The sequence below is a fragment of the Nicotiana tomentosiformis genome, chromosome 11 (genome assembly GCF_000390325.3).
Source record: "Nicotiana tomentosiformis chromosome 11, ASM39032v3, whole genome shotgun sequence".
NCBI classification, from domain to species: domain Eukaryota; kingdom Viridiplantae; phylum Streptophyta; class Magnoliopsida; order Solanales; family Solanaceae; genus Nicotiana; species Nicotiana tomentosiformis.
Window position 1 is genome coordinate 25,733,505 of NC_090822.1, and position 72,089 is coordinate 25,805,593.

At 35.9% G+C, this 72,089-nt stretch overlaps 3 protein-coding genes and 1 long non-coding RNA gene across 8 annotated transcripts; 2 read left to right on the forward strand and 2 right to left on the reverse strand.

Moving 5' to 3' along the window:
* The first annotated feature begins 16,275 nt into the window (after window positions 1-16,275).
* LOC104093555 (basic transcription factor 3-like) lies at window positions 16,276-18,716 on the forward strand. The gene is made up of 6 exons (XM_009599316.4): window positions 16,276-16,413; window positions 17,307-17,374; window positions 17,643-17,791; window positions 17,870-17,926; window positions 18,235-18,273; window positions 18,381-18,716. Exons 2-6 carry the CDS (start codon window positions 17,307-17,309, stop codon window positions 18,557-18,559), a joined length of 492 nt encoding a protein of 163 aa, XP_009597611.1. The 5' UTR covers window positions 16,276-16,413; the 3' UTR covers window positions 18,560-18,716.
* Window positions 18,717-19,957: 1,241 nt separating this feature from the next.
* LOC104093554 (pathogenesis-related homeodomain protein) lies at window positions 19,958-28,148 on the reverse strand. Of its 5 annotated transcripts, none has more exons than XM_009599315.3 (12): window positions 27,857-28,147; window positions 26,871-26,944; window positions 26,112-26,591; window positions 23,753-23,918; window positions 23,357-23,480; window positions 23,144-23,256; window positions 22,679-23,038; window positions 22,355-22,591; window positions 22,172-22,261; window positions 21,796-21,846; window positions 21,234-21,470; window positions 19,958-20,540 (listed from the first exon to the last, which is right to left on the reverse strand). In XM_009599315.3, exons 3-12 carry the CDS (start codon window positions 26,561-26,563, stop codon window positions 20,268-20,270), a joined length of 2,103 nt encoding a protein of 700 aa, XP_009597610.1. In that variant the 5' UTR covers window positions 26,564-26,591; window positions 26,871-26,944; window positions 27,857-28,147; the 3' UTR covers window positions 19,958-20,267. The 5 variants fall into 5 exon arrangements, with proteins under 5 accessions (XP_009597610.1, XP_009597605.1, XP_009597608.1 ...); XM_009599310.3 differs by having other exon boundaries at window positions 21,234-21,473; XM_009599313.3 differs by having other exon boundaries at window positions 21,234-21,473; window positions 26,871-26,947.
* A 26,313-nt stretch (window positions 28,149-54,461) lies between these two features.
* LOC138900787 (uncharacterized) lies at window positions 54,462-56,132 on the reverse strand. Its single transcript, XR_011412058.1, has 3 exons — window positions 55,874-56,132; window positions 55,639-55,762; window positions 54,462-55,415 (listed from the first exon to the last, which is right to left on the reverse strand). It is a non-coding gene; the product is annotated as an uncharacterized lncRNA (long non-coding RNA).
* Window positions 56,133-59,093: 2,961 nt separating this feature from the next.
* LOC104093825 (uncharacterized) lies at window positions 59,094-68,864 on the forward strand. The gene is made up of 6 exons (XM_009599638.4): window positions 59,094-59,474; window positions 59,578-59,633; window positions 60,233-60,287; window positions 61,809-61,889; window positions 61,966-62,208; window positions 68,527-68,864. Exons 1-5 carry the CDS (start codon window positions 59,240-59,242, stop codon window positions 62,199-62,201), a joined length of 663 nt encoding a protein of 220 aa, XP_009597933.1. The 5' UTR covers window positions 59,094-59,239; the 3' UTR covers window positions 62,202-62,208; window positions 68,527-68,864.
* Window positions 68,865-72,089: the final 3,225 nt, after the last annotated feature.

Sequence of the window (72,089 nt, forward strand, 5' to 3'; positions counted from 1 at the left end):
TGAATGAAATTCCAGAGGTTTTTCTTGATGAACTCCCTGGGGTTCTGCCAGATAGGGAGATTGATTTTGGGATTGATGTGATGCCAGGCACGCAACCTATATCTATTCTTCCCTACAGGATGGCACCAGCAGAATTGAAGAAACTAAATGAGCAATTGAAGGATTTGTTAGAAAAAAGGTTTCATCCGACCGAGTGTGTCACCATGGAGCGCACTGGTCCTCTTTGTGAGGAAGAAAAATGGATCACTAAGGATGTGTATTAACTACCGGTAGCTCAATAAAGTCACAATAAAAAATAAGTACCCGTTACCAAGAATAGATGATTTGTTTGATCAGTTACAAGATGTTAGATACTTCTCCAAAATTGATTTACAATTCGGGTATCACCAATTGAATATCAGGGAGCAGGATATTCCGAAAACAGCTTTCAGAACCCGGTATGGGCACTTTGAATTTCTGGTAATGTCTTTTGGGCTAACAAATACCCCCGGCAGCTTTCATGAATCTTATGAATCGGGGGTTTCAAGCCTTTCCTCGACCCCTTTTTGATAGTATTCATTGACGATATTCTTGTGTATTCATGAGGTCGAGGGGACCATGCCTATCATCTCAGGGCAATTTTGGAGACTCTTCATCAGCGCCAATTGTATGCGAAGTTTTCAAAGTGTGAAATTTTGGCTCGAATCTGACACATTCTTGGGTCATGTTGTCTCTAGAGAAGGAATTAAGGTTGATCCTCAAAAGATTTCAGCAGTAAAGAATTGGCCTAGAACTACAACGCCAACTGAGATTCGCAATTTTTTGGGCTTAGCAGGGTATTACAGGAAGTTTGTGGAGGGGTTCTCTACTCTTGCCTCTCCGTTGACTAAATTGACTCAGAAAGCAGTTAAGTTCCAATGGTCCTATGCTTATGAAAGGAGCTTCCAGGAGTTGAAATCGAGATTGACTACAGCGCCGGTGTTGACCTTGCGAGAGGGTACAGATGAATTTGTGGCATATTGTGATACTTCAAGAATTATGCTTTAAGTGTGTGTTAATTCAGCACGGCAAGGTTATAGCATATGCTTTTAGGCAACTCAAGAATCATTAAAAGAATTATCCAACCCATGACTTAGAACTTGCGGCGGTGGTTTTTACATTGAAAATTTGGCGTCATTATTTGTATGGGGTCCATGTGGATGTATTCACGAACCACAAGAGTCTTCAATATATTTTCAAACAAAAGGAGCTGAATCTGAGGCAGAGAAGATGACTTGAGTTACTCAAGGATTACGACATCAATATTCTATATCACCAGGGGAAAGCCAATGTTGTGGTGGATGCTCTTAGCCGGAAATCTATGGGTAGTTTGGCATACTTGGAGGCATGTCAAAGGCCGTTGGCTAAGGAAGTTCATCGATTGGCTAGTTTGGGAATTCGTCTTGTGGACTCTAATGAAGGAGGAGTAATTGTACAAAATAGGGCTGAATCGTCACTTGTTGTGGAAGTCAAAGAGAAGCAATACAACGACCAATTTTTGGTACAACTGAAGGAGGGGATTCAAAAACATAAAACTATGGCTTTTACTCTTGGTATGGATGATGGCACACTAAGGTACCAAGGGCAACTATGTGTTCTGAATATAGATGGTCTCCGGGAAAGAATCATGACTAAGGCTCACGCTTCTAGGTATTTCGTGCATCTAGGTTCAACAAAGATGTATCACGATCTCAAGGAAGTCTATTGGTGGAATGACATGAAAAGGAATGTGGCAGACTTTGTGGCAAGGTGTCCGAATTGTCAGCAAGTGAAGGCCGAACATCAACGGCCTGGTGGGTTGGCACAAAACATAGAAATTCCAATGTGGGAGTGGGAAATGATTAATATGAACTTTGTGGTAGGATTACCTCGCACTTCCTGCAAGTTTGACTCAATTTGGGTGATTGTGGATCGGCTCACGAAATCAGCACGTTTCATTCCAGTTAAATCTACCAACACAACGGAACAGTATGCTCAGTTGTATATCAAGGAAATAGTCAGGCTACATGATACTCCAGTTTCTATCATCTCTGATCGAGGGGCTCAATTAACGGCAAGTTTTTGGAAGAAATTTCAACAAGATTTGGGTACTCAGGTGAATCTTAGTATAGCCTTCCATCCACAGACCGACGGGCAAGCAGAGCGGACTATTCAGATGCTCAAGGACATGTTGCGTGCCTGTGTTCTCGACTTCAAGGGTAGTTGGGATGATCATTTGCCACTCATAGAGTTTGCTTATAACAATAGTTTTCATGCAAGTATTCAGATGGCGCCATTTGAGGCATTGTATGGTAGGAGATTTAGATCTCTCATTGGGTGGTTCAAGATTGGGAAAGCTGAGTTGATAGGGCCAGACCTCGTGCATTAGGCTATGGAGAAAGTTAAGATCATAAAGGAGCAATTGAAAACTGCTCAGAGTCGTCAAAAATCCTATTCGGATGTTCGTCGCAGAGACTTAGAGTTCCAAGAAGATGATCGGGTATTTCTGAAGGTTTCCCCCATGAAGGGTATAATGCGGTTCGGAAAGATAGGGAAATTGAGTCTAAGGTATGTCGGGCCGTACAAAATCATCCAAAAGATCAGTCAGGTAGCGTACAAGCTTGAGCTACCACCCGAGATGTCATTAGTGCACCCGGTATTCCATGTGTCTATGTTTAAGAAGGTAGTTGGAGATCCGTCAGCTATTGTGCCGGTTGAGGCCATTGAGGTTAATGAAGAACTGTTATATGAAGAAATTCCAGTTGCCATTCTTGATAGGCAAGTCCGGAAGTTGAGAAATAAAGAAATTACCTCCGTGAAAGTACTATGGCGAAACCAACAGGTTGAAGAGGCCACTTGGGAGGCCTAGGAAGAGATGAAGAAGAAGTATCCTTACTTGTTTGAATAGCTGTGTAATCCTTTTTATGAACTTGTTGCATGTGAATTTTGTATCACTTGTTCAGTTAATGTAAAGGTGTTCCTTTTGATTATATGTTGCTTACATGAGGCCACGGTTGGTATTGTTATGAGTTATGTCATGTCGTTAGATTGTGTTCATGTGTTTTAGAATGTGATTCTGGGGATCTATCACAGGTGGATATGCCTAATTACAAAGGAAACTCTAACGAAATTTTTGGAAATTTGGGGAGTTAGTTAAATTTGGGGCGGCTGGTGTGGGGTATGAAAAACTGAGTTGCATAAGGTGCTAATAGTGGACCCTGATCCTCATTCAAGGACGAATGATCTTAAGTGGGGGAGGATGTAAGGCCCCATAAAATTTTTCCTAAAAACCCGGATTCCGTGATGCCGAAGTAGGCGTAGAGGTTAATAATAGTAGAAATTCTTCGCGGCTCGTAAGCTCGCTACGGTTTGGACTTTTTGAATTAAACAGTGCGCTGGGGAGTTGAAGGAAAATGTTGGGGGAAAGTAGGCATTTCTGCGGCCCGTTCTGCGACCACAGAACCACTATATGGACCGTAGAATGACTGCAGAGTGGAGCAATCTTTTGGGCCATTTTTAATGTCATTTTTGCGGCCCATTATGCGACCGCATAACCATTTTGCGGGGCGCACTCTTGTCGCATATCCCGCTTTGGGATTTTTTGGAGGGAGGTTCTGCAGTGCACTATGCGACCGCAGAACCGTTCTGCGGTGCATTATGCGACCGCAGAACAGGTCTGCGGGTCGCATAGTGACCGCAGACCTAGTCTGTTCCTTTCCAGTTTTGGCACCCCAATTTCGCGTTCATTTCGCGGACCGCATAACCATTATGCGGTCGCATATGCGACCACAGAACCTATTCCGGAGCTTCATTTTTGAGTTTTAAAAACCTGACCCCACTTCGATAAAATAGATGTAAGGGGGCATTTTTGAGCAAAACCTGATACTTTAGAGTGAGAGAGAGAATCCTAGAGGAAGAAAGTGATCTTCATCAAATTACTCTTCAATTCTTGCTCAACCATTGAGGATTAACAAAGAAAGTCTTCACCTTAAAGGTAAGAATCTATGTCCTAGCTCTCAATTTTGAAATTTTACAAAAATGGGGTAATTAGAGAGGCAATTATTGGGTGTGGGGGTTGTTGTCTTGCATGCATGTATCCTTGAAGTATGTGGGAAGGTTGTGAGCTAAAAATGGTAGATAATGGGTTGGGAAATAATGGAATCTTCCACAAAAGGGCCTTAGAATCTTAATGCACACCTAGTGTTTGATAAAATACCCAAATGAGCTAAAACCATGATCATCTTCCTAATTTTTGGTTCAACTTGTTATATTTCTAAAATAGATTGAAGTTGCTAAGAATTCCGGATCATTTTAGAGTTTGAGAAGCTCAATTGAGGTATGTTGGCTAAACCCCCTTCTTCTTAGAATCGAATCCCACAGTGTTCATGTAATTGGAGTAAGTCCTTGATCATTATTGAATTGGCTATTCCTAATGTGGTCGTGTTGAATAATGTATGTTCAATATTTATTCTAAATGCTTCATCATGTCATCTTGTCATTTGAGGATGTGTTCAAAATGTGGAATATGTGTTAGAAATGTTAAAACTTCATGTCAAGATCGAAATAAAGGTTCTTATGCCAAATTGTATGAAAGGCCTCTATGTGCCTAAGATTTTCCAAATTGCTCATATATAAATTTATTATCTTGAATGGGAAGCCCTATTGTTGTTGATAATGATAATGATATTTGAATGTAGAAAAGGGAACTGGAACTATGAAATATGGCCAAGTGCCAAGAATGACTTTGTAATTGTGATCACTAGTGCCAATGAATCGAAAAGATATGAAAGAAGTATGATGTGAGATGATTGACTGAAAAAGGTAACGTCTTGAGTGAGATGACCTACCCGATCGGGTCGTGATCGGACGCCATGACACACACATGGTGGTGACTGTGCTAATAATGATAATTGAAATTGTGGTTATGGTTGATGTCTCAAGTGAGACGACCTAGCTGATCGGGTCGTGATCGAACTCCGTGTAAGAATACGGTGATATTGTGAATTATGGAATATTGGCACTAAAGATTACCCAACCTAATAACATGGAAATTGACTTGAAAACTTATGTGATCTTAAACTTGATGTTTTAATGTTATTTGAAGCTCGTATTGAATTCTTGACTGTTTCCCTTGTATTATTATTCATTCTATTGAGATGGTGTTTAGCTATACATACTAGTGCTATTCGATAGTACTAACGTCCCTTTTGCCGGGGGCGCTGCATCTTTAAATGGATGCAGGTGGTTACATACCAGGTAGTGTTGATCAGCGCTAGTGGCACATCCTCTTCCCAATAGACTTGGTGAGGCCCACTTCATCCCGAGGGTCACGCATTGTATCTTTTGTTCCTATTATTATCATGTTTCAAGGTATAGCCGGGGCCTTATTATCAGCACTATCATAACACTCTTTTGTATCTTTTAGAGGCTCCGTAGACACTATGTGGGTTGTACATGGGTGCTACAAAAGTCAAACAAGTTATGTTGTGTATTTTGAGACTTAATAGTGTAGTAACTAATGAAACGGGTTAATGTTATATGTATGAATTTCCTACTGTCTAATGAATAAAATCATGTCTTTTCTTGATCATGGGTGAGTTGGGTAGAAAGTATCTAACATGCTTACTCAACCGAGTTCACTCAGTTGAGCACCGGTCGCGCTTCTCGAGGTTAGGGCGTGACAGTTTGTACTCCTGCATTTGGGCCAGAAATGATATTTTCTAGGGGATGTGAGCTTTGGTGTTTCCATGGCCTAACTTGTAGACCTAGAGACGGTTCAACAGATGAGTGGCCTGAAGGACCAGTGCCAGTTGGTGCAGCTTCGCAAGTCTGAGTATCTGTCAGTGTTGTTCCCTATTTTCCTGTTCTTCCTGATCACTTTCATCACCCTCATGATTACCTTATACTCCTTCAGGCTATTGCTCATATTCTCCAGAAGTCCTTTCCTCTGTGAGCCATATATCATAATCTTCATCCTGCAAACCTTTCTCAGTCATGTTGTTAGATTCATCAAAGATTACATGCACATTTTCTTCCACCTACATAGTTTTTTTATTAAACACTTTGTATGCTTTACTATGTGGTAAATATCCCAAAAATACTCCATCATCACTTATATTATCAAATTTACCTAGAGCTTATTTGCCATTGTTGTGCATAAAACATTTACAACCAAAAGCTCTTAGGTGACTGATGTTGAACATTCTTTCTCGAAGTAACTCATAGGGAGTTTTCTCAAGAACGGGTCTGACTATGCACCTATTTAACAAGTAACAAGCAGTAGTGAGTGCCTCGGCCCAGAAGCTTTTAGGCAATCCACTGGCAATTAACATGGTTCTAACCATATCTTCAAGACACATGTTCTTTCTTTCCACAACACTATTTTGCTATGGAGTTCTGGGTACAGAGAAATTGTGTTTAATGCTATGAATGCTACAGAATTCAAGGAATTTAGAATTTTCAAACTCAGTTCTATGATCTGTTCTTATACTTGACACAACACTTCCTAGTTTCTGTTGAATCATTCCAACAAACACACAAAATACATCAAATATTTCATCTTTAGATGCTAGAAACAAGGTCAATGTGTACGTGGAGAAGTCATCAACAATCACAAACACATACTTCTTTCCTCCCCCACTCTTTACCCTCATGGGTCCACATAGGTCTATGTAGAGAAGTTCAAGGAGTGTGGAGGTACTAACAAGTTTCTTAGATTTAAAAGAAGACCTTATATGTTTACCTATGACACATGCATCACAAACCTTATCAGATGAAAATTCAACTTTTAGTAACCCAAGGACCAGGTCCTTTGTTGCCAGCTTATTAAGTTGAGACATACTGGCATGACCTAGTCTTCTATACCTCAATAGCGGATCATCCTCCACTACACTTAAGCATGTATGCTCACTCTGAGGAAGAAATATAATAGATATCTTATAGACATTGTAATGTCTCTTACCTTTCAGAACAATCTCATTAGTATCCAGCTTAGTGACAGTACATATTGTTGAATTGAACTTTACCTCATTACCTTTATCACATATTTGAGATATACTGAGGAGATTATGCTTGAGTCCAACTATATAGTATACATCTTCTATAGCATCAGAGAGTGATTTACCAACTTTACCAATACCTATTATTTTTCCCTTCTTCTTATTTCTAAAGGACACACTTTCTCCTTGGAAGGCTGTCACTAAGAGAAAATTCTTATTTTCACTAGTAATATGTCTTGATCAACCACTGTCTAGATACTAATCTTGATTGCTTCCTCTCATTTTAGCATGCAACAAAAATCACAGGTTAGTTTTGGGAACCCAGACAAGCTTGAGTCCTTTTTTATTTGAAAAGGATGAATTAAATCTCTTTTTTGCCCAGAAAGGTAGAGCATTGGATGTCTTTTTCTTATTGACCTTAATCCACTTAGTTTGAACAGGGGGGAGGGGGGGAGGTGATTGTGGGTTTTTCTTATATTGCCACATGTTTAAGTAGGGCAAAAGTTTTTTTGAACTAAGCATGAATTAAAGCAGGGGAACTGTCTCTGAAGTGTCCCACCTTTCCACAGTGAGAACACATCTTATTACAGAAATTCCTACATACTTAGGATCAAATCTATAATGATTTGACCAATTATTTTGAGTATTATAGCCATGTTACCCTATTTATTGCCTCTTATATGTTCTTTTGTGGTTATGTGACTTATGGGGGGTGGTTGGTTTGGTTTTGGGTGAGTTCCGGAGTTAATTGGGACACTTAGTCCCAAAGTTAGAAGCTTAAGTTCAAAGAGTTGGTCAGAGTTTGACTTGTGTGTAGAAGACTCTAAAATGGAGTTTTGATGGTTTCAGTAGCTTTATATGGTAATTTTTGGACTTAGGCGTATGTCCGAATGTTGATTTGGAGGTTCGTATGTTGATTTGGTGCTTTTTGGCAAAAGTTGGAAAGTTAAAAGTTTGGAAGGTTGAGAGGTTTGACCAAGGGTAGACTTTATTGATATCGTACTTGGATTGTAATTTCAAGATTTGGTATAGGTACGTTGTGTCATTTGGGACTTACATGCAAAATTTAAGGTCATTCGGAGTTGTTTAGGCTTGTTCGGTGCAAGTTTGGGATATGGAAATGTTCATTAGTTCGTTAGGTTTGAACTGGGGTACGATTCATAGTTTTGATGTTGTTTAGAGTTATTTAAGGCCTCGAATAGGTTTGTGTTATGTTTTGGGATTGGTTGGTGTGATTAGAGTGAGTCCCGGAGGTCTCGGGTGTGTTTCAGATGGGTTTCCGATCATTTCTCTAAGTTTTGGATTGTTATCAGCTTATGCATGGTTTCCTTTTTCACGATCACGTAGGGGATGTCGCGATCGCGGGGCTCTATTTGGTGGCAGGTAGGATTTAAGGATCGCGTTCGCAAATATAGGGATGCATTCGAGAAGTTTGAGGTAGGTTGTTCATCGCAAACGCGAGCAAGGAGACACGTTCGCATAGAAGGGAAATAAGGCTGAGGGGTGGCACGCGTTTGTTCTTCACGATCGCGATATATGGACCGCAATCGCGTAGCTTTGAGCGGATGGTCATCGCGTTCGCGACTTGATTGTTGCGTTCGCGTAAGATGTTCTTGCATCTAGGCAATTTTGTTCTTCGCGGTCGCGAGGCTACTTCCGCGATCGCAATGTATAACATTTGGGCAGACTGTATAATACTCTATTTAGAGAGTTTGATTCATTTTAATATATTTTAAGTTGTAGAGCTCGATTTTGGGCGATTTGGAGGGGATTTTCACGATTTGGATTGGGATAAGTGTTTTTTACTTGAATATATTCATTATTCATGATTCCATCTATGTTTTTATCATTTAATTAGTTATTTGAATTTGAGAAATTGAGAATTTTTGTAAAAACTTTCCTAAACCATAAATTAAGGATTTGAAGGTCGATTTGAGGTCGGAATTGAATGATTTTGGTATGGTTGGACTCGTATCGAAATGAGTATTTGGAATTTGTGAGTTTGGTCGGGGTCCGAGGTGCAAGCCCGGGGTTGACTTTTTGAGTTGACCTTTTGATTTTCATTAAAGATTGAAATTCTATTATTCAGAATTGCTTCCTATGGCTTGTATTTATAGTATTAAGTTATTTTGGTTAGATTTGTATCGTCTGGAGTTGAATTTGCGCGGGAAAGGCTTATTAGTGGATTGATTTAGCTTGTTTGAGGTATCTTATCTAACTTTGTGGGGGGAGGGGGGGACTACCCCTTAGAATTTGGGTTGTTTGTACTATTCAAATTATGTGGATGACATGTTCATGAGGTGACGAGTGTGTACACGGGCTTATGTATAGTATTTGACCGTTTTAGGCTCTTAGGTTACTCGTAAGCACTTAATTGAAGTTACTATTATTTGTTCCATCTTTCGTTGTTAATTTTATTCTCACATGCTTTAATTGAAATTGCCATTACATGTTCTAGTTAACATCGTCAAGTTACTCTTATGTGCATTTACTTGTAGTAGTTGTTACATGCCATTCTTTCTATTGTTGAGTTACTCTCATGTATTTAGACTTAGTTTCTATTTCATGCTATTTCTTTTATTGTTAAGTTTATGTCATGTACTTGAATTGGAAGTTGCCGTTTCATGGAAATACCTTAATTATTGGGTTATTGAAGTTGTAGTTGTGAAAGCTATTAACACATTGTGGTTGAAGTTATTGATTATTGAGATATCTTTCTTTGTTGGATTGTTTCTCATCCATTTTGTTGTTATTGAGATTATTGTATACATTGTGGTTAAGTCGTGGGTTATGTGTTGTGATAACATTGGTATTGTTGATTATGTCAATGTTATGGCATATGGGCACGTGTGGTGCGAGTTGATCATAGTGTTGTGATATTGATGCGCATGTGGCGGTATAAGGATAGAGGTTGATGTGCATGCGGCAAGATAAAGTGGGATTTATACGCGTGTTGCAAGTAAGAGATTTACTTGAAGCCACACGGTGAGATAAGGGGGCTAAAGCGCGTGTAGCTATTTCGAAAAAAATATTTTTAAATTAATGCAAGGCTCACACGGCGATATAAGGAAGAATGTGATTGTAAATTTTGAAATGTGAATATGAGGTGTGGTGTCTTGGTTATGATTCTTGTTGTACATTCTATGTTAAAAATGGCTTGTTGGTTGAAAGTTTTTTTTATTATTCCTTCATTTGTTTTACTTGTATTTGACTGTATTTGATTACTTATTGTTCTTATCTGTCACGACCCAAAATTCTCACTTTCGGGACCGTGATGTCGCCTAACATTTTACTTGCTAGGCAAGCCAACGTTAGAGTAATTCTTAAGCCAGTTTTTAAACAATTCAAATAATTAAAGACACTGATTGTGCACACAAATTGAGAAAGGCTAAAGGGAGCTATTTGAGGTTTCGAAACACAGAATTAAGGATTAAAACTCTAGACGACCTATCGGGTCATCACATTATCATATGCTCATTCTTGTTGTCCTTTATTGCTGCAATATTCGTTGTTAGCCTTACATCATTGTACTTATTTGTTGTCATTTATTTCCTTACTTTCCGTTATTAGATTATATTATACTCTGTTCAGTTTTCTTTGTTCTAGTAGGTGTTTTGACCTGGCCTCGTCACTACTCTACTAAGGTTAGGTTTGATACTTATTGGGTACCGTTGTGGTGTACTCATACTACGCTTCTGCATATTTTTGTGCAGATCCAAGTACTTCCGCTCGTGTCGGACGCCAATGATTGGATTAGCTATTCTGAATACTTCAAGGTATTCCTGCTTGACACCCGCAAGGCCTCGGAGTCACCTTTTACCACTGTTTTTTCAACTGTTTATTTTCGCATCGAACAATATTGTATTTTGAGACTTCTACTGAACTTCTTAGAGCTTATGACGCAGCTTCATCGGTTTTGGGGAAAGTTTGTGATTGTTATTTAGTAGTAAAGAGATCGGGAGATTTATTAGTTAATTTAATATTCTTAGTCGTTATTTATGTTAAATTCTCTTGTATGTTAGTCTTACCTAGTCTTAGAGACTAGGTTCTATCACGACATCCTACGGTGGGAATTTGGGGTCGTGACAAAATCTAGGTACAGGTTTCCTATAGCCAATTCCTGATTTATTTGTGCTGCAATTTTCATTTAGCCAATTCAAAGCATTAGAGGTCTATGCTACTTGCTTAGCCTAGATAATTCATACTTTGCCTTTTCAAAGTTCTCTTGTAGTATTTTATTCCTACTATCAGCATCATACAGACTATCCTTTAACTCTTTCAGTTCCTTTTCAAGATTGTTTTGCATGTCACTTATTATTCCCTTTCCATTGGCAACAACTTGTTTCTCATTAAGTAAAGTGAGTTCAAGGACTTGGTTCTTCAGTTCCTTAACTTGCCCTTTAAGATCAATTTTGTTAGATTCAAGCCTTTTGAAATCAAGTTTGACACATGAAAGATTACTCACTGACTGATAATTTTCAGCACGTAACCTATCTATCTCACTCATCATGGTTATTATTATGGCCATTAGTTGTTTTTGAACATAGCATGCATATTTTTTTTCTAATTAAAAATACTTACCTGATTTGCTTCGTCTTCAGCCTCTAAGTCACTCATGGCCATCATCCCTATCATTTCTTCTTCTGTCTTGCTTTCTTTAATTTTCATAAGTGCTAACTCAATATTTTTATTTTCATAATCAGCTTCTAGAGTCCTCCATATGTCATGGGCAGAGATGCAGTGTGACACCTTGTAGAGGATATTTCTTAGCAGACTCGTATAAATAAGATCCTTTACTTTCGTATTTTTCTGAATTATCTAATGATCCTCAGCATCATATTCCTCCTCTCTATTGATGCTCTTGATTTCATTGATATCCACTTTAGTGGGTGTGATTGGACCGTGATTAACAATTATGTATAGGTCAAAATCAGTTGCTTGAAGGAACACTTCCATACGCATCTTCCATTCATCATAGCGGTGTCTATCAAAAGGAGGGGGGTTTTCGATATGCATTCCTAGATTTACGGGAGGCTCAGCCTCAACGACCTCGTGCGAGTCAATTACCGCATGAAGACTGATGGCCTCGTCTTCTTTCTCCTACTCTTTGTCACTTCCACTATCTTCATATGCTGCTAGAAAAGTTGGTTTCATGTCCTTAGTGAATCCCTTGCCTAGAATTTTGCTTTTGTTTAAGCCTCACTCTTTCATCTTATCTCTTTTTTATTATTCAGCTCTTTATTTTTTCATTTAATTTCTCACATTGGACAGTATTTGACCATGTGATTCAGTTTGTTACACTTGTAGACTCATAAGGACCAAGCCCATCGTTGATAATTTTCTTGGCGTTTACATTCCTTTTCACCATCCTAAAGTATGCTACCACAAATTCAGAAGGGTCTTTGGGAACAATTTCATTTTGCCCATTTTATTTGGTGGGAGGCATTGTTCCTTGATTCACTATAGTTCATGGTTCATAGTCCTAAACTGTTAGAAAATCCTCCATTATTTTCTTCCACCAACTGTAGTATTTTCCATTAAATAGAGGTGGTCTAGTAGTTGACTGTCCTTCGTTGATTTTAGGTGGAGCACTCATTTTCTTCCAAGATCTCTCTAGGTTTTAACCATGTTTAAGAAAACCTGCTCTGATACCAATTGTTAATTTGAGTGTCTTCCTAAATTATTAAAAAACTTGGTTCTTTATCTTACTCCTTACGCATAAATAAAATAAATAGTAAAGTAAGAACCAATAATTTTTACGTGAAAAATTATCCGAATCAAATGTGCAAAAACCACGACCTACTACGTAGAATTTTAACTTCAACTTTACTAGAACTACTAGGCTAAATGTACTAATTACAATATTTGTAACCCAATACCTCACACTTCTCCTACTTTTACTTATTGTATGAAATTACAAGTTACTCTAACTTTCACACTCGGACAATACTCCAACTAACATTGTTTGAATAACATCTTGATTATAACTCAATCTCCTAATACACATGAACTAAACTGACTCAAGAAAATGACGTTCAGAACATACCTGATGAGAGACTTGAGTGTTGAACTGAAAATGCTATGCTATGTTCTTCACTCAATGTGCAAAAGGATGGTCTTCAACAATCCATAGGCAAAGTATTTAACTTCCCAATACTCCGAGATCTTTGGAAGTCCTATACACAGTCAACCTCACGTTTGCTTGTAAATCCTCAAGTCTCGAGGACTCCACACATCTTGTGACTCATATTTGCTAGATATCCTGACAGTTATCCTTGGGAAATAATCCTTATCGCATCAAGAGTTCTTCCTAGCAATATCGGATTGTAGTAACTTTGTATAAAAATTACTGCCTTGTAAGGACCTTCACCATCTACTTTGAGAACCTGGTTCTTAGCACACGTTCATTGCACACAATTGTTAATCATCAAAACTCAATTCTTACCACTCCCCTACCCATCATCCACTCTAAATAGAAATATTATTAAGAATACTTTTTTTTCATTTCAACAAAATGAGTATTTTCTTTTTATGATGTAGAAAAATTATTTTCTTTCATTTCAATAAAATAAGTATTTTCTTTTCTTGATATATAAAAGGTATTTTCTTTTATTTCAATAAAATGAGTACTTTCTTTTCATGATGTAAAAAAAATATTTTTTTTTTTGCAACAAAATGAGTACTTTCTTTTCATGTTGTAGAACGAGTACTTTCTTTTTCAACCAAAAAAGTACTTTCTTTTTTAGTTATGAAGCACACATTTCAATGTTGTTTTTGCTTGAAAAAGTAAAGCAACACATTAGTTTCTTTAGATTTGTGTGAATTTTTAAAAGAATAATTAAATTCTTGAAGAAAATAGAGTCCTAAAAATGTTGGTTATTTAGGAATTGGGGGGGGGGGAGGGGGGGGGAGAGCACAGGAAACACGAGAATTTAGGGAAAGGGGTGAAGAGAATAACATAAAAATTATTTGCCTATATATTATTCAAAATTAAGCAATTTTGTTTTTCTTATATTACCTTAGTTAAATCATACTCAAAAGATTTAGGTCCTTTGGATTTGTGTGAATTTTTAAAAAAATAATTAAATTCTTGAAGAAAATAGAGTCATGAAAATGTTGGATATTGAGGATGGGGGGGGGGAGGGAGCGCATGAAACATGGGGATTTGGGGGAAGGGGGTGAAGAGAGTAACATAAAAATTATTTGCCTATATATTATTCAAAATTAAGCAATTTTGTTTTTCTTATATTACCTTAGTTAAATTATACTCAAAAGATGAAAGGTAAATTTAGACCTCCTGCTCCTTCTTCTTCTTCTTCTTCTTCTTCGGGCTCTACTAAAGCCTTACTTTTATAAAAATGTATGGGGTGCCCTATTTGGTCACCCCCTTTTAACTTATACCCGTTTTATTTTTTCATTTGCATCCGTACCTATTTTTTTATTAAAAGTGTTTTAAAAAGATAATTTTGCCCTTCAGGACTATTAACAAACTGTAGACTGCAGGACAACACTTCAACATGTTTTGGCATGAAGTTTTAGCAAATGAACTAAATAACTTAAGCATGTTTAGTTAGAAGTTTAAGCAAATGAACTAAATAACTTAAGCATGATAAGTCTGAAATTTTAGCAAATGAACTAAATAACTTAAGCATGTTTAGTCTGAAATTTTAGCAAATGAACTAAATAACTTCAGCATGCATTAACAAAAACTCATTAGAAAATTACATATTGCAAGACAAAAACTTAAGCATGTTTAGTCTGAAGTTTTCGCAAATGAACTAAATAACTTCAGCATGTTTAGTCTGAAGTTTTAGCAAATGAACTAAATAACTTAAGCATGTTTAGTGTAAAGTTTTAGCAAATGAACTAAATAACTTAAGCATGTTTAGTCTGAAATTTTAGCAAATGAACTAAATAACTTAAGCATGTTTAGTCTGAAATTTTAGCAAATGAACTAAATAACTTCAGCATGCATTAGCAAAAACTCATTAGAAAATTACATATTGCAAGACAAAAACTTAAGTATATTTAGTCTGAAGTTTTCGCAAATGAACTAAATAACTTCAGCATGTTTAAACTGAAGTTTTAACAAATGAACTAAATAACTTCAACATGTTTAGTCTGAAATTTTAGCAAATGAACTAAATAACTTCAGCATGTATAGACTGAAGTTTTGGATAAAACTCATGACAAAACTATTGATAGACTGAAGTTTTGGATAAAACTCATGACAAAACTATTGACTGCAGGATAAATAACTTCAGCATGCATTAGCATGAAGTTTTAGCTTAAAATTTAAATGTAAAACAACTTCAGCTGCTACTGTAATTGGCTGAAGTTTTACACCATCTCGCATGCTAATGAATAACCCCTGGTACTGTAAAACAACGTCATCTCCAAATGTTAGCATGCTACTACATTTATCAGGGCTGGTTTTACAGTATGCTAATGCGAATGAGATCATCTGAAAAGTAGCATGCTAATGCTAATACTATCAGGGGTGTAATTGTCATATTATTACGGATTTTTTGTCAACTGGCTACCAAATCAATAATTTTTAAAAATAGGATACATGTTAAAAGGTGACCCAAATATAAGGTACGACTGCAAATCCCCCCTTACTTAAAAAGGGTTTGAGGTTTGAATTAGTGCTCAACTTCATACCCGCATGCCTAAAATTAATTCTACCCGCATGCCTAAAGTTAAGTCTGAAGCGACTAAACTTTAGAAACTTTATAAATTATAATTATTTTTAAAATATATATCCTTTCGCCCGAGTCAGACATGGTATAAATTAATTTTTCCACCTTTACTTTTGCCCAAACTAAATAAAGAAAAAATAATCATCTTTCCTTCAAATTTCATCTACTTTCTTTGCTAGTACTCTCTTTGTCTTACTTTATATGGCAATAATTGTTTAGGGTCAAATTATTTATTTTTTGGTGTAAATTTGAATCTAAAATCTCTTAACTTGTTGCAATGAAAGTTTATATATATATATATATAGAGAGAGAGAGAGACTTAAAAATTACATAAAAATATACTATAAATTATAATAATTAATAATTTAAAATATTTATAAAATATATAAATGGCATGGTGAAAAAACTATTTTATCTCCAAATAATAAACTTTATCACATGAAGAGTATCATTTTCCCTTAATTTCTCTTATTTCTCTCACCATCAAAGCATAGAATATGTTTGGAAAGTAGCAAAAACAAAAAGGGAAAATGAGAGAGCAGGATATAAACGTCTTTTAAGAAGAAAAGGGCAAAAAGGGAAATCCAGGAATTGTACGCATTATATAGCACGATAAAACTTTATCGGCAACCAAGCAAACCCTCCATCTGTCTTTCATTTTACAGCCCTTTGCTTCTCCCTTCCACTGCGGCTAGGGTTTTAGCTAACTCTTCAAGGTTAGCTCTCTGTACCCCTACCACCCCAACCCACCCCACCCCACCACCCTACTAATCTCTGTAATGGGTCTCCAATTTTATGCTTTTCTTGAATTATTCTTGCTTGTATGTATCTTTATTGCACATATCTCTAATTCTGTGTTAGTATAGTTTTTAATGGGATGATATTATTGAAGAATAGCTTGTGTTTATTTGGTTTGGATGAATCTGTTCTATTGATTGGGTTAGGGTTTATGTTTATTGGATCTTAGTCTGTTGAAAAAGTTGCAACCTTTACCCGGTACCTGTGCTGGGTAGTAGTTACCCGTGGAATTAGTCGAGTTGCATATAAGCTGGCCCGGACACCACAATTATAAAAGAAAAGTTGCAAACTTTATGGAACTTAGACTGTTTTCTCCTATATTAAAAGTGTGTGTATATGGTACAATAAGGACAATGCAGTTTAATTGTAAAGTGAATTTGGTCATTATTTCGTGAATTTGTAAATAAAATTTACATGTTCTTTAACTATATTAAAGGATTATTGGTGACAAATATTATGGTTAAAAATATTCATAACATAGTTTAGCTATAGTTGAGGAAACTGGTGTTTACCTCTAAATAATGAGAGTATTGTTCTTGGGGGTAATAATATACTTAAGATGTTATCTAGTCTTGCTTTTGTTAAGTTGGTACCTACTGTTAGCTCTAATATGTATGCACTCGTGTTTCAGACTCCTAGAATCTTTTCTTTTAGTTTGAACTTTGTGGCTGTTGTTTAGTATAGTTTATACCTGGAGATTGTTACGGATATACTGTGCCTAATGAAATAGAATGCAATGGTCATGCAAGTTTTTTTTATACATTATTTTGTTTGCTGAGAAATATTGATTTTTGGTGATTTTCTTGGACAGATGAATGTAGAAAAGCTGCGTAAGATGGCCGGTTCGGTCAGAACCGGTGGAAAGGGTACCATGAGAAGGTCTGTTTATTTTTCTGTAGCTGTTGCGACTAGTTGACTACACCACATGGGAATGTGTAGTGTACTGTATTGAAAAAGAATGTATGTCTTGTTGCAAACTTAAAAGATATAGGTTATGCAGTTTTATTAAGGGTCAGAACTTAAGTGAAGAAAGGAGAAAAAAGGAACACCTTGTCAAGGAAAAAAGGGAAACAAGAGGAGAATGATTAGGTATCTCTTTGTGTCTTGTCATATTTTAAATAGTGCTGAATTAGTGCTTCTTCTGCAGAAAGAAGAAGGCCGTTCACAAGACGACTACAACCGATGACAAAAGACTACAGAGCACATTGAAAAGAATAGGTGTCAATGCCATTCCTGCTATTGAAGAAGTCAACATTTTCAAGGAGGATGTTGTTATCCAATTCATTAACCCCAAAGGTAACAAATACATTTATATTTCACTTAGTTTAGTCATTTGCCATTATAATAACCTTTTTTTTTCTGAATTCTTTTCAGTTCAAGCATCTATTGCTGCAAACACATGGGTCGTTAGTGGTTCCCCTCAGACAAAGAGTATGTGTTCTACCCTTTCCTCATGCTTTGGTTTTACTTGGTAGCTGCTACATTGTGAATTAAACCACAGCTTACCTCTATGAACTATGTCCAAAAGAAAAAAATAGCATTTTCTTCTGTTGGTTTTCAGATGTAAGAAGGGTCCTTGATTGTTTGAGGATATGCGCTTCCTTACTGTTTACTTCGTTTTGCTTGACGTTTTGATCACATATTAGTATTGAAACTCTTGGAATTTGTGATAATTCGCTCATTCTTGTTTCCTGTATGATGCACGACAATTTCTAAGCTATATTTCTTTTTTCTTGCAGAATTGCAGGATATCCTTCCTCAAATTATTCACCAATTGGGTATGTGGTCATTATTTTGCCTACAGTAGTTTAGACATGACCAATGTTTTTGAACAACTAAACATATATGTATATATTGATTGTTCAAAAATTTACAAATTTTTCAGGTCCTGATAATTTGGAGAATTTGAAGAAGTTGGCTGAGCAGTTCCAGAAGCAGGGTGCTGCTGCAGGTACAGGTGAGGCTGCAGGTGCAGCCGCAGCACAAGAAGATGATGATGAAGTACCAGATCTCGTGGCTGGTGAAACTTTTGAAGGTGCTGCCGAGGAGGGTCACACTTCTTGAAGTTTTTGTTAAATTTTGTGGCATCCCCTACTTTCTAATGTTTTGTTGTCAGTTTTACCTTTTAGCTTTTGAGTGTTCTATTTGATGTCTATTTGTGACAACATCTCAAAAGAATTCCTTAAATGCTTTTACTAGTAAAGCTACTTTGCCCTTCAAAGCCTACTCTTCTATGTTAGGATAGTATGTGTTGATCTGTACTATCTATTCTTTACTGGCCTCTCGAGCCATCGGGTGATAATTGTGGGGAGAACTTATTTTTCTTCTCGTTTTAAAAGGCCAATGCTAATTGTGTCTGGATTTCATTGCTGTGCTTAGTAACTCAGAAGTTAAGTAGTTATAGTTCTCAGATTGCTAGGACAGCTCTCTCAACCGACGACTTCGTTTGATGTACAAATACGTATGTATGTGTTGTTCAATTGTTGACAACGGCAAAACTAAATTTTATCAATCTTGTTAAATTATTTATAAGTTTTGCTGAATGAGCAAATCTTGCCTGTGTTGTTCATATGTTTTCACTCAACGTTTGTCATCAATTCAAGAGCAGAGGCATGAAGGGTGGACGATGCAGACTTCACTCACAACATCAAAATAAATGGAGTAATGTTCCAATTTGTCATCGATTCAAGTGGTTAGTTAGAAAATAGTTTTCTCACTCACAGTGAATCATTCTTTCATATCAAACTTCTCTAGCAACTAGCAAGCCAGAAAGAAGAATAGCCTCTCTTTTAGAGTACACATCTATCTACATTAACAATGACAATCACAAATCAAGAGCTGGTACCCAATAACTCATCCACTACTCTGCTGAGAATTGATATACACCTGAGAAGCAATGTGTTTCCAAAAAGAGCAACAAGTAACAACACAGTAACTGCGTGCTGTCATAAGATATTGGTGTCCGTGTAACTAGAAAACAAGTAGAACGAAATATGCCTCCGATGTCCGGCTACTAAGCGTTTTGCTTTAGGGTGTGGCCTAGCGGTCTAAGCATTAATAAGGTGGCCTAGCAGTCAATGAAATGAAATGAAAGTTACGAAAAATGACGGTCCAAATACAAGCAAGGTAAAAAGCCAATCAGGTTATAAACCAAAGTGGATAGGAGTTACCTATATATGCGAATAGTGAGAGGTAGTTGGATGATAATTATGAAAAATCAGGGTTAAGACAGGCAGGGTAGCCTAATGAAATAGTCGATGAGCGTGCAAATGAGTCTGTGCATCATCATTTATCAAAAGGAAAATGCCTATTATACATTTTCTTTCAGAGAAGTATCGCATAACTAAGTTCTAATGCAATCAAAAAGTAAGACAGAATTGTAAAAGTCAATAAGCCAGAACTCCAAAGTAGAGAACAAAATATATTGCAAAACAAACAAGCATGCACCATTGCGCACTTGCATCCGAGACAACACATCACATTCAAAATTTAATATTGCAGGAAACATTATGTGAAACTTCTCTCAAGATCCTCATGCCACATTTTGAAGGTTAAGCACCGAAAAATAAATGCCCCGGTTACCTATTCATGTAACTGGAACTGATCTACTAAAAAAAGTTACCATCTTGTACACTATTTAATCGTAAGTCCAACGAAAAATTGAGAACTGTACATGTATATGCTAAAAAGAAGAATTATGCTTCTATATTTGCCTGGAACAACCTCCTTGTTTGTCATTTGTTGATTTGTCAAAAGAAAAGGATGTGAAAAATCACCTTTTCTCCTGTAATTCTGCAACAGGTACAAAGATAACCGAAGATTCATCTACACGAGAAGCATCTGCTCTTCTAAATCTGCAATTTGGAAGCCTTAGTAAAACATCATGTAGTCTCGCTATTTTGTTCTTGATTCCGCAAAGCTTCTGCATCTCAGCTTCAGCTTCTTGGATTCTTTCCCTTTCCTTGGAATTGAGTTTTCTCCTTTCCTTTTTTGCTCTCTCTCTCAGTAGTTTCAAGCTCACATCATCGCCAAATTCTACAGTTGTCTGCTTGGAACAGAAAATTCTTAGAACACAAATATAACGTACCTCGGCCTTTCAAATAGACTTCTCAAGTGAGAAATGACTAAAACAGGAAATAAATCTTTTTTTCAACTAGAGTGAACATTGAACAATAACTAAGAAAGGAATACGGGAAATGCTACTTGTATAAAATTCTCAGCGAAAACTGAACTAACTTCTAAAGTTTGAATTTTGAAATAGGAAATAGCAAGCAAATTGTGCTTGAAATAGCAATATAGCATGCATTGAGATAAAAATGGGAGGGCTTCCACGATTCCGTTCATAGATTGGTTGCCTATTTCTGCAGCTAAATTTGCATTCATTATTTTTTGAAAACCTGTAGTACATGTCACTTCAGTCTTGGTACAAGATCCTCTAACCGGCAAAAAATATCTTCTCACCCAGATGATAAGCTATTTTCTTTTCCTTATACTTTTTTGCATTTTTTAATTTCCTTTTAATTATTCTTTTAAATAATTTTCTTTTTCTGATAGTTAAACCCACATGATAACTTTCACTAGAGAGAATATGATCCCGAGCTAAGAAACGAAGCGCAGGCAAAGAATATTTTCTTATACTTCAGAATAGAAATCAGTCATCCAATATACTATAGCATATATTTATTAATGTAGAAGAAGACCAAATAGAACTGCACATGGGTTCTCCGCTAAAACGTACCTCTAATTTGTCTATTGATGGTTTTACGGCTTTTTTGCCATGCTTTTTCTTGGAAGTACTGATCATCAAGTTGGCAGTTTCTTCATTAGGTGATCTCTCAAGGTTACATGCATGGGCTACATTTTCTTCTTCATCCCTTGACGAAATCTGATCTGCAGGTTTATCCTTTACAGTCTCAGATACACATCCTTCTGATGTTGTAGGACTAGTAACTTGGCACGGTTCTGCGCTCTCAACCTGCTGATACCCATGAATGTAAAAGGACTTCAGAACAGAAATATTCAGCTCTGGGCCAAATGTACTTCAGCCCCTGAAGTTTAGAGTTCATAAAGTAGCCCGTAAAAGAACAGAAAAGTAACTGATAAAATGATAATGCCAAAGGTAATGTAATGATCATCACAATCATGATAAAAGCAGAAATGGCAAGAAAAAAGATGGAGAAGGCTCTGAGAAACGTAAGGACTAAAATTGAAGTACGGATCATCAAGGAGAATCGGAAGAGGCTCTGGGTAACTTAAGGACTAAAATTGAAGGACACCTGTAACTTTAGCTCAATCCTTACCTTTCGAGCTTTAAGAGCCATATACCGTGCATTCTTGAACCATTTGTTAACCTAGAAATAGCATGAAAAAGACAAATAAGCAAACGGCAACAAAATATAAAGCTAATAGTTTAAAGTAGCTTCCACCAACCTATCCCTCAACAGACATCTCATCAGGCCTTAAGGTTTAGGCTTTCGAACATTCAATTTATACCCCGAACATGTAACGATATCAGTTGCTAGAGTAACACATTAAACTTCGTGGATTATTGACCAATTAAGTTGCCAATTTCTAACAGTTTTGACTTCAAACGTTAGCTTTAATAATAATGGAAGACTACAGTACTACAGGAATTAAACTTCCAGGTGTTTATCAACAAACTAATATTATCATTACCTTCTCCGATTCAAGTCCTAGCTGCTTGGAGAGGTTCTCCCTCATTTCTCTAGATGGAAGTTCATTCTCAGCAAATGCACGGCGAAGTTCCTGGTAAAGCTCACAAGTATTAAACGGTTAGAATAGTGTAAAAGATATTCTCTCTTTGATGTAACAGCGAATAATGCAAAGAAGCATATCTACCTCGACCGCATCAGGAGGAATCCTGAATATTGCTCTCTTGGCTGGTTTATCAAAAGACTCTTTTTCCTCATCATCCGCTCTTTTTTCAGGACAACTTTTCTCACTTTCTAAAAGGGTTATAAGGGTGCTTGCAGCATCTGATTCAGACTCCTTTCTTCTACGCTTTCTTTTACCTGGACCCCAATCTTCGTCTTCACTATTTTGCTCGATTGCAGGAGCATGCTTTCCAAACATTTCCTGTGCCACATAAGAGCATCATTGGTTTCTCGCTAACAGCATGCAATAGAAAGTCAAATAGCAGCTTATGGACACTAATGTACTCACATCATTTAATTTGATATAGTCAACAGCTTTTCTCTGTCGGGGCCCAGATAGAACTTCGAAGTCAGTCGTCTCCTCATAATCTAACCCAGCACTCTGTTCAGAAAGATAATCTTTTCCACTGCTTCCGTCTTCTGGCTTTCCTGTTAAGGCTAACAATTCATCCTCAAGTGATCCCAACATGCTTGCACTGCTTGCTTCACTGGAAGAACCACTCTCAAAGCTGTCAGTACTACTATGACTATAAGCAATTTTTTCGGGATCATAGTCATCATCTTCAGAGTCATCAGATGGCCAGTCTTGTTCTGCGCATAACAGGGATTCCCCACCTTCGGGCAGAAGAGCTTCTTCCTTAAAGATATCCTGTATTCATCGAATAGATACGTAATCATTAAATACTGATCAATAGATATTTCTTGGAGGGGTGAAAGATGATTTTATGAAGAGTACAACAATGTATTACTCAACCTCCCAATTACTATCCATAGCAAAGTGGGTGCCGATATGAGCATTTGTTGCGTCTATTATTTCCATCTTACATTTGCAAAATTTGCAAAACCAGCCTTCATCATCTGGCGGTACTGCAAGTTAAACAGAAGTTACAAATTTAGATGTAACACGCTGCTCTGCATAAGCAGTGGAAGAAAAGGGAGCAATAAAAACATATTCAAGCTAACTTACTATTTTCTGTTGATAGTGGAGGATCAAGGCACTTTTGATGGAAGGCGCAGTTGCATGTACCATCACAAAGTATGATGTCATTGTCAGGGAATGCCTCTTGCAATTTGCATTTGGCACAGATAATCTGAAAATAAAGCAGGAAAATCTGAACTCTGTATCCAAGTTTGATTATCTGTCTATTTATGCATTTTTTCCCCTATTTCAGCTTTGAAGCTGCTATTAGTTCGTAAGAGGGTAGGGAAAAAGGGAAGTTGTGCAAACAATAGAAGTATGCGCAAGCAAAAACATGAAATGAAGTGTAATAAACAGAAAAGAGAATCAGCCACTCATGGTACTGGGTGACACGCAAGGGTTAATTAACAGTCAAAGACAAAAGTATTGTGAAAGGATGCTTACATGTTCATGATGGACAGATCCATCAGGAGCAATAGCAGAATCCTCTATCTGCCCAGGAGAGCTAAGCAAATCCAGACGGTGAACTATCTCCCTTATTCCAAGCTTGCAATTTAATATCTGTTTCTTCGCTCTTTGTAGTTCTCTTTCTGGCCTAATTTTTTCTCGGCTGAATGAAAAAACGAAAGTTGTCACTTGTCAAATGAGCTGCTCACTTGAAAGCAACAAGTTATACTAGCATTTACATATTGAATATGTCTAAAGAGGATACTGAGTGTAATTGATCCTTTCCTTCTGCTGATTCTACTGTCAGAGGTTTAATTTTGGGGTAGTCACTCATGGAGTCAACCGTATTCGGATTGCAGGTCAGAAAATGAGGGGCATGGAAATTGTTACCCTAGTTTAAGACATAAATACATCTTCTGGACTGGAAAAAAAATTGTATCGTGTTTTCTCTTGTCATATACGAAGTCATCGCTGATGCTCAGATCCATACTAGTGTTTTAGATCTTTACTATTTTTAATTTATAATGGTGGTGTCCGATCCAACTTGTGCACAGCATCGTCTACTATTATAAGTAATCAATTTAATATTCCCTCATTGTTCCAATCTCATATTTGATGCATATCGTCTCTTATTTCTCAAACCACATGACGGATCTTACTCACTATTTTCCATTTTCGATTGAACTTACTATTTTTCAGCATCAATATCATCAATAGCAATGAATGATCAAAAATAAAGAAAAATCATATACAATGTTCAAGACCCATTTGGCCTTGGATGGAAATCCAAATAGATCTCTCTATCTCTCTCACTCTCTCTCTCTATCTCTCTATCTCTCTCTCTCTCTCTCTCTCTCTCTCTCTCTATATATATATATATATATATATATATACACACACACACACACACACACACATACCATAAATAGAGTGCGAGAGAGAAGAGCTACATGTGGTTTGGGTAGATGACTGACGCAGTAGAGAAGATTAGAAATAATTACGTCTGTCAAAGGTGCTAGTAACACACATAAAGGCTAACTTCAGAGAAAGTAGCACGATATGGTTAGGCCATGTCATACGCAGACCTCTAAAATGCACAAGCTAAGAGATGCGACACTATAATGATTGAAATAGCTGAAAAAGTTACGAGATAGACCTAAAACTACTTGAGGAAAATTGCCTAAAAAACCTACAATCTCTTGAAACCTATCCAAACTTGGTGAATAACAGAACACAATGGAAGCAAAGAATTTATTAAGGAGATACCAACTAGTCAGGCTTCTGTTGTTGAAACACTTACATTTGTCTTCTAATATCTTGCAACTCAAAACTCGAACAGGATAATCTTTCCCACTATTTGAACTAACTATACATTAGTATCTAAAATAGAAGGTCGATCCAATTTCTTTTCCAGTTTAATATCAAAATGGTACATCTTTTCAACTCGCAATGTTAAAAACCATAAAAAGTTGAACCAATGTATTCCATTTGAAGCAGAGCAAACTACATGAGATATTATGAACAACATGGAGTCCCTCATTAACAATGAGCTGAAATTTTCTTTCTGTTAAACCTCTTACTAGAAGCAGTCTTCCCAATACCACACTCTAACTTAAAGAGCAGACAGTGATATTTGCATAATAACTTTATACCCTTCAGTATATCAGTTAGTCAACCGCTTGAAGCAACTGCCCAGCACCATTAAGATTTAACAGTAAAGGAATGTTGCATGTCTTTAGCGTCAAGGGCTCTAGGCTCGACAATGTTCACTCTTCCATCTTCAGCTGGTCTATTCTGCACTCCCCTAGCAGCATTCGTCCGTCTGAACATTGTAATGAGAAAAATGTCCCACTCCTCCACATTCATAACAGTTACCAGATCCCCTCTGCTGAGCCTTTTCTTATCTCCTCTGCAGCAAGCTCTGCTGGCCTCGCGCTCTAAACTGATGGCGTCTCGACGTTCTCCTAGCGCTCTCCCCCTTTAAGAAGTATGTAAAAAGGCTCACGTTTTTTGGCTTCCTATAAACCCCTCCTAGGTTACAAGTTCCTTTATTTCTCATTCTTTTAGAGCACAAGACAAGTTTCAAGAAATTACCTAGAAAGGCTTATTAGATTAGAGCATTCAACTAAAAGCTTAAAGCAAACGGTTGAAACTTTTTAGTTAATGGTTAACGAGGAAACAAGTCCATCAAACATGCATATTTATCACACCTACGACCATGCGGACACAAACATTTTACTTGTGCCATTTGTTTCTTCAGTTTCTTACCATTTGAGGACCAAAACAGTTAAGATACTCAGTATAGAGTCTCTAGGCAAGTAAATCCGTCTGTAGATAAGAGGGATAAGGTACGCACCTCTGACCTTTCCAGCCTTCTGCAGAATAAGCATCAATAAGGTTCTGCTCTAGCTTCATCTTAATCAAGAGGTATCTCGTCCTCCTTTGTAAACGTGAAACATCATCGGGATCTGCATTATGTTTTCTCTTTTTCCTTCTCCTTTTCTTTAACTTCTCAGACCCGGTATCCAGGTTTTCATGTTTTAAGTTGTCTTTTGAGTTGCATGCTTGAAGCTTTTTTCCTTGACAGCTCAATTTAGACTGCTTCTTTGATGATTTAGCTTTTTGCGGAATTTCCGTTCTCTTACCTTCACCAGCAACTGTTCTCTTTGATGAAGATGCACGAGCAGCCCTCCCGTGAGATTTTGATTTCAGCTTTGATCTCTTTTTGTCCAATCTTCTCAACGCATCTTTTACTTGTGACAAGTTTGCAACCGTTTTGTGCATATCTTTATTTGTTTTCCCAGCCATAGTAGTTTGTTGCTTGACATGAAAAGTCCTGCATGGACAAGAGAAATCAGTGATCAATGACCTCTAAGACAACGCGACAAGGCAGTATGAGGGAAGGTCATTTTTTACGATACATGTGTAAATGTCAAAAAATTTATCAAGCCAAGAATAGGAAAATTGTAAGTCTAGTTCCACTGTTAGTTGATAGTTGATACATAACACAACAGATTATTCAGAGAAAAGAAGAAGAGAAAAAAGAAAAAAAGAAAGAAAAACTGCTTAGTAACTCTTAGTTAACCGAGAAGCATGAGTGCAGTATACGGTATACCTATCAATTAGGAGACTAAGTCCACAAATCTGAAGAGCCTTAAATGTGGATGTTCATCTCCATGAGAATCTTTTCTGCTACAGGCAAGAAATTTCATCTACATTAAAATTGTCAACTTTCCTCGACTGAAGCTGTCAATGAAGCATGATAAAGAATAAACAAGACATCTGAGCAAATACCAATATTTACACAGAGTTATCTCTACGATCAAAACACTGAGAAGTATCAACACCCAGCTAATAAAGAAGAGTGAATTACGCTTATTGAAATATCTAAGAAAAGAAACAACCTTATTGAAAACAAATAGATACTTACTATTAAAGTAAAACTAGTTTACTCTTGGATCAGATTGGGTTTTGAGACATCAGTGAACTGTACTGAAAGTTATCAGACAATGTAACATGCCAATGGATAATGACTGTTCGACAATGGACTTGTGTTTTTCTAATTATTTTCCTCTGATATACAATTTCAATTGATTAATTGGGAAAAAAGTTGAAATGGGGTATTGGCTCATCAAATACAAATCATCAATCTAATAAATCAAACTCTCAATTAAGATCCAATCTTTCTTTTACTCTTCCCCAAAATAAACCCCAATTCAAGTCACTCTATGCACAACCAGTAAAGCTCAATGTATTCAAGAAACACAAAAAAACTTACAACATTAATTCATGTATCACTTAGTCTAAAAAGTGAAAACTTTACAAATACCCATAAAATAATTAACCAAGAATTCTCAAAGAAACCAATAAACACACACATTTACACAGCAAAAAGTCCAAATTTCAACTCATGATCAACCAGCTGCCAACCCCAACTAGGCACTACTCAGTACATTCAAGAAAACACAAAAGACTCAAAACTTTATCAAGAATTCTCAAATAAACCAACAAAAAATCACATATAAACAGCAAAAGATTCAAACTTTACATAATTAATCAAATGGGTATTCTTAAAAAGGAGGAGAAACCAAATGGGTTTACCTTATAATGGAGGAAAGGAAAGATCTTGAGAGTAGCAGAGTTCATCAAACGGTTAAGTATCTCACTAGTCTTTTTGAATGCACAATTCTACCTTCTTGCTCTTGGGAATTTGGATTAAGGAAGTACTTATTACTTTAGTGCTTCTAATTACTCAATCATAATGAATAATGGGAATAACAATACATGATTTATTGTTCATATATAGTACTACTTAATAATCTTCAGTAACTTGATATGCCTACCGTTTCTGTTTGTTTCTTTTCTTTAATCGCTTCTAAGTATTGATGAGTTTCTTGTTTGGTTTTGGTATTTTTTTAGCATTACTATATCTAGTTATATTAAATTCATGGACATTTGAGAATGATTTTTTTTGTAGCGGAGAGTGTTTTTCTTTTAACGATCTCATATAAATTTGAATCTCGATCAAATTAAAAAAATATCATATAAATTTAAATTAAGCGACTAATACAAATACTAAACACCAAGCAGAAAATAAAATAATTAAGTTTCTTGTCACAATTTATTAGATTATACTATGATAATATTATGACTTACGAAGTGTAATTCATACTTGCTTATGAGTTTGTCCTGAATTGCCTTCTAAGCGTCGATAAGTAGATAAGTAGGGGGTGTACTTAGTACGAATTAATCAGTTTTTACTTAAAAAGGACTAAAATAATATGACAATTATTTTCTCAATTTTTGCACGTATTTTTTATTTTTTATTTTTTTTGTGATCACACACACAGACTCACATATCATATATTTAAAAGTTTTACTGTAATAATTTATATTGAAAATAGAAAATAAAAGATTAATAAGGTGTACTGCAAATATCTTTTAAATAGAATGCCACGAAACTATATTATAATGTAGGGTAAGGAAATGTATTAACAGGAGCACATCGCTAGAATGATGCTTGTATACTTATATTATAAACTAAATTCAGTTACATAGACTATAAATCAAGATGAGTAAAAATATAAAATAAAGACCGTACACTACTAAAATTGCACAAATATCAAATATAAGATCATTTTGGTTCCTACTCTACATATTGGCAAGACGAATTATAAGAAGCAACGAACAACTATTATTAATACAAAATCATTTTGGAATCCTCTATAACAGTCTATGAAAATACTATTCATATTTTTCCTCAAAAAAATAATAATTGTAAACTAGCACAAATAATGACCATATATGAAGTATTCCAAAATTATAAACACGTAAAATGTTTATTCTCAAGCTATCATTCAAGATAGATAAATCTATTAAGAAATAATAATTAGAGCTTACAAAAGAAGAACCTAAATGCAAGTGAACCGATGTTTCTTTCTTTTGTTATTACAAAATAATAAGAGCTAAAGAGATGGAGGAAGGAAGCGAAAATGAAAAATTATACTTATAAAATCTAGTTGAACAAAACTGTAAAACTTTTCTACCAAAAATATTTTATTGGTTTTCTTTCTTAAGTAATCAATTTCATTTTTCTTCAAGTTTTTATTTCCTATTAAGCAATCAAATTTTCTTTAATTTTTACTATTTAATAATTGCGTGTATAATTTTAATAAACTTTGTACACATTAATAGGGTTACAAAACACGAATCGTATGCCCAGAAACTAAGTTAATTTAAAAGTAGGGCCATCTTGCAAAAAGTACATTCAGCCACAAACATCTAAGATATAATTATCTTGGACCATGAAGAAGAATAGAAAGAAAAAAAAGCAAAAGGAAATTTGAAATCATCTAACGAAAAGTATATTTTCAACAAATCTTTGTAATACAATCAAACATAAAATTACTTTGTGATACATGAATCATAAGTTAAAATGACAATTAATTATAAATAAACAATTTGGATCACTCTTCTCGATCCGTAGGAGCCATAACATGAAATCTATAACTTAGTGTTTCCCATGACTTTCTTGATGCTTTTTATGTTCAAGGTGATGAAGTTCTTCAGGGAGCGCGACCAAATAAGAGAAGGCCATGCCACCAAAACAAACATGATAAACGGGTTCAACTGAACTCGTTATAATATATCTCGAATGATAATTGTCTAAGCCTTTGGCTATAAATCTTCTCACATACGAGATCATTATGACTTTTTAGTCTTCAAATAGGAATAGAAGCCAAAATAATAAGAGGGTCTTGTAATGAATACGAAAGAAAGAATGAATCACGAAAGGAAAACAATGTAGAAGTATTAGAAATGGAGCTGGGGAAGATTTTAAAATGGAAAAACACATAAGAAGTTGGGTTGCTATATACTGTGCCTTTTAACCAGCGACGTGTGCCAATGTGATCCTTAAGTTGAGGATAATATGAGGTTCTTTAATTCTAGACCAGTTACCCCTTTTCCGTATGTGCGAGGAATTGAGTTTTTTTTTTTTTTTAATCGCCTCTCGATCCAATCTATCTTCCCTGGCCTCTCCAACACACTCTTGATACGAAAGCTATCGTCATAGAGAAGAGATCGAAAGTCTGGATCTCCTCGATCACCCTCCCTTGAACCTGAACTGGTCGATAGAGATGAACCCGCACCACATTTTTTCGAATCGAAACCCCCAACTAGATATGGAATTCCAAAACCTAAACAACTCAGTTGAGAGCTCCGTGATTAGTTCAAGGGAAGATCAACCAATTGTGGGAGGGGGGGGGGGGGAGGGTTCACTCGTGTTTCAGTACTCGGATTGTGGTCCGACTAAAATTTAAATTTGTGTCAGGTAGTATCACATGGAAAGTAAAGTGCTCCCTAGAAAAGGTGAATCCATATGCATGTCATGAACCCGAGACCTTTGATTAAGATGAATGAGTACTTATCACTTTACCACAACTCTTGTTGGTAACAAGGGCAGAGCTAGAGTGCGAAGAGCAGGTTCGGCCGAACCCAGTTGCTTTGGTTCAAATCTTGTATTTGTCTTAAAAAAATTTATTGCATAAATTATTAATTTAGATTTTAGTAACTTAAGGCAATTAAAATTCTGAACCCATAAGCTTGAAATCCTAGCTCCGTGTCTGATTAGTAAAATGGTGGAAGCGGGAGAGAGACGGAGAGTTATAAGATTGATTTTGTGGTAAAATTTTATAAGTTGTGAAAAATGCGATCCAAATTAAAGTGAAAATAATTGTTCAATTTTTCAAAGGACTATGAAGGACGTTTTCGAGCACTTATAATTCAGAGAAGATTGTCTATGTTATAAAATAAAAACTGTAAAGTAAATAAACTGAAGAAAAGTATAGAGAGATTGATATATTATTCAAATTTTAAACTTATATACATAATGAACTGAAAACTCCACTATTTATAGAAGAAAGGAAGCAACTGCGAGGCTTTTCAGGAAGCAACTGCAAGGTTTTTCTTTAGCTGCTTGTAAGCTGTCTGCATGAGCTGCTTGCAACATGCATGTTTAATAAGAAGCTGTTGCAAATCATTTCATTGAACTGCTTGCAACCTGCCTGCATCAACTGCTTGTAGATAAACTTCAACATAGTACTAAATGGATAATCTTCTTCAGGAAGATTGTCTATAGCGGAGTAATAAATGAACATCTACAATATAATTATTTTCATAACACTCCCCCTTGGATGTTCATTAAAAGATATTATGCCTCGTTAAAACCTTACTAGGAAAAACCCAGTGAGAAAATTCCTAGTGAAGAAAAAAGAGTACACATATTTAGTAATACACATTTCTAGTTGCCTGATTAAAAACCTTATAAGGAAAACCCTGTGGGAAAAAAAATCTTAGTAAGGAAAAAAGAGTACATCGCGTATTTTACTCCCTCTAATGAAAATCTTGTTTCAAATATTTGAGTCTCTGCATTCCAATCTTGTATACCATCTTCTCAAAAGTTGAAGTTGGCAAAGATTTAGTGAATAAATCTGCCGGATTGTCACTTGAACGGATTTATTGCACATCAATGTCACCATTTTTCTGAAGATCGTGTGTGTAGAATAATTTTGGTGAAATGTGCTTCGTTCTATCTCCTTTTATAAATCCTCCATTCAATTGGGCTATGCATGTAGCATTGTCTTCGTATAAAATTGTGGGTCTTTTCTCACATTCCAAACCATATTTTTCTCGAATAAAATAAATTATTGATCTCAACCATACGCACTCCCTACTTGCTTCATGAATAGCTATTATTTCAGCATAATTTGAAGAAATAGCAACAATAGATTGCTTTTTGGAGCGCCATGATATGATAGTACCTCCACATGTAAACACGTACCAGGTTTGAGATCTAGCTTTATGAGGATCAAATAAATAACCTGCATCTGCATAACCAACAAAATCTACACTATCTTTGTTAGCATAAAACAAAACCATATCAAGAGTTCCCATTAAATATCGCAATATATGCTTAATCCCATTCCAATGTCTCAGTGTAGGAGAAGAACTATATCTTGCTAGTAAATCAACATAAAATACTATGCCAGGCATTGTAGCATTAGCAAGATACATTAGTGCACCAATTACACTAAGATAGGGTACTTCGGGACCAAGGAGTTCACCATCCTCTTCTGGAGGTCGGAACAAATCTTTATTCACTTCAAGTGATCGAACAACAATTGATGTACTCAATGGGTGTGCTTTGTCCATGTAAAAGCGTTTTAAGACCCTTTCTGTATAAGCAGATTGATGGATAAAGATCCTGTCTGTTAAATGTTCAATTTGCAGACCAAGACAAAGTTTTGTCTTTTCAAGATCTTTCATCTCAAATTATTTCTTAAGATATTCAATTGCCTTTTGGAGCTCTTCTGGAGTTCCAACAAGATTTATGTCATCAACATAAACAACAAGTATAACAAATTCTGAAGCCATTTTCTTTATAAAAAAATATGGACAAATAACATCATTTATGTAAATATATTTCAGCAAATATTCACTGAGGCGATTATACCACGTGCGCCTAGATTGCTTTAAACCGTACAAAGATTTTTATAATCTGATTGAGTACATTTCCCGAGATTTTGAATATGCTTCAGGCATTTTAAATCCTTCAGGGATTTTCATTTAAATTTTATTATCAAGTGACCCGTATAGATAAGTTGTAACCACATCCATTAGATGTATTTCAAGCCTTTCACGTAAGACTAAACTGATAAGATATCGAAATGTTATGGCATCCATAACGGGTGAATATGTTTCTTCATAATCGACCCCAAGTCATTGTGAGAATCCTTGTGCAACAAGGCGAGCCTTGTATCTTTCAACTTCATTTTTATCATTCCTTTTTCGCACAAAAATCTATTTATGACCAACTGGCTTTATACCAGCAGGTGTTTGGACTACTGGTCTAAAGACCTCTCTTTTAGCAAGTGACTTCAATCCGATTGAATTGACTCTTGCCATTTTGGCCAATCAGATCTTTGTCGACATTCTTCGACAGATCGGGGTTCAAGATTCTCACTATCTTGCATAATGTTAGGTGCAACATTATATGCAAAAATATTATCCACCATTATTTCAGATCGATTTAAATTAATTCCATCACCAGTAGAACTTATTAAAAGTTACTCACTCACTTGAGTCTCGGGTTCATTAATTTCTTCAGGAATCTCAGAACTAATATGATCTTAGGTCTCTTCAGGAGATCCCTTCATAATATCATCTCGATCATTTGTCAATTTTCTTTTTCTAGAATTTCGATCCTTAGAACCCAAAGGCCTACCACGCTTCAGGCGTGCTTTAGGTTCACTAGCTCTCATACTAGTAGATGGTCCTGCTGGGACATCAATTTGGATAGGCGCATTCTCTGCAGGGATATGTGACTTAATTATCCTTTTCAAATCAGTAAATGCGTCTCGCATTTGATTTGCTATATTCTGTAAATGGATGATCTTTTGGACCTCCTGATTACATATAGGGGTACGTGGATCAAAGTGAGATAATGATGAAACTTTTCACATAATTTCTCTTTTGATTTCCTTTTTCTCTCTCCCTAATTATGGGAAATTTGTTTCATCAAATCGACAATCTGAAAATCGAGCAGTAAATAAATCTCTCATCAATGGTTCAAGATAGCAAATAATAAAGGGTGATTCAAACCCAACATATATTCCTAACCTTCTCTGTGGGCCCATCTTACTGCGCTGTGGTAGTGCTACTGGCACATATACAACACATCCAAAAATTCGTAGATGGGCAATATTTGGTTCATGACCAAAAACTAATTATGACGGAGAACATAAGTTAGCATGGCCCCAAACAGTGGTGGGCAATTTTATTTTCATAAGTAGTGGTTTTGCTATCAACTGCAATGCCATTTTGAGTATGAACATAAGTTACAAGATGTTCAACTTTTATCCCAACTGATAGACAGTAATCATCAAAAGCTTGAGATGAGAATTCTCCAGCATTATCAAGGCGAATAGCCATTATAGGATAATCTGGGAATTGTGCCCTTTATCGAATTATTTCGGCTAATAACTTTGCAAACGCCAGGTTGCAAGATGATAGTAGACACACATGAGACCATCTTGAAGGTGCATCTATTAGGACCATAAAATATCTGAACAACCTACTTGATGGGTAAATATACATATATCCCTATGTATACACTCTAAAAAGGCAGGGGACTCAATGCCAACCTTCATTGGTGATGGTCTAGTGATCATTTTGCCTTGATAACAAACATCACAAGAAAATTCATCATTTGTAAGAATCTTCAGGTTCTTTAATGGATGCCCACTCGAATTTTCAGTAATTCGTCTCATCATTATTGATTCATGATGGTCCAAACGTCCATGCCAAAGCACAAAAGTATTTGAATCAGTAAACTTCCGGTATACGATATAGTGTGTTTCAACTGTACTAATCTTTGAATAGTATAATCCAGAAGATAAAGTTGGTAACTTTTCTACAATGCACTTCTGGCCAGAAACATTCTTTGTAATACAAAGATATTCCATATTCATTTCATCTATCGTCTCAACATGATACCCATTTCGGCGGATATCCATAAAACTCAACAAGTTTCTTCGGGACTTGGAGGAGAATAATGCATTGTCTATAATAAGTTTTGTTCCCTTAGACAGAAATACAATAGCTCTTCCGGAGCCTTCAATCAAACTTATATTACCAGAAATTATAGAAACATTTGCTTTTTTCTTATGCAAATAAGAAAAGTATTTCTGATCTTTGAATATAGCATGAGTTGTTCCACTATCAATTACACAAATATCTTCATGATTGGTCTTTGATCCAAACATAATTTGAGGATTATCCATATTCTTCAAAATGACATAAACAAAATAAATATGATAGTAAACATTTTTATCAAAGCATAACTTTTATTTATGTACAACTATTACATAACCATACTATTTACTACAAACAACACCCCAAGATGGACGGACAGTTTGAGCGCACTATTCAGATATTGGAAGATATGCTTCGCGCTTGCGTTATGGATTTTGGGGGTCCTTGGAATCATTTCTTGCCACTTGCGAATTTTTCCTACAACAACATCTACCAGTCGAGCATTCATATGGCTCCCTATGAGGCAATATACATGAGGCGGTGTCGTTCGCCTATTGGATAGTTCAAGCTGGTAGAGGCTCGGTTGGTGGGTACCGATTTAGTTCAGGATGCCTTGGATAAGGTCAAGATTATTCAGGATCGACTTCTCACTGCTCAGTCCAGGTAGAAGAGTTATGTCGACCGTAGAGTTCGTGATATTGCATTCATGGTTGAAGAGAGTATATTGCTTTGGGTTTCACCCATGAAGGGTGTGATGAGTTTCGGAAAGAAGGGCAAGTTGATCCCTAGGTATATCAGACCCTTTGAGATTCTTGAGAGAATCGGTGAGGTAGCCTACAGGCTGGCATTGCCACCTACTTTATCAAAAGTCCATCTAGTGTTCCATGTTTTCATGCTCCGGAAGTATCACAATGATTTGTCCCATGTGTTAGATTTCAACTCAGTCCAATTGGACAAGGATTTGACTTATGAGGAGGAACCGGTGGCTATTCTAGTCCAGCAGGTTCGATAGTTGAGGTCTAAGAGTTATCCTGCAGTTCGAGTGCAGTGGAGAGGTCACCCGATTAAGGAAGCCACGTGGGAGTCCGAGTTATACATACGAAATAGATATCCATACCTTTTCACCAGTCCAGGTACCTTTCTATATCCGTTCGAGGATGAACGTTTATTTTAGAGATAGAGATGTGATGACTCGATAGGTCATTTATAGTTTACCCCTTTATTTCTATGTTTCGAGACCTTGAATAGCTCTGTTTTAGTCTTCCTCAATTTGCGTGCACAGTCCGTATCTTTTTCTGGAAAATGTTAATGTGAAAAATTGAAGAAAATGTGAAATTTTATCTTAAAACTCATTTGAGTTGGCTACGGTCAACGTTTTGTATAAACGGATTCGGATCAGTATTTTGACGGTCCTAGTGGGTCCGTTTCATGATTTGGGACTTGGGCATATGCCCGAAATCGAATTCAGAAGTCTCTAACCTGATTTAACATAATTTGTTGAAAACTAGCAATTTAAAGGTTTAAAGAATTTTTAATTTTGACCGTAGGTTGACTTTGTTGCTACCGGATTCATATTTTGGTTTCGGAATATGGTATAGGTTCATTTCAGTATTTATGACGTGTCAGCAAAATTTGGTGCAAAACGGAGTTGATTTGACGTGATTCGAACGTCCGGTTGTAAAATTGCATGTTCTTAAGTTTGATTGAAAATTTCATTTGTTTTGATATCCGATTCGTGGTTCTAGGTGTTATTTTGATGTTTTGATCACGCGAGTAAGTTCGTATGATGTTATTACACTTGTGTGTATGTTTGGTTTGGAGCCCGAGGATTCGGGAGAGTTTCGGATAGGCTACGGGTAATTTTTGGACTTAGGCCATCGCTGGTTTTTCACTGTTGTTGTCACCTGGTGTTTCGCGATTGCGAAGGGGAACTTGGGGCTGGGTGGTTTTCTTCATCGCGAATGCGATAGCTGGGTCACGAACGCAGAACATTGGGGATTTAGCCTTCGCGAACGCGACCAGCCACTCGCTGAACGCGTAGGGTTATGGGCCTGGAAGGGGGAACTATCTGTTACTCTTTGCGAACGCGGCACGAGGACCGCGAGGGCAGGTGGGTGTAATTCTTCGTGAACGCGAAGTCCTTTGGTCGCTGCTGCTTTGCGATCGCGTCAGGTGTCTCGCGAACGCGATGAACACCTGACGCCCAGACTTTAAAACTTCCAAAAATCGGGATTTCACCCATTTTTCACCATCTTCTCATTAGAGCTCAGTCCAGAGGCGATTTTGAAGATAAATTTCATCACCATTTCATAGGCTAGTATACTTTAACTCGTTTTCTTCCATTTCCATCAACAGAACTTGAACCAAAAATTGGAAATATGAAACCTACAAACGTTGGTTCTTTCCCCAGCTCATCTAGAGAAAATTCACAAGTGCTACCAAGAAAATCATGAAAACATCAAAGTTCTGATCCACTTAAGAACATCATCTCACATCCTAATGATGGATTAGTAACAAGGTATGCTTTAAGAAACTTGTGTTCCTTCACAACTTTTTTGTCTTAGATTGAACCTAAAAGTATTAAAGAAGCCTGAAGTACTAACTAAATTATTGTAATTCCAAAAAAGCTGACCCAGTTTGACAGAAGCAAGGTTTGGAATCTAATGCTAATACATTATGATCGAACAATTATTGGAACAACTTAGTATTCCGAAACAAACTAAATGAGAAAGGAAATGCCACACTAGTTGTTCAAGAGTATAATCAGGAAGAGAAAATCGACTGTGATGAGACATTTGTTCATGTAGCTAAAATGAAGGCTATTAGAATGCTGATAGCTTTTGATGTATTTATAAAATTAACTTTGTATCCAAAGGATGTCAAAAGTGACTTCTAGAATTAATATCTTAAAAAAGAAGTGTTGTTAAACAACCATCCGATTTTGAAATAGAGGAATTTTCAGATTATGTTAATAACCTAGACAAAGCCTTGTATAGAGTAAAGCAAGCTCCCAGATCTTGGTATAAAAGGTTGTCAAAGTTTCTTCTGGACAATAATTTCCCGAGAGAAAAAGTGGGTAACATACCTTTCTTGAAGAGTAAAGATAAAATCTTCTTATTGTGTAAGTTTTTGTAGATGAAATTATTTTTGGCTCAACTAGTGATGCAATGTGAAAGGAGTTTACTATACTGATGGAGAGTGAGTTTGAGACGAGCATGACAACTGAAATACATCAAGGAACTACTAAACATATACAACCTAGAGTCAACCAAGTCAAATGATAAGCCTATTGTAACTGCTACAAAACTTGACTTGGATGTAGATGGAAAGAGTGTGGAGCAAAACTTATACAGGAAACTGATAGGATCACTCTTATACTTAATTTCTAGCAAGCCTAACATTAATTTTAGTATAAGATTTTGTGCAAGGTTTCATGCAGATCAAAAGGAGTTTCATATGAAAGTTGTAAAAGGAATATTTAAATATCTGAAGGGGACAACTCACTTATGTCTACCATATCCCAAGGGATATAACTTTGATCTAGTTGTCTATGTTGATGTTGACTATATATGTTTTCTTGTTAATATGAAAAAGCACTTCAGGAACATCTCATTTTCTTAGTTCTGCCTAATTTCTTGGGCGACTAAGAAGCAGAACTTAGTTGAACTTTCTAAAACTTAAGCAGAATATATTGTTGCGGGCTTATGTTGTGCATAATTGTTCTAGATAAAGTAAAATTAAGGAATTATGGTATCTTTATTGATAATGTACCAATTTTCTATGATAATACCAGTGCCATTAATATTGCTAAAAATCCTCGTCGGCAAAAGAGAACTAAGGACATAGATATTAGGCATTATTTTCTAGGGACAATATAGAGAAGGGAAATATCTCAATAATTGTTTTACAAAACTAAAGATCAAGTTGTTATTTTTACAAAGGCAATAAGTAGAGATCACTTTGATAGAAACAGACTAGAGTTAAGACTAATAAAACTTCCTCACTAATTCTAAACCCAATGATTGGCTAGTAAATTGTATCTTTATTAAAAGATTAGCAAGTATTTGATTTAGTCTTATACTGTTAAAAGTATGAATCCAGAACCCATTTGTGGTTCTTTTTGACAAAAAGAACGAAAATGCGTGTAAAAAAAAAGGAGTTACATAACTATGTATAACGCTCTTTTAAATAGCGCTATACCTTAACGGACGTTTTGGACGTTAAGATATAACACTCTTTAAAAGAGCGTTATACATATATAACGCCCTTATAAACCGCGTTAATGCATAGCGTGGTATATAAAAGCGTTATATGTATAACGTTGTTATATGCCGCGCTATACATAGATAAAAACGATCATCTCCCTTCTTCCCCACGATTAAAACCAGTCCCCTTCCCCCATTTTTTTAAAAATCAGAAGCGCTCCCCCCTCCCCCAACCAAAAAAAATTCTCCAAAAGAAATCCGAGTGGACCTCACCTATCACACAAAACGACAAGATTGTAGGTCTCATATCCTAGCCAAGCCTTCTATTGTTGTGGTTTGCTTGTTTCGGACTCAAATTTTTAATTTATCAACTTTCCGAAAAATATAAATCGAGGTATTCCGATTTAGTTGATGTCGAAAATCGTATAAATAATGCATATTAGTTGTTTTGAATGTGTTTCCATGTTATTTTGTATTTTTTTTTGCGATTAAACTAGTATGTTATTTTTATCCGAACTAAGATATTAGTATTCTAAAACAATATGTAAAAATTGAGAAATCATTATTATTTGTTAATAAAATATTTAATAAATTTATTTTACTATTTTATATGTATTTTCGTGAATGTTTTGTGATTAAATTTATTGTTGTTTTTATCTAGTTTAGATTATTTATTTGCTTAAAGACTAGTAATATAGTGCCCTTTTAGCATAGTAAAATGTAGAGATTTTTAGCGTAGTATCCCTGTAGTTTAAGTATCTCTTATATTGATAGATCAAACACAAAATCTGTCCAATTTACAAAAAATAATTATTTAATTTACAAAACAAACATATAAAATTATGAAACTAACATGTAAAATATTAAAATTGACACACATAAGAATTCAGGATAGCTTGATACTACTGAGCCTCAAATATCGAGCTTGGAACCCATAGATATATACTCTGTCCAATTAAATATTGTATAATTATAAAACATAATTATTTAATTTACAAAACAAACATATAAAATTATGAAACTAACATGTAAAATAATAAAACTAACACATACAAGAATTCAGGATAGCTTGGTGCTACTGGACCGCAAATATCGAGCCTGGAACCCATATGTGAATACTCTGTCTAATTAAATATTGTATAATTATAAAAATTAATTATTTAATTTACAAAACAAACATATAAAATTATGAAACTAACATGCAAAAAATAATAAAACTAACACAAACAGGAATTCAGGATAGCTTGGTGCTACTGGGCCTCAAATATCGAGCCTGGAACCCATATGTAAATACTTTGTCCAATTAAATATTGTATAATTATAGAAAATAATTATTTAATTTACAAAACAAACATACAAAATTATAAAACTAATATGTAAAATAATAAAATTGACACATACAAGAATTCAGGATAACTTGGTGCTAGTGGGCCTTAAATATCGAGCCTGGAACTCATATGTTAATACTCTGTCCAATTAAATATTTTATAATTATAAAAATTAATTATTTAATTTACAGAACAAACATATAATTAATGTTGTTTAATTTACAGTAGACGACATGGACGTGCTGCCTATGCACCCCGGACCTTTCTGCGATGAGCTATTAGTGTTACAGGGCGATCATAGGTCCGCCCACGTATGGGAGGGAGAGTTATTGGCCCAGACTCTCCGCGCCAGGGGAGTGGACGACATGTGGGATTTTATGAAGGACAGAGATCTCCATCCCCGTGTAGTCCAGCGCCTGCGGGTTACGGGCTTCTACAAGATTTTGGAGATCGGGCGGCTGCAGCTCGACTGGTCTTTGGTCACGGCCCTGATAGAGCGGTGGTGACCGGAGACACACATATTCCACTTGCCCATTGGCGAGGCCACCATCACGCTGTAGGACGTGGAGGTTTTATATGGGCTGCCCGTTGATGGACTGTATGTTGCACTGCCTCAGGCCATGAGAGAGATGACACGTGGGCAGTATTTGGACATGCTGCAGCAGCTCACTGGTTTAAGGCCACAGGATGAGACTGCACACTCAGGGGCCAGTCGCATGAGTTTGACAGCTATTTGGCAATATTTGGAGATATTGCACCCCAACATCACTGGCGAGACAGATGATCTGCATATTCGCCGATATACGAGGTTGTTGCTGCTGCTTATGTTTGGAGGTGTCTTGTTCCCGAACACTTTGGGGAACCTAATCAGCTTGAGATTTCTTCATCATCTTCAGCGGCTAGATGATTTACCCCAGTACAACTGGGGTGCTGCTGTTCTCGCCTACTTGTACAGGCAGATGTGCCGGGCGAGCATGGGCACCCAACATGATGTATGTGAATTTTTGCCGCTACTACAGGTGATAACATATTCGAATACTCTATTCATCATAACATATCTAGTAAAAATTATCTTAAATTTTATGACAATTTTGTATGTTAGGTTTGGGTCTGGGAGCGGTTCCTGCATTTGCAGCCACCTCTACCACCATTACCTCCAAATGTACCACCTACGTTTCTCCCTCTAGCTAGGAGGAGGGTTCTTCGGCGGGGATACGTACATATCTATGAGGCTCGGCATAATCTCCCCTTTTATAGGGATTTCTTGGATATGCTGGAGGGCGCACAGGTAAATGTAGACCTAAGTTTACTTGGTATAGCTTCACATGTGTTGTGCATACTCACGTTTTCTATTGTTATTTAATAGTTCATCTAGACGCCATACAACGACGACTTGATAGGTGGCCTGCCCGATTATTTCTCGGCCGACCGACTGATTTGGAGCATTTTCGTCCAGCTGATATGCCTCGATATTGTGAAGCATCATGCCACGGAGCGGGTACTTCGCCAGTTTGTCTGTCCGCAGCTTGTACTAAGATGGCCCACATGGGAGCCCACGCATTATCAGCGGGATGATCGTTCTAGGGTGGACGGCGCATATGTGGCATGGCTAGAGGCGCAGGTCAATACTTGGGACCGGCGAGCTGACCTGATTCAGCCCCTCCTCCCCAATTCACAGAGCCGGATGAATACTATTCATGAGTATATGCCCTGGTACCGCCGCGTTACCTGACTTTTCATCGGGAATCCCATTCATCGAGCTGGCGGTCGGTACGTTCCATACGCCGGGAGGAACGAGGCCCTGATATGTTTTCTGGTATTATTACTTATATAATTGTAACATAGTGTTCTGTAGTTTATATTTTATACGGTGTGCGGGCTATTGGCCTACATATATCCTACCATATGGGATTGTAGATGCATCAGCATGCCGGCGGGGAAGCGACCGCTTTGCACGATTATGGCCGGCAGGTTGCAGAGGTGGCTGCCCGGACACTGCAGCAAGCCCGAGAGGATCAGCACTTAGGACATGACCCTGCTTATATGGCGCCAGAGCAGTACCAGTGAGGTAGGGGTGTCCCACGAGGTAGGGGTGCCCCACGAGGCAGGGCTTCCCCACGGGGTCTTGGTGGGCGGCGATGAGGTGGTCCCCAGTAAGGGGGCGTTGAGGCCCATGTTGATGATGTTGATGCTGATCTGCTGGGTGACCTTCATGAGCCAGACGAGTATCCCAGCAGCATGCCATCATACAACCTTGGGCTGCAGCTCACTCCAGGGACTTCGCATGTGACCCCGTCAGGTCCATTATTGATCACGTGCATAGACATTACCTGAGAGCATTGGGATGCATACTTTCCAGGCCTATCGACCGCTGCTGAGGATCGGCCAACCCAAGATGTGGATAGTGGGTGCCGGCTGAGTTATGGGTCATCATCGAGGGGTGCTGGGGAGCTTTCACAGGCGCAGGTATGTTTTTATTAGTATTTACTTTAAATTTGTTTTTTCTTTTCTCATTTATTTTCCATAAATAACTTTATTAATTTTCTTATTAAGGCTTCATTCTCGCTCGTCACAGAGGCCGCTTTGTGCAATGTTGACCTGGCTGTGACGGATGATTATATTCAGGAGCCCGACGAGATCGTGGTAAGACAATTTAAATTACTGTGACTTAATATATATTTTCCTATACTAAGCTGACTTATTCTTCTGTAGGTTACTACTGGGCCGACAACCCCTTCTACCGATCCTGCCAGCACTACTGATGATCATGTTGCAGCGCATCCTAATATATAGAGGCGACGTGATGAGGATGATCCTGCTGTGTAGCCGGGCGGGATGGGATGCGCCTCAGGGCAGCGGCTGCATTGAAGCACACAGGTTGTGGAACACATTGATTTTTTTTTTGGTATTTGATATAAATATTATTTTATGTAAATAATAGCAACATTTTTTATTGTTTTCGTTATATGCACATAATGTAGATATTTTCCGGGTTCTTCGTTATTTTAATACTGCAACACAAACACAAACACAACAACTTAACATAATTTAAATTCGGCACACATAATAAAAAGACATGACATGGAAAGCATAAAGATAAAATACAATACTCAAGACATAAATTGATTTGTTTAGTCAACTATTCTCTTCTTTAACTACTCAAATTGATCTAACAACTTATTTTTTTTTCTTCCGCCTCTTTTAATTTCTCATTCAACGCCGCAATTTATCGTTTATACATAACCTCACCACGTTCATATCTTTTGTTCAAATCATGAATATACTGCAAAGTTTGTTTGTAGCATTCCTGCTTACAGGGCTCATCAATCCATACCTCAAAATTACAAAAAGGTTTGTCGGGAGTCCTATAAAACTTGTTCACACACATCCAGTATCTGCGCCCAACTTCACCATCATCCCAACAGTCCGCTATCATACATTATTTTCCGCACTGACACCTTGGTACATAAAGGCGTTCAGACATTTGTTAAAGCAAAAAACCCCTGCTTTTATGGAGAGTTTTGCTATTGGTTATTGTTAAACGCAGAAAATAACTAGAATACGCCTGTTATTTATAGGCAAGACAACACACATAACGTATTATTTAACCGCGCTATGCTAACACATAACATAGTATTTAACCGCGCTATGCTTCGCGTGTTAAAGATTCTTTCGGATACAAAATAGCTTTTTTCGCATGCGGGCAGCTTTTCAGTTCGACAAGACAACACACATAACGTAGTATTTAACCGCGTTATGCTTCGCGTGTTAAAGATTCTTTCGGATACAAAATAGTTTTTTTGCAGGCGGGCATCTTTTCAGTTCGACAAAACAGCACACATAATGTAGTATTTAACCGCGCTATGCTTTGCGTGTTAGAGATTCTTTCGGATACAAAATAGATTTTTCGCAGGCGGACAGCTTTTCAGTTCGACAAGATAACACATATAACGTAGTATTTAACTGCGCTATATATATTCACATATTTATCAAAAATCTTCCTCCTCTGACTGTGTAGTTTTCTAATCATAATTTTAGTATGAAATTCGAAGGTCTACTAAAAGATTTTCCATTTTTTAATCCAATACTATTTTTGATTACATGAACGGGAGGGAGAAATTCATTAATTTACTCAACTAAAAAATGGACCATTATCAATAAGATTTAACAACAATGGAAACATAATTTTATTTGATACATCTTGCAACATAAATAAGTACATACACTTATTACAACTACATTACGAAACCCATTTACTATGTGTATCCTTGATAGTTGGGCACATTAGAAGAACACCCACCATGAGCTGGATTACCACTGCCACCCAAATCAGCCAAAGGACATTTTCGACCGTCATGTCCTGTTTGCGAGCATATACCACATTTGCGCGCATAAACGTTATCGCTAACATCCATTTGGTTCCGTATACGCGTTCTCTTCTACACCTATATTCGACGCAAAAACTCCTTGTTACACACCATTTTAAATGGTTCCGGCGGTCAATAATGCTCAGCACCCACTGCTGCAACTGCCCACTATAGGTGTGTAAGTATGCAGCAACACTATATTGTTTATCAATGTAGTTGGTTGGCCCTAAACCAACATGTTGAAAGCACTCGATGGCATATGAGAACGGCATGTGGTAGATGGACCATTTCCCACAAGAGCATAACCTTGTAGATTCATTTATGGTATGTACATTATTCCCCCGATTTTGATGGATAGCGGTGCGAACTTCAAAAATATTTATGTCCTGATCATACTGTAAAAATGAATGCCAATGTGCTCGCCACCTGTATTTCTCAAATCTCTTCATCGGCAGTGGCATAAATTCAACACCCATTTCCATCAATGACGTTGCAGTTGCATCCCTTTCAACAAACCTCTCCGCCATCTGCTTGAACGACATGCGCACCATGGCAGTGACGGGGAATCCTCTTGCCGGCTTCAATAACCCATTAAAAGACTCTGACACATTTGCAGTCAGAATTCCCCATCTTCTTCCACCATCCGCATGCAAAGTCCACTTGTCAAGCTCATGTCGCATCAACCAACGATAGGCTCTCTCGTCTTCCTGTCTGATAGATTCCACATGCCTCCAGATTTTATGCTCTTGGTGGTCTGTTGCTGCCATCCACATCAAATCATGCAGATCCTTGTTGGGATGTACCTTCTAGAAATTGGCCTTCAGGTACCTCACATAGTAACGGTGGTAGGCATAAGGTTCTTGCCATACATGCAAATGCTCTACAGAACTTAAGATACCACCATACCGATCAGATATTAAACAAATACCGGAACGTTGTTTGACAACGTGCTCTTTCAAATGGTTTAAAAATAGCGTCCATGTCTCATGGCTTTCATTGGCACAAATAGAAAAAGCTAGAGTAAATATTTGTCCATTAGCATCTACTGCAACGGGCGATCAACAGCTTGATATCATACTTTCCATAGACATGAGTGCCGTCTATGGATACTACCGGCCAGCAATTTGAAAAACCATCAATTGCTGGTTTAAATGCCCAGAACACGTAATTGAATATATATTATGGTCTTCCCGAACTCCGCTCAAGTTTCCATTCAACAACCGTCCCGGAGTTAAAGTGTTGCAGTGCGGCCATGTACTTGGGTAGAGCTGCAAATGACTTATTCCAGTTACCATAAACAATTTCAAACGTTTGCGCCCGAGAAATGTCTTTCTTTTGGTAATGGTATGGCCATATTACCGGTGGACTGATGTAATGCACTCTTTGATTTTATACCTTATGGACGCTTCAAGGTGTGGAATAAGGATAAGAGAAATCAAGTCAATATCTAAGTTGTAGTGATTCCCATTGAATGTGTCCATTTCACATATGTGGGTGGAAATATATTTACCCACTTTCCACAGACCTGTGTTCTTCTTGCTCGCACGCAGCATCCAATGACAACCCATAAACCATCTGCGGCAAACAACCTTGTAAACATCCGGACTTGACTCCCATACCGTCATCTCACGATACTCTTTTGCACTGTACATTTTTTTCGCCCTGCTTAGGCGCGCTTTATCAGGAAAAAACATGCCCTTTGCCAGCACCATTGGTCTAGAATCATCCCACATTGCTGTCTGAATTTTATCAAAATCCCTTGTGAGAGCATCCACATCCATTATACTTGGCAAATGATCAAGGTAGGGAATCTTCCTTGAATGAAACGGCACTTGAGACTCATGCACTTTTGGTCTAACAGGGGGGTGGAGCATACTCCCTCGTCAAATCAGGTCCTTCATTATCTTCCTCCTCATCACCATCCTCACGATGGAAGGGTGTGTCGTCTCCGGAATCATCGGCATTATTGTCATAATCATTGTTCTCTTCCTCACTCTGTGCATCTGCCATATCCCGATTTAATATGTCATTTTCGGGCAATTAAGTCAGGATAGGTGGTTCAACTTGCTCGTTTTCACTGCACAAACAACAAAATAATAAGCTACTCAAATTAATAAATACTTTCCATATAGTTGTATCACTTCACTTACAAGTCGTAATATGTTGACATTCCTTTATGGACATTATCCTATTGGTGATGACTCCCGGATGGACCACCATGATCCAACACACTTGAACTACGCATATTCCAACTGGGCATGGGTTCATAACTTGTAAAAGTCATATTTGGCACCTACCCCCTGTGGAATATATGAGTGTTAATACAAATTCAATACAACAAAAAATATACATCGTAACACTAAGGAAAATTAAAGTTTACCACTTGTCTTGTGGATTATGTAAAGCATGAGAGAAATTATTTCCTCGCTCCTCGCTCCTCATCCGCCCGTGGTGATAAGTTTAATTTAGGCCAAACTCTTTCAGCCGGAAGCTGTCCGGCAAAAACTGCTCCAGAATAACCACCCGACGACTGAGGGTTATCCCTACTATGCTCAACCTCATTATTGCGAATGTCTTCAACCTTGACGTACATTTCCAGCATTTTTATCACAAGAAATTCCCGGTATTCATCCGAAGTCCTCAAAAAATCCCTCAAAGTTTCATCATCGTCGATGTTAAACTCACTGTAACAAGCAACCCCTTGCAGAGTGACGGAATACAGATATCTTCCGGTTACTTTAAGGTTCACCGAACGTTTCCTCACACTCATTTTTTTACATAACAACGATACCAATGTATCGTACTCCATTGTAAATGGCAACTTCACATGACACTGTGGAGATAAACTATAGCTCACAGCGTTATTCGCCACCACAACCTCACTCCCAACCTCACCCTCCCAATATAATGAAACCCTTACTTTTCGCTCTTTAGACATTATGAAAAAATGCTTGAGAATTTAACAAGATTTTTTTTTTAACAGGAGTTACGAATATTTTTGAATGGATTTTTGTAAAATCCTAACGCCTTTAAATAAGGCAATGCCTAGCTCGGGGGGTTGAATTTTTTTAGGTATAATGCTCTTTTAAAGGGCGTTATACCCATTTGAATTATTGTTATGTTAGTTAAATGTATGAGACTTATTGGTGGGCCCACAAAATAGGTATAACGCTATTTAAAAAAATACTATACATATAACGTCTTTAATAATAACGTTATAGATGTATAGCGCTTCTTTAAAGAGCGTTATACCTTAACGTCCAAAACGTCAGTTAATGTATAGCTATAGCGCTCTTTAAAAGAGCGTTATACATAGATAAGTCACTCTTTTTTTTTTACACTTATTTCCGTCATACATGGTAAAAAGAACCACATTTAGGTTCTAGACTCTTAAAAGTATGGCATGCTAGCATTAGGAATCTAACAATTGCTGATGTCCGGTAATATTACCCTTATTGCCTTACATCCCTCACCTGAAAGACAAAGAAAGTAGCATCGGACCGTGGCCCTTATTGCATCAGAGGTATGTGCCTACATCTCAAACTATTTTGAAAGCCAAATTGTTATGTGTTAAATTGTTGCAAATTTGAACCTAAAATCTTGGCACAAATTTCCCAAATATTTGAGTCATAAAAATTAGGAACAATAAAATAAAATTCTTACTTTCCATATCAAAGACGAAGTAGAAACTCAAAAAATCCGATTTTTCAAATTTAAATTGAAACAAAATCTTCTCGTTAAGGAATCCCATTATGTTCAAAACTTTATGCCATATCAGGACTCGTTGTCCCTCTTTTCTATAAATTCAGATCCTCTCTCTTCTTCTTTCAATCACCTCCTTCACCCAAAATCCTAATATTCTCTATATTTCTCTGCTATAAAGTTATGATACTGTGACGAGACAATTCAATCCACTCCAAAATATAAGCCAAATTCAAATTCATCCACAAAAACCAAGTCTGACAAACCTAAAAGAACTGACAATGCTCCCTCCACTACTATTCCAGTCCCTACTCTTGTACCTATTGTCTCTCCAAGTTAATTGGGAGGAGTTGTTAACTGGATTTTTTCAAAAAAAAAAGAATGAAAAATAGTTCAAGTTATAATGATAATTAATTAAGTATAATTAATTGTGAAAGCTAACTAGTAAAAGATTAAATAGTGCATATTAATTGTTATTACATGTTATCATATACTTTTAAAAGAGTGAGCACACTCTCTACGCCACATCATCAAGGGTCTACTTATTCCACTCAAGAACAATTCAAGGAGTAATAGGACCTTTGCTAAGATTAAATGTGTAACTGATGATTTGACTAAAGTTCAAAGGGGTATTTATACATTTTTTTCCAAAAAAACGTCAAAGTTGATCAATGTACAACATAAAAAAAAATACATTAGCATCTCGGTCATGTGAGAAAAATTCTAGTGAGTTTTACTTTTTGAAAATAAAATATGATGTTAGAAAGTAGTTGAATACTAATTCAATGAAAGTTAGGTTTGGATAGTTTATAACTTCAGACTTTTGACCGAATTTTCTCAAACTTCAGATTGCCAAGGCTAACTTCAGACCCAAATGTCTTAAGTTCGAACTACTCAAGCAATATATCAATTTCAAACATTTGAGTCTGAAATTAGGCTTGACGGTCTCCAACTTCAAATCAATATGCTTTATGTTTAATATTTTAGACCCCGCGAGTCTCAACTGCAGAAGTTCAATCTGAAACGGCCAAACTTTAAGAACTTTGTAAATTTCGATTATTCTTTAAATAGGGGTCCGAAAAATGGCTATTTGTGCAAAATTGCCTCGAAAGCTTAGGGATCATGGGCCCATTTATTACTAAAAACTCCCAAACGACCTATCTACTTTTTCCCTGTTTTGATTTGGGCTGAAGCTTTTGTTAAAGGGAAAAGAACAGAAATAGCCAATTTAAACACAAATATACCAACCTCAAACCCAAAATTAAACACTTACCTAAAGCCGTCAATATGGGCTTGGCCCATGGGTCAAGCCCAGCTCAACTCGTGATTTAGCAGGGCTGAGCTAGAATTTTTGGAGCCCATTTTAAAATGAGGCTTTTAAGCCCGGTCTCGAGTAAGCCCGTGGCCCTTGAGGCTTGACTGAGACTGGGTTGGGCTAGCCCGTGGGCCTAATAAAAATATATATTTAAAATATATAAAATATAAAAAGTATATGACACAAAAAATAACAACGAGAGTATCCCAAGCTTAAGGTTTATTAAGCTCTTCATATTAAAAGATCAAAGTCTTAAAACGTTAGTTAGTTTTAAAAATTTAATTATTCTTAATATTTAACTAATTAATACTGCATACGAATTGTAGATGTAGATGAAAGTGAAGATGTTAAGACAACCTTCTCACAAGCGGATTCAAATGTGTTTGATGAAGATGATGTGTTGGATATCCCACAAACATCATGGACGTTCTCTTGAATAGTTTGTTTTGAGTTTTGATTTTTAGTGAATGAAATATAGTCTTGTCTTTTATTTTTTTAGTATTTATTGTGATATATTGGAACAATATAAAAAGTTAGTAAGTTTTGTGAAATTTTTTCAATAAGATTATTTTAACTTTCAAATATTTATCTTTTTTTAAGTTAGAACTTAAAGAAAAAAATATAAAATTATATTTTAAAAAATGATGGGTCGGACTGTGGGGGCCTGCATCCCACGTAGGACTGGGGTGGGCTCACCATTATAAGGCCCATCAAAATGATTGGATAGCCCAGCCCAGCCCGTTAATTGCTAAAGTATACGTGAGCTGGGTTGGGCTGGGCTAGCCCGACCCCGCCCATATTGACAGCTCTACACTTACCAAAAGTAACCCAAAATTAGAGATACACGCAAGGAAGGATTCTTCCATCCGAGAATCACGCTTCCTTCCCTGTCTTTCAAGTGTATCAATTTACTAGATCACGACATTCTCTCCCTATGTAAATCATGACATTCTCTCCCAAAAAATTCTCTAAATGAGCTCAAATCAATCAATTTTACTATATCCTTTCACGATTTCTGTGTAGATACAACTTTCGCGATTTCTGTGTAGAAGAAACTACGAACTACAATCAAAATCAATCAAGGAATTAGTGAGTTTTGACCTAATTTCAGCTACTACAATGGCAAATTTACCAATTTTTATTCAGTATGGTGCCCGATGGAATGTTGACAATAACTTTGTAGATTACAATGCAGATGTTGTAATAGTTATTCCAAATATAAGTTTTGAAGATTTTGTAGATGTGATTTCGAAACAACTTATGATAGATACTTTATTGAATGTTATTGAAATCAAATACACTGTCCAAAATGATTCTCCACCAATAGTGATACACAATAGTATGGGTGTATGTGTAAATCTTGAGCTGGAAAAAAACTCGGAATTTACAATATATCCTCTTTGTATAACATCGAGTGAAAGGGATATGGACATGATCTGCTACAAATCAAATTCTGTTGTGATTTCCTCAGAATGTGCACAAAGCTCAGTTATAGAGGAGAGATACAATGGCGATACAATTAATATGATCGAGTTTGGGGATGGAAAAGACTGTCATGATACAGAATCTGATGAAAATACAATAATAACTGACCTTCAACACATAGATGTAGAAGAAGGTCAAATTTATAAAGATAAGGCTATGATAGTCAAAGTCATGAAGCACTTGGCAGTAAAGGAAAAATTTCAGTTTAAGGTGCATAGATCAAGTGAAAGCAAGTATCAAAATATTTACTGTATAATTATGTATCTTAATGTATATCGTAGTTGATGTTAGAGACATAATTATGTAGAAAATAAGTTGTTGCTTGTAAGTCTGTGATTATACACTTTTAAGTTGTGGTTGTCACCGTCTAGTACTATATAGTCGTTGTATTTTTTTCATCCAGTATTGTTGATGGCAGTGTGTATCACTATATATCATTGTATTTTATGTCGCTTTGTTTATTGATGGAAAAGTTTATATCATTGTTGTAGGTACTGCCTAGTATGCATCAACAACAACTGTGATTGGTATTTTAAGTCTTCGAGCATGAAAAAAGCAAAACTTTGTAAGGCCAGAAATTTCAGCAAACTGTACTCATGCCCGCTGAAAGACAAATCTTACGCACAACGTCAAGCTACTGTAAAACTCATCGACAGTCTTCTGATAGACAAGTATAAAGACCCAAAAATAATATACACTCCTAATGATATAATTAGAGACATGGACAAGCAGTATGGTCTTCAAATGACATATATGCAAGCATGAAGATTGAAAGAATATGCAGTTCAAGTACTGAGAGGGAACCCAGGCGAATCATATGAAAAACTCCAAGCTACTTTTATATAATGGTTCTTACAAATCCTATGTCGGTGGTAAGTTTGAAAAAAATAGAGGAAAACTTGTTCATGTATGCTTTCGTTGCACTATATCTGTCTATAAAAGGATGACAGTATTGCAAACCGGTTGTTGTTGCAGATGGAACCTTTTTTAAATCGACATATAGAGAAACATTATTGATAGCATCCACACAAGATCCAACAGGTAAAAATAAGAATAATAATGTGTGTGTTTGTATATATATATATATATACATACATACATACATACATACATACATACATATATATATATATATATATATATATGTATGTATGTATGTATGTATGTATATGTATGTATATACTCACATATGTTTATATGATTCAATTTATTAGGTAGTATCCTACCACTCGCATATGCCATAGTAGATTCAGAGAATAATGCTTTTTAGGAGTGATTTTCGTGAGGTTCAAGGATGCATTTGGGGAAAGGGAGGAAATGTGCATAGTCTCGGACAAACATGAAGGCATTGAAAATGCAGTTGCAACATTGTATCCACAAGTACCTCATTGTGTCTTCATATGGAATCTATGGAATAATGTAAAAGTAAATTATAAGAAAACCCATTTGCTGCTCAAAGACATATTCTTTTCTATGATCAAAGCATACACAGTTGAGAAGTTTGATTACCACATAGCATAGGTAGAGAAAATTGATAAGAGGGTCAAAGATTACTTAATAAACGTTGGGTATGAAAGATGGTCCAGAGCATATTCCACTATCAACAGAACATTGACAATGGCTTCAAACATTGCGGAGTCGATCAATGCAGCACTCAAGGCTGCTAGGGAATTCTAGTATTGGCTTTGCTGGACTACATAAGGCAATTGATCGGACGATGGAATGTTACAAACCAAAAGAATGCAGTAGAGTCATTTACTAATCTTGGGAAAAAATATGATATAATGCTGATGGACAATCTCGAATTGTCACATCAGATGAAGGTATGACTGGAATCTATAGATAATATAATATGTAATCATGCCAAATTCACGGATCTGTAATATCTTGAACCCTTTGTGTGATTCTGTTAAACTAGTGTCCACCTGCACAAAAGCAAAGACTTTCAATTTAATATAGCATCTATGCCTACCCCACTGCTGAAATATTGGATGGTTTGACATGATATTAAGCTATTTTGAATCGTGTAGGCTCTCTAGTATATGTATTTTGAGGGCATCTGCTTTGTCACCACTAATGATAGTTGATAAATTTTGTAGGTGACCCATTAGACGAGTTACTTATATTCAGTACTTGACAAGGGTAAGGAGAGAATATTGTTCCTAAAAGATCGAACTTGTAGATGTAAAAGGTTTCAGTTGGATGAGATGCCATGTGCATATGCTTGGGCAGTATTAAAATACAAATACATTGATCACATTTAGTATTGCTCGGTGTACTACACCAGGAAGTACCTATTGAAGACCTATGTAATTTCAATTTATCCGGTTCCTGATGAAAGCACATCGAAAATTCCTACAGAAGTTCTAGATGAAAAAATCTTGCCACCAGACGTGACTAAAACACTAGGAAGGCCAAGAAGGGGAGATGCAAGCCAATATCTGAAAGGGAACGAAAAAGGTCGATTTCATGTGGACATTGTGGAGAAGAAGGTCACAATAGGAAAACTTGTAGAAATAATCCAAATAGACGATGAAATATGCCAAAATTAGAATTACTTGTTATTTTACTTTACTGAATATCATAGAGATTTATAAGAATCCAATATATCAAGAACTGTATCATTGCAGAATGTCATTTGAATTTTAGATATAAAAAAATATTTGATCTATCATTTAAAATCGTGTTGCAAGTGTATTTTTTAAATTATACATGTGTTTGATTAAAAAGAAGTTGTATAAGCTATGTATCATATTTATATCATCTATGTATCACGTGTGTATCACCTATGTATCTTTGTGTATTGGCTTTTACTCATGTCTATATTTGTGTAGTAACAAAGCTAACTAATGGAAAACAGTCGTAGCAGCTAGAAAACTATGCAAATAGTTTTAGAAATTTGCAAATAAGAGTGTGGCTTCATCAATACATATTTCAAAACCAAACAAACTGCAGAACTTATTGTTAAGAAACTAATTGTGCAACAATCCAAACGACTGTATCATCTATGTATCACACTGTATATCATATGTGTATCATATATGTATTATGTGTGTATCATGTGTGTATTTGCAAGAGACAATGTATCACAAACTACCGTATATTTTTTATATCTGTAATTCACAACACAAAATCAAGGGACAAAACACCAAAATAAACTAAACTGCAACACTCCAATATCGCACTGAAACTCATTAAACCTTTATAACAGAGCAAACATCTCATTTGCCATAAAATTCTTAAATGTATTCATAAAATTCAAACACAAACAAATCTGATCTGTCTTACAAAAATTACAACATAACAGAACACAATACAAAACGAAATTATAGAGTTCATCCTACAACAATGATAAAAGTAAATACTTTTTCTGCTTTCGTGACTTATTCTGTCGACCAATAATCTCGTCATCACTTTGCGTATTAAGTTCCATCTTCTTTCTAGCACAATCCCACAAGAAAGCACCAAATCTGTGCCGGTGTGCATAGGCATTGAATTTTTTAGGAGGCGTCTTGCCCTCAATGAAATACTTGGCAAATGATGTCGCAAATACACCACAATTACTGCAAAAATAAAAAGAACAACAATTATCAAACTGCAGAATCTAAAAACAAACCAGTTTGTGTTGAAAGAAATTCATACGCTTCGACTTGTTGAGGTAGTCCTTCAACCAGTTTTATATCAAAAAGGGTAATCAAGTCCTTTGATTTGTAGACACCAATGCACCAATTGATATCTTTTTTGTTTAAATAGAAATGCCTGTGCACGAAAAATGAGGCAGCAACACAGAATACTTGGCCATGTCTTATGAACTTTGGCTTGATGAGCAGCTCCACCGCGCATAGAGTCATACACATAAATGCACCTATCCTTGAAGGACATCGCAACCATTATCTAATGTCATTGTTCTGCAATATTAATTGGCATTAAGACGTGCTCGACAGTGTGCCATGGAACATTGGTATCCAAGACAAACCCCTGAATATACTCTGCAATGACATGTTCCGGACTGCACACATCACTGTCTCCATCTGTATCAATAAACGCCTGCCACAACTTATTAAGTTTCTCGTCGAAGTACCAATTTGAGGTGGTGAATGTTACATGTAGGTCTTTGTCATACTTTCCCTTCTTCCTCAGATAATAGAACAAAACATCAATGTGCTGAAACAAAACATAACAAATAACTAATCACTGAAGGCTCGTAAGCTTTAAGCAGCTACGATTTTTCAAACCATATTCACAGAAAACAAAGAAAAATGAATGCTCACTACTTCTCTTGTGCCAGACAATAGCAATTAATAATCTATTCTAATTTAAGAGGACTGATCACGTGTACACTGGCTAAAATTAAAAAAAAAAACTGTAAAAGTAACTTCTTACATACCGAGTCATCCAAAGGCTGACCATTATATGCCAAAGTGTAAACCCATTTTTTGTCTTCAACATGATATACACCAAGATCATAAGCAGGATTGAGTTCACTAACATGCTTCAGGTAAATTTCATTCCTAGTAACAGATATACACAAAAGATATATAGTGATTTGATATAAAATATTGCTATAAGTAACAATATATTAACATATAAAACTAAACAAAACTCAGAAGTTGGAAATATACTTCTTTCTCGACTTCCCTTTTTTGACTCAAGCAACAAATACATTCAACAAAGAGCTGTTAATGCCAGTTCCGATTTTGCTTTGAAAAGGATGCTTAACAACATAAATTTGCTTTTTTTTTCTTTCGGTGCAGCAACACCAGTACTGGAACCTGAATCAAATACAATAATGAACGGAGACTGCACGGCATTTGCAGGACATCTCTTTCTTTTTTCCATTTTGCGGCGAAACTTCAAGAAGTAATTCAGGTTGGTACAGAACAACCTGAGATTCATCAACCTCTTTCTCAGATTGTTCCTTCATTTCCCCAGCTGCCTCATCAACACTTGCATTCACTCAAACAACGCCAGACTGAGATTCGAAAATCTTTTGTTTCTTAGATTCTTCCTTTGTCTCCCCTGCCGCCTCATCTGTAGTCTCACCAATAGCGCCAGCATGCGCTACATCCGATGTGAAAGTTACTTTAGCAACGAACATGTTAACTTTCACACCAGAAGGTCCTTCTATGATATTAACACCTAACCGATCTGCTGCACCGAGCACAATGTTATTACGATGATGCTCACCAGTATCTCCTTGAGAATGTGGAACATCTTTGCCTTTACCGACCTAATTTTAAAAAAAAAAATTGAATTATCAAAAACAACAAAGAAAAGAAAAGGGAAAAGTACAAAATGCACAACTAAACACACCTTACAACCATCCATTTTAACATCTTCATTGACACCAAACTCCATATTGCTCACAAAATTATTATTGTCTTGACGACCACTGGTGTCTTCCTCTGGATGTGCACCATATTTGTCTTCGCTTGCACCAAGCTATTTTTAAAAAAGGATATAATAAGTTAACTAAAAAATAAAAATAAATGCACAATGGAAAAGAAACACATACCTTAAAATTTATCAACTCAAAGACTTTCTTGAATTTATCAGAAACATATTCCATGAAGGAATTTAACTGCTTATGGAGCTACAAGATGAAACAAATAAGAAAGATAATAGACTTTGAATATACAATTTTAACAATACTTGCAAAAAATATATAAAAAAGAATAATACAAACTTGTTTCACATCAGCTTTCAACTTCTGCAACTCACGGTCATAATCAATAGGTTGGACACCCGACGCCTTTTTTGGAGGGACATGCACCTTAATCTGTTTCGGGGGGTGGCGTGACAAAATCATCGCTATCATCAATAGGAAGTTTTCCCCTGTTACGCGATGTCAAATATTTCTGATACTCATCGGTAACTTCAACAAGTAAAGTAAATTTCCTTAGCTCTTCAGTTGTCGGAGAATTTTTTTTAAACTGCAAATGTAACAAAAAGTGTTTCAGTCCTAGATGTATCAAAGATGTATAAAAATTGTATATTTGATGTATCGCAATGAATTACAGTGTATTATGTATGTATATACAATCAAGATATAAAAGCTGGTACCTTATTCCCTGTGCTATTGAAGAAACCAGTAGAGAAATCCTCACGCGTTGGCCTGTCTGTCATTTCCCAATTCAATATGCGTGGTGTATGATCTCCAACGCGAACAACAAACTTTTGATCAACTATAACATTCATGGAACCACACTTGTAGGGCAAGAGAAAATCCACCAATCCTATAAAACTTAGACTTTCCTCTCAACTTGTCCCTCACTGACTTCATTAAAGCTTGAAACACAATCTTACCCCAGGGAAACGATACATACTCACCACTCTCGACAAGATAAAAATCACGTTTACTTATAAATGTCTTCTGAGTCTGAGTTGACATTAAAAATGTGTTTATGAAATAAATGATTGCAATCTTAACTGCGTCTTCATCAGACTGCCATTTCTTCTTCTCAAAACAATAAATAATTGACTTCTTTGACACCATTTCAAAATCAGAAAAATAAGTATCACCAACCTATTGGGTCCATTGAATTTACCCTCAACATGTTCATTGCCACGACAGTTTAAACCACTCACAATACCAAATTCTCGAAGACCAAAACGTAAAACACATTCGTCATTCAATTTCACATAAAATTGATCACACTTATATTGAACCAACTCCCTAAACATTGAAGAATGAATAAGTTGTGCCTCGATAGCAACTCGAGGTAAATCAAAAAAATAGCCAAAATAACTTTCCATAAACATCCGAAGTTGGACATCAGTCAACTTTGACTGTAAAAGCGATACGATGTCCACATTAGTGTATGATGACCAATGAGTAACTAGAAAAGGCTCACCAACTGGAATATAGAGCTTCCAAGGCTACAAATACATGACACGAATTAAAAACAAACAAATATAAACTAATTTCAATTTTAAAAGAAGATTCAACAATAGACAAAATTATAACTGAAATTGTATGTACTTTACAAACTTTGTCAGAAATTTTAAATTTTTATGCCTTCTGAACCTTACTTTTTTTTTTTGGTTTGACACCCAAATTCACTTCGTCCTCCACGACACGTTTTCTCTTACCTTCATTATCATCCACTCTAACCCTTTTGCTCTTCTTTTTCTCATATTGTCCAACAAACAACCTTTCGAGATTCTAACACTTTAATACTGTCAGAACGATTTTGTCTTCGCATATTTCGTTCATCAATCGATTTCTCAACTAAAATCGGGGTTGAATGAGGAGATAAACTCATCGACGTAGTTTTTCTTCTCATGTTGCTCGATTTCTCAATTGAAACTGACTTTGAATAAGGTGATAAACTCATCGAACACGCTTTTCTTCTCATATTGCTCTGTTTCACAATTGAAACTAGGTTCAATGAGATTTTTTTAAAAAAATTATACGAACAAACAGTTACAGAATTTTGTGAAGAAATTGATACAAAAACTCGACCAAAACTTACAAAATCGTCTATAACAGATACATAACTCTAACTAAACCATTCAGTCGCAAAAGCCTAAAGAAAAGAAACATCGCTTCTACAAAAACACATGTAATCCGAAAAATATATAAAACAAGAGGTTTTTTACTCCAAATTACCTGGAATCAGACAAAAATAACCGAAAATGTATCTTGTTTTGTCGTCAATTTCAGCAATTTTGGTTCAATTTAGGAAAAAATCGCATAGAGAGAGAAAGAGTGAAAACTCGGTATCTGTATACAAAAGATAACGGATATAAAAACTGACATTAATTGAAATTATTTGGGCCAAAAATGACATTTGGGCCTTTTTTAAGTATATATTTTGTTTTTGGCTATTTTTGGTCGGGAAAGTTTTAGAGTGACGGTCTGGCTAATTTTCCCTTTGTTAAACCTTAGATTTCCCAGACAGAAAGTCGCAGTACTACACGAGTTCCCACAAAACCTCTCTTTGTGCTTCCCCCGTACAATTTTTTCAGCAAAAAGTTCAAGAGAGATGGAACGAGTAGTAGAGAAAGAGATTGGTAGTAGTAGTAGTAATAATAGTAAGAAAATCCCAGATTCAGTTATGGAAGCAGTGAAGAGAACCTCAAAAAATATGGAGGAATTAAGTAGTAATTTAGGGGAATTCTTGTCTCTTTATGATGCTGATGTTTTTATCGGAATGGGTCATCTCCAAAAGGCTCAATCTTTGCTTTTGTTAGCTAAAGTCACTACAACTCTCTTTGCATGTACTAATATTTACTTACTAATTCTGAATTTTGAGAATTTGGGTATTTTTTATATGTGAAATTATTGACTTGGGTTTTTTGTTTGTTTTGGAATTGGTTACAGTGAGACTTAGATGTAAAGGGCTGAACCCAGATGATCACCCTGTCAAATTAGAGTTTGTATGTCTTCTTTCTTTGATATTTTGCCTTATTGCTATTCTATGATGTTCTGTTTCCTTTTTCAAGATTCATTTTTGAGGGGCTGGGGTTGCTTTTTTATTTTTGGGGAAGTTACACATTTGGACGCTCGCCCAAATATATTTACAGTCGCTAGCCACTATACATAAATTATACACTAATTATACATATATAATACATCTGCTGGTTATTTTTTTTGTGTGGGTGGCTAGTTAAGTTAATTTCTATGCTTGAGACTTGGAAGTATAAGTAATGGTTATTTTTCCTTTATCTTCTTTGTCCTTAAACCATTTTTAGGCTTTTGAATAGTTAAGTATTGCTTTATTTTCTCTTTTTTGTGTTCTGAACTGATATCCTGGTTAACATTTTTTATTAATTTTGGTTGTTTGTAAATTTTTATGAAAGGTGTATTTCTATTTTTTAAGTCCCTTTAGTGGATAGATACCTGTTTTGGCTGTGATGGTTTAAGTTTAAGCTAAAGTTCTTTGTTAGAGATTCTGATTAATTGGTTGATTTGGTGAAAGTCCAAATTTAATGTCTGACATTCCTCTATTCTTTCTTTGTTCTTTTAATTAATATAGGAACGTTTGTGCCTGTACCAAGAGAAACTGCAGCAATGCATGGACTTGAATAAAGGTAAATTTGAATCTTTCCATAAAATTGGGTGGTTATGGAATAGAAATGGAAGTGGTGTCAGAAAGGGAGTTGATTTCTCAGAAAGTCACTGAACTAATGAAAATTATTTAAGATAGTCACTTTACTTTGGTAACTGAAAAGTTACTATATTTTGCACATTGAAAAGTCATTTTACTCTGTTTTGTAACTGAAAGTCACTCTATTTTGCCCATTGTAACTGAAAAGTCACGGTATTTTGCCCATTGTAACTGAAAAGTCACTTTATGCTTCCAGGGGACATTTCTAGTTGCGCTTTGTTGATTTGGCATTTTTCTTTTCAATCCAACCATAAAAAAGGGCAGCCCGGTGCACATTTTCAATCCAACCATCTAAAAATAATAATTAAAAAAAATCATCTATTAAAACTATTTACCAACCTACTCCATGATCCAACCCTTTAGATCTTTCTCTTTTTTCTTATAAGAAAAACATAAAAGAAACCACATTACATTAAAACAAAGTGGTGCAGGCAATTAGCATTTGTTTCTAGGCTATATCTCTATATATCTATAAAAAGATAGCAAATTCAAAAAGGATTTGGTAAATTTTATATAATATATATATATATATATATATGGTGTCGGCTGATTTATATAATAGACTAGACCATGCTGCTGCTTGGTTCTGTCATTTTTTCTGTTTTGTTCGTGTGAAGCCTCCGGCTATTTTCGGATATATACATGCATATCAATATATACCAATCAACTATGCCTCTATCTGGAATCAGCTGCACTCATTTCATTCCAACTAGAGGCTCTACAAATTACATATTTGGGTAAGTAGCTAAACAATTCTATAAATCTACGAACCAAATGATTCGATAAAGCAACACACCGGGGAGGTGTTTCAGATGCATATGTTTGCACCTCTTTGTTTTAATTGAGTGTGGCTTTTGTTATGTTTTTCTTAAAAGGAAAAAGAGAAAGGTCTAGGGGGTCGGGTCATGAAGTGGGTTGGTAGATGGTTTTAATGGATGCTTTTAATTTTTTAAATGGTTAGGTTGAAAAGAAAAATGTCACATTAGCAAAAGGCAACTGGAAAAGTCCTCTGAAAGTACAAAATGACTTTTCGGTTATAATGTGCAAAATAGAGTGACTTTTTAGTTATAAAACAAAGTAAAGTGACTTTTCAGTTACAGTGGGCAAAATAGAGTAACTTTTCATTTACAAAATAAAGTAAAGTGACTTTCATAAACAATTTTCATTAGTCGTGTGACCTGACCTGAGTTGTAATTAACTCGTAAGGCAGGCTATGCAAAATATTAAGTACAGTGTTCCCCAATTTAATACTATTGTTTCTGACCAATAAAAAGAATTTATTGATCATCTAAATTTTGAAGAACTGGTGCTAGAGTAGAGCTTGAAATGATTTCTGTTTGTTCAGCATATAATAGTTAGTGTAAAAGATATGGTATTTAGAAACCTTGCTTGGTTTCCATATGACATTTCAATGACATTGACTATTCTTTATTTGTCCTGTTAGCGCCATTGCGACCATCAGCTACCATAAATCCGCAAGCTGCAACTCGTTTTATCGAGCATTCTTTGCCTGATCTTACACCGGGTAGCTGCTTCACTACTTCCAAATGTGTGTGAGTTACATCACATTTGTTTTGTTTTAAAACAAGCCTGTCTTGCAGAGCAGAGGAAGCACATGAGAGAGATCAGTAAAGGCGAGGGGACTAGGATTAAGTATTTGGAAAGAGTTGTTCATAAGAAGAGGAAGTATCAGTCCTCTGAGCAGCAATCTGTTCGAACTGCTGCCCAGGAGTTTCTTGAGAAAGCTGCCCGTGAGCTTCTTGGTGAAAACGAGAGTGGCTTTAAGGGACCTTTACAACTTCCTAAGGGTGATGACGAAGATCTACCTATGAGCTGATTTGCTGGTAGATTTTGAACTCATCTCTTCCAGTTTATATTATTTGTCTCTATTTTATGGGTCTTGGTAGCTGAACTGCCGGCATGTTAATTTATCTTCTCAAAAGATTTCGTGATTTTTTTTTTTTATTCCAAGTGGATATATATAAGATGCTTCTTTTGTTGTGTGGGGGCGGGATACAGTTAATCAAATCTATCTATTATTTTGTTGAATTCTGTAGACAGATGAAAAAATATATATTTTCTACATGTAAAAAAATGTATATATTCTGATGTAGCTTCATGTGCACCAACTTTTGTGCCTCGTTCCATTTATATACTTCAACTCTATTTGTAAGGCTTCATTTTTTAATTGTATGGAAATAAATGAACAGCATGTCTTTTGAGAGCAAAGAATGTGCAGCGTATGTTCTGAAATACAAATGCTTATATTTGTTTGCTTTTTGGATCCTGTTAAAAGATGTACACATAGATACATATCTTGAGTTGTCAACTTTCTTCAGGAGCTGTGAACTGTACTTTTGTGTTATTGTGCCCGAACATCTTGTACAGAACAACTCGATTTAATACTCTTAATTAATAAATCTTACTTGTGAAGGCTTCATTTCTGACTTATGTATTGTATTTCCTGAAAATCTGCGCATCTAGTGTTTTTTTTAAAAAAAAAATGGAATAACAGAATTGAAGTTTGAGAAGAGATTGATGACGCTGGAGGTTCAAGAAAGATAAACCAGTATAAGGTTAAAATTTGTGCCTAGAAAATGGTCCATAGCATGTCGCTAGCAAATGATATCACATGTTGATTGATTAGCTTGGTTGAACCCTTTTAATCAGGAGAATGGCATTTCTTTCGTTGTTCACCTTTACTTAATGTAATAGCTCTGTCATACCCGTTGAACCACTGTTTTCGGATTAAGAAAGCACAACCATCTGTTAGTACATTCTGTTGAACTTTTCTTTTCGAGGACCGTCAGGTATTGAACAAGTATTCTTTTGCAGATTTATGGATTTTTGATAAGTATGTAGCGAGATATGATAATGACCAAAATTTGTAATTGAACTGCTGTCAGTTTTAATCTTTAAAAATTGTTTCACTATGGGAGAATCATCTAGTTTAAAGTGTTTTTAAAATGCTCTTATCTCAAGGGCAGTCATATTCACTCCTTTTCTTTTCTTTTTTTTTTAGATGAAGAAAGAGAGAGAGAGAGAGAACTCATATTCCCTCCTTTCTTATTCTAGTGCGAATGCTATGTCTATTAGCATATAATTAGATAAGATGGGTCAAAATTTATGATAGAAGCGCAATCAGTTTTGAATTTTAAGAAATTGTTACACTATGGTAGAATCATTCATTTCAATGTGTTCTTGTCACTCTAGTCGCTAGGAGATTCCTTTGGATTTCCTTCTTAGTTCTTTCTTACTTTAGTGCAAATCTCTTTTAAAGTCTGATCTAAGGAGTTAATCCCTAGTGATCTTACTTGGATAAACTTTCACAGAAGCGTATTACATTCGGACCTTCATTTCCTAAAGAAAATCATTTCACATACCTGTCAGAAAGAAAAAAAAAGACGAGTATTATTATGTAATCCCAGCACTTGCCTGGAAATCCATCCTTGCTTACTGCTTTTGTGGACCTCGCTCCCTGATATTTCGAACAAGATTTTCCTCATCACCAACTCACCGTTGCATTCCACGGCTTCAATTACTTCTAACTGAATTTTGTAGCTGAAATCAATTCAGCTTCAGTCATTCAGGTTGAAGAACGTCATTTCACATGAGCTTTATTTTTTCACTTTCTTTTAATAGTTTTGACAGTTTACCAGAACCTAGATCTTACTTGGTCCCCTTTTTGCCTAGCTAAAAATATGAGTTCTGTCCTTTGGATGAGAAACAGAAAAACAGATGAAAGGACAAGAAGATAGTGGCATGCTAAGTTATAGTTCAATTCCCTGTAGAGTTTGTGACGGAGGTTATCTCTTTTTCTATTTTCTCAATTCGCTGTTTTTCAGTCACTGAGGCTATCTCTTTTTCTATCTTTAAGCAAATTTTCAATGTTTACCGAGGATCTTGTATACTGGTTGCACACACTTAACCCCTCACGTGTAGTTACATCACAAAGAGGGAGTAGATTCTTGGAGGAGATGTGGATCCAATTACCAGCGTGCTGCTACCCTCAACTAACCTCGTAGTGAATCAAGTCCATACCCAAAAGGAAATTTAGAGTGCAGTTGGTTGATGTACATATAAACTTCTTCTACTCATCCAGAACGAAACAATAAATGATTTCCTGAGGTTATTATACAATCGTCAGTAAAATATTATGGCCAAAGAGATTCATTTTGTCATGTGATCTACTTTTCATCAAGGGATTAGAAAGCAATAGCTTTAACCTGTAGCAGCATCTTTTAGGAACTTGTGAAAAGGTTATGGTGAAAATGGATTTGTATGATTTATCAGAGGCTCTAATTTAGATATTGGCGATGAAACCTCTACTGCTTTGTTCTTAGTCACATTCATCTTATTAAAATTCAGAAATGCAATCCAGAAATATTGATGGGGGCCACGGCACTTACCATCTTCCACTTGGTTTGGTGTTTAAATCTAGATCCTTGTAATAAAATAAGTTTCCTTCCCAAAGATACTGAAGAGCAACAGCCAACAAGAAAAATGAGAAAGGAAAAAGGGGTTAGGAGTAGAAAAAAAAGGAAATATCAATCTAAGATAAGTCATGAATTTCTTTATAAGTGCAGCTTCATGCACTAAGTTTGCGCTATGAGTGGGGTCCGGGGAAAGGCGGACCACAAGAATTATGATTTACAAAATCTAAAAGAAATAGAGAATCTAAAAAGAAAAGAGCGATTCTCTACAAAAGACACCCAATTTTCTATCAAATTGGAACTTCATGATTGTGCTTAAAAGTGAAATAAGGAATAAGAGATTGTTCTTTAATTATACAAAATCATTCTTTATTCCTTTAATTTTTTTTTCCTATTTCTCTCTTTTCATACAAACCCACAAAAGTGTTATTAGAGCAGCATCCCATTCCCGACGTCTTCTTTTCCATCTTCTAAAGGCCCACTTCCTCATCTAAAAGTTCAACTGAAACAATACCTCCTTGAGAGTTCGTGGCATCACTCATTATAGTCCAAACAATCTCCATAGTCAACTACTGACAATGTAGAGGGTGGTGATTCAGGTCTTCACCCGTACTCTCCACATAAAACTCCAACTGACTTGTGTGATCATCCTCTTCCTCACATGTGCGACTGTAAAAATCGCATCCCTCACTGCCAGTCAAGTGAAAAAGAACTTTGTCGGTACCGTGGGTATTTAAATTGAAAGGTGCATAAATCCAACTCCTCCTTGACCACGAGCTTATTGTAATAGGATCTATTGCTCCCACCTACCTCTACACATCCTGATTGTTATCTGAAGTGTTTTGTTTGTGAAGCAGTTCAATCAGAGGTTAGACTTCCATGATTTCCAGTCTTGGAAAGATAATTAATGCTAGGGTCTGTAGTTTATTGTGCACAGCACCCTTGAGATCTATTATCAGTAGATAATTGAAAGATTATCAATAATATTAGATCAACATTTAGAGCACTAGGAGATCTGAAGAATTGGATGGATACAACTATGTAATCTTGGATGGATGACTTTACTTCTTCTAATTTTTCTTATGAAGTAGTTGTGGTTTTATTAACAAAAGCAGTCTGGGGATGCAAAGCAATACATAAAGCTGCTGCAGCTCCTATGTAAAATGAGGAGCAAACAATATCAAAGAACATTTTACATTATTTACAGTGTTCAATTTGCTTTAACAAAAAGGTTCAAGAGAAACATTTTGTTCCGAGTTTGGGTTTGGTGGTGAATTCCCCTTCAAAGTGCCTCAGGTTTCTTTCCTTCAGTACTGTCTTGGAAAATCACCAGCAATAATGATTTGCCAGTCTTTTTGCTGATCTGTCCAAGCAAAAGAAGTTTTGCTGTTTGAGGCATTACATGTTGGACCCCAGAGGCACAAACATGTTCCAAATATCTCTCATTGTACTGTAGTGAAGGATTTTCTGAGCTGGCATTGAGGTTTTGCTTGTGTAAGGCAAACCTCCTGCATAAGGAACCAGCTAAAACAAGCGTAGGAAATTGAAAATGTCCCTAAATTAAGATCAGCGTAAATTATCTTGTAATTATGCTATAATAAGAACAGACATGTCATCCAAACACATTGACAAAGCAGCTTTTAGAGCCAAGGTACTGACATGACAATTACATATTAAGCACTGCTCCTTCCGTCCTAATTTGATTGAAAGTCTTTCCTTTTTAGTCTATTCAATATATTGAAACCTTTCTATATTTAAATCTGTTTAATACTTTCTTGTGGATCCCATCGAGCACGAAAACAAGTACTTTGGTAATAATAAGGTTATTCTTTTGTATTTATGCATATTTTACTTGGATTTTTTTTTCTTACATGAACTACTTGTCCAATCAATCCAGTAAACAAATTGGGACAGAGGGTTTAATTTGGAAAGTTTGCTTTAGTTTTCGTGCCGATATATGTCTACAGTTTCACTCAATAGATTTCCTTAGCACACAGTTAGATAATATGTTTCAGACTTTTAACTAGTCGCGTTGCATATACTTTTTTGCAACTTCCTTGGATATATGAAAGTTTCATATTTTCTTTTAGGGAAATAGTTTTATTGATGTAAAGAGGGGAATTCCGCAAAAAAGTGGATACAAAAAGTAGAGAGTTAGAAATTTCCATCTATATGACTTCTCAGTTTGTTTCGAGTAAATCTTGAATAGTATCATTTTAGTGCTATTCTGTCAATATCAAGTTTCTTGCTGTACTTGCTACTCCAATAAGTGATATCGGTACTTGTGCTTGGTAGTACCGAATTAAGATAGTTAAAACATGTATGTTGCTACCTGCAAGAGTGTGTTTTATTGCAGAGTTCTTTCTATGTGTTAGCTGGTCAGTATCGCATTGTGGAAGAATTACAAGATTATTTAGACAAGTCTAAAAGTGTGGCACCAAGTAATTAGATATTGGATGTTATTTTCTTTATAGCAAAAAGATACTGGATGTTATTCTAGGAAATCTCACAATGTCACTGCTTGCCAAATAAGAACTAGAGCGAATGAAGAGAGGAAGTTGGTGCTTAAGTTTCAGGTGCTTTATTTTACTGATCTAGTAACCCAAATTTTCGGTCATCTTGGCTCAGCTAATGATGAAATATCAAATAACATGAGTAGGCTACTATCAATCACTAATACTTTCTAGAAGTCGTTTAGCCTTACTAGAGATTCTTATGCAAGTAGTAAATATAGAAAACTTCTAATACTTTTTCATTTTTCATTTTAATTTCTACAATGTTGGCTTGAGATAAATTTAAATGGGGAGCATGGTCAGTGAGGATTCATATAAGCGACTCTTAACTTGTTTGAGACTGATGCGTAGTTGTAAGCTACTCTCAATCACCACTAAACTGCTTTACTTGGTTCCTTTTTGCCGCTGCGTGGAGTAGCTACAGAACTATTTGGTAAAGAGGAGGTCTAAAGCAATTTGATGATTTCTTAGATGTTCTAGATTGAAAGAAAGTGGTGGAATTATCATGAGTTTGATGAATCTGGTGGGATTGAAAGAGGTAAGGGGAGGAATAGGTTAATTAACAAGAGCTTGAGTTTTTTTGAAGTTCCCTGCGATGCAGACGCCAGACGGAGACGTTTCTCTCTGCTGTTTCTTTCATTTCTCTCCCTTGCAGTTCAAAACGTCTTTACATAAAGCAAATATAAAATTCACGTGTCTACAGATCTTATTGAGTTTTGGCCGAAACAAGATGAATGAGAAACGTTTGTTATTAACCTTCTGCAAAGTTTTGGCTCGCCAAGGTTCAAAAGGTTTTGGCTAGTCAAAAGCTTTCAGAAAATTATAAAGTGCAATTAGAACCTGAATCATAAATAAATAGCAGACATGTAAGACTTTGGTTGGAGTATGTTTTAACGCTTTGTAAGTCGATCTTTTGTTATAACTATTCTTAGTTTTTGATGTGTTAACTTCCAGTAGTTTCATTTTGTTTACAACAACATACCCAGTAGTTTCATTTTGTTTATTTTTAATTTTTTGTGATACTCATTTGTCTTATGATAACCAGCGAGAATTAATTGTTTTACTTCACTTGAGCTAAACTGCTTCCCATAACCCTTAAGAAGAAACGAACTTATACCTGAACAGACCTGTCATACAAACCATGTTTCTTAATAATAAATGCCTGACACGCTTTAGCCTTATCGTTCTTTTGGTTATCATGGTGTAAATTGTACAGGTGCAGAAATACTCTTTTGCTAATGAAGCCATGCGACGAGCGCACCAGATTGAGTGTTGATGTGTTCTGAGTTCCAGCCTATGAAGGAGATGCTCAAATTGTCTATGAGCTTTTCAGAAAGTGCTACTTTTTCCGCTGATTGTTGATGCAAGCTAAACTAGAATACATTATGCTTTCAGTATTTTAGCTATGAATCCAAAGTTGCTCCTTGTTTGCTGTAAGGTTTGTTTGTTATAAGAAAATATACAGGTTAGAACAGGAGCAGTTAGTTGGCAGTTTTGTGTACAATAGTGCAGCAAAAACTAGAAAATATCTTTTGTAGTTTCATTTGTTTTCCATGGATCCTGTTTCATTTGTTTTCCATGGTTCTCTAGTGGTAGCAACCTCCACTTCCAACCAAGAGATTGTGAGTTCGAGTCACCCCAAGAGTAAGGTGGGGAGTTCTTGGAGGGAGGGAGCCGAGAGTTTGTCGGAAACAGCCTCTGTACCTCGGGGTAGGGATAAGGTTTGCGTACACACTACCCTCCCCAGACCCCATTAGTGGGATTATATGGGTTGTTGTTGTTGTTGGATCCTTTTGCACTACAAGCAATGAAGCATTTGGGATATAAGGTAAGCATTTTGTATATAATACATTTTGTCATGCATTACACCTTTCAACTAATTTATAAAGAATCTGTTTACCCTATCAAATGTAGATTGTCTCCTTCAACAATGATAAAGGTGAATACGGAGTTGATATTCGTAACATGTCGAAACTGCAAGTAAATTTTCATTGAAAGAAAAATAGATTATAAGCTAGTAGTTGGTTTTTCATTCAAAAGATGGATGTTTCTGTAGTTTCTCTTGGCCAAATTCCGAGTTTTGTGTTCTCCTATATAAGTTATACTCCCTCCTGTCCATTTTAATTAATTTTTTGACTTTTTTTTGTGATTTGTAATATTTGATTTTTTTCCAGATATTAAGAAGTTAACTTTTTTTTTTTTCAAAGTTGCCATTGGATTAAAGAGCCTAGGAGTATATGTTATATTTTCAATGAATAAAATAAGGTTAATATGGTCAATTTTGTTATTAATTAATACTAAAAGGTGAATTCCTTAATACAAAATCACAATTAAAGTGGATCTAAGAGAGTATATCCTTATAACCCATACTATCTTACCTCGTAGGAGAAGAGAGAGGAAGACAAATATGATTAGTTTGAAAAGAGACAAATTCATTTAATAAAATGTGAACGAATAAGGGCCATATTTATCCTTCTACTATCGAAAATAAGTTATATCTACCCTCCGTTTCAGTTTTTTGTTAAAAACAACCTTAAAGTTGTACTTTGGGATTAAAATTAACCCCAGACGTTAAATCGCTCTTCAAAACTTAAAAATCACACGTGGCGCGATCTGATTGAGTGTGAAAGAACCACCAGACCTTTCATTTTAAACAACGCGACCCAACCAAATAACCCGCCCCAACAAAATCTGAAATACACGTCTCAACAGTCATTATTTGCTCAGTCTTCTAATGAAACTAGATGTGCGCGGCCCGTTCATCACGGGTCCAAGGACAAGTGCACATATAGTCATTCTCAGGGATGCTACTTAGAGATTAACCAGTATTTATCTTGTCCTGAAATTTTAAGCTAAAATTTTTAACTTTAGGACAATTAAAGACATTTTTGTCTTGAAAAATTGAACTAAAAAACTGAAATTCAGGACGAATTAGCTATTTCCTAAATAACAAACTTTTAGAGTGACTACCTGACGTCATTTCTACCGGTCCAACGACTTGATCTGGAATGTACTCAAACCTTTCAATATAGTCATTGCAAAGATTAAAAATGTTTCTTCTTCTTCTTCTTCTTCTTTTTTTCAATTAAAAATGTTTCTTCTTAAGATGAACATTATGTGCCCTTTCACCTTTGAGGGAAGAAGTACTTGTAAACATTTGAAGAAATTGAAATCATCTCAAGCTTTTGTCTCATTGTAGTCTTTAAATGCACTTTTGGATCTTCAAGGACAAATTTTGTAACCTTTTAATATCACATAACTGGAAAAGGCATAACACTCATGTAAAAGAAATGTAACGAAACTCAACTTGTCTGCCTAGAGCATTTCATATGTTTAAAACAATAACTTGTCGTCAACTTTATTTATAGAAAGTAGGGGTGTTGATGGACCGGCTTGGTTCGGTTTTCATCAAACCAAACCAACTATATTAGTTTGGATATGTTCGATTTTGTCGGATTTTTGGGTTATTTTGAATTTTTTGGTTACATGAATATTATTTCAATCTTAATTTGTTAAAGTTATAGATAAAATTTTGATACGTTTAATATATTGTTTAGTAAAAAATGACAAATGTATGAGCTATTAAAATATTCTTAGAATTTGTTTTTTTAGTAACAATTATTTTCCCTTGATGTACGCTTTCAAGGTTAACCGAATTTAATAATTAAACATAAAAATCAATATGATACCTAAATAATGATATGTTATACTTAATTTTAAATTATCGAAATATCATTTAAAATTCGAAAAAGATATAGGAAATCTTGGAATATGAATATGGAAGAACAAAGAGATGATTGACGCATTTCAATAACACTTGATAAGAAAGTGATACAATCTATTATTTAAGGTAAATAAAAATGAATGAACTTTATAGTTCTATTGAATATTACATCCCATAAGAGGATCCCAAATATTTCTAGATATTTTTTAAAGAAAATTTTATATAAACTCTTAAAAATATGTTAAAAAATTATATATTTATATGTCGGTTTGGTTCGAATTTTCTTACTCAATACCAAATAAAATCAAACCGAACTTAATCTGATTTTTTAATCGGTTTGGTTTGACTTTTCGAGTTGGTGCGGTTTTTCAATTCGGTTTGAACACTCCTAACAACTTATTTGGATGGCTGTTACATTTTGTTCATAATGTATCGTATTGTATTGTATTGTATTGTACTGTATTATTTGATGAATATAATGTTTTGATAGATTATGTCGTTTTTCGTCGTTTTATGATATCACACACCAGCAATATGAAGAATAAACTTGCAATATTATAAAAAAAATATGATACGGTATATAAAAAGGCAGGGTAAATGATAAAATAAAATTATTTAATAATAATGAATTTAAGGGTGAGATTGAGAGAAAAAGACAAGGTAACGACGCGACCACACCAAATCGGTCGTTACATAAAGTGGCACATTTCGTCGTTACGTAACGGCGGATTTAACGATACGATACAATAAAATTTAAGTAACAATCAAAACAAACATCGTATTTAAAGTAACAATACGGTATAATACAATAGGTAACTACCATCCAAACAAGTTGTAACAGAAAGTATCAAATACATTATCTATTTTTAATACACCAGATTTATTGTTGTTATTGTTGAATATGGTGTTTAGTAACTGTTGGGATTTTAAGCTTGTGTAGCTTAAAGAGGGTGAATGAGAAATGGAGGGAAAATAAAATATTTGAGTTTTCCTTGGGAAAGGGACATTGTCCCATATCGGAGGAAGAAAAGGCTTTTGATGAGTATATATATAAT

Excerpts from the sequence above, each read along its gene's own strand:
- LOC104093554 (XM_009599314.4), bottom strand. The coding sequence starts at position 26,563 with ATGGCTGGGAAAACAAATAAAGATATGCACAAAACGGTTGCAAACTTG. Across the intron at positions 23,481-23,752 it reads GATCTGTCCATCATGAACAT|ATTATCTGTGCCAAATGCAA; the intron begins GTAAGCATCCTT and ends CTTTATTTTCAG. Across the intron at positions 23,257-23,356 it reads TCCACTATCAACAGAAAATA|TACCGCCAGATGATGAAGGC; the intron begins GTAAGTTAGCTT and ends TTTAACTTGCAG.
- LOC104093555 (XM_009599316.4), top strand. The coding sequence starts at position 17,307 with ATGAATGTAGAAAAGCTGCGTAAGATGGCCGGTTCGGTCAGAACCGGT. Across the intron at positions 17,927-18,234 it reads TGGTTCCCCTCAGACAAAGA|AATTGCAGGATATCCTTCCT; the intron begins GTATGTGTTCTA and ends TTTTTCTTGCAG. Across the intron at positions 18,274-18,380 it reads TCAAATTATTCACCAATTGG|GTCCTGATAATTTGGAGAAT; the intron begins GTATGTGGTCAT and ends CAAATTTTTCAG.
- LOC104093825 (XM_009599638.4), top strand. The coding sequence starts at position 59,240 with ATGGAACGAGTAGTAGAGAAAGAGATTGGTAGTAGTAGTAGTAATAAT. Across the intron at positions 59,475-59,577 it reads CACTACAACTCTCTTTGCAT|TGAGACTTAGATGTAAAGGG; the intron begins GTACTAATATTT and ends AATTGGTTACAG. Across the intron at positions 60,288-61,808 it reads ATGCATGGACTTGAATAAAG|CGCCATTGCGACCATCAGCT; the intron begins GTAAATTTGAAT and ends TTGTCCTGTTAG.